We start from the raw sequence: 60,948 nt of genomic DNA, 5'->3' as shown, positions 1-60,948 counted from the left end.
ATGGGCCCTACCACTGTCTCGGATTATAAGACTGCATCATCATTCATGAAACGGTGCATGATACAACTGCCCCCAGCCCCTACCCAAAGAGTTTGTGTTTGCATGCAACCATACTCTATTTAAAAACAAGATTTCCAAAAGTGGTGACAGCAGCACCACCATGTGAAGGACCAAGGAAACATTTTTTTCAATCTCAACATGGACACACATTTCACACATGAAAATTGTTGAAAATTCTCTCAAAATAAATACATACTGAACAGGCCTGCAAGATACAAAAAAGGGATAACTTGCACATAGATTGTAGTAGATTGTAGTCAAAATGACTGAATTCACATAATAAAGTGACATGTATCTGTGTTTATTCGTCAATTTGTTGTTGTTGCTGTCTGTCTGTCTCTCTCTCGTCTGCCTGCTAGATTATACTAACTAAAAGTATTTCAGAAACAACATTCACCATGCATCAATAACTGTACTTGAAATGAGTGGTCTACTGCACCACTTTTCACGCCCTAGGAATCTTGAGTTGGCTCATTCACTCTAAAAATGCCTGTTCTCTGACGTTTACACATCCTGAGTCCCAGTCTCTACTGGGCAGGTCTCCGCCTCTTTAACAGAATCCTACTCCCGAACAACTGAAATAAAGTTTATTGACTGCAGAGAATAAGGCTAACAAATAAATATCGCGTGGAACAAAATGCCTGCAGTCTCTAAAGGAGATGGAATGCGTGGCCTCGCTGTGTTTATATCGGACATTAGGAACTGTGAGTAGTTGATGTTGACTTGTTGATTAGCAAGCTAACGTTACAGTTCATTTGGGAGGAATGCAAGGCTAGCTATGAAACAAGCTATCCCACGTAAATGCACACGCGCGCCATGTTTAACTAGCTTGCTACTTAATTAACACATAACGCGTGGATAGTTAGCTAACTTATAGCTAACCTGCCAACGTCAGTTAACGGTACTGTAGCTAACAAGAGTTAACAGTTAGCTAGCAAACTGACGTTAGCCATGATAGATAGCCAACGTTAGCTAGATATTGAAGCAAAAATAGCCCGCAAAGGACGGCAGCTAACTATGTTTTCCTAAACAAACTTCCAACATGTGAAATAAAGGTAAAAAGCTAGCTACAGACAGCCAAGTCAAGATTTTACTGTACTAGTAATACTTAGCTAGCTGGTTTAATGTCACGCTAAGCTAGCTAGTTTAGCAAACTAGCCAATGGGCGTGGGTCACAGTCAGGAAATAAAAAAATGCCATTCATCATTTTGGCTGGCTGGTGTTACATCGTTGTAGATTGATAATTTACACATTTTTAGTGGTGTAGCAAACTAGTTACCTCCTACAAATATTGACTGACTAGCTAACTAATTAGCTACATTTTCTCTCTAGCAACTAACATCATGCTCTGTGTATTCCTTCGACAATAACAATACTAGTCGCTGGATTGCATACACTACCATCAAAAAACTCAGCTGCAGTGCAGGGTTTTATGGTGGTGGGACTGGGAACTTTCACCTAGACTAGAGCCATTGAAGTCTAAATGTGCTCTGTGAGAAAATTAGTCTATTTAGAGCACTAGTTTCCCTGCGTAAATCCATAGCAGAGACAGTGAAGGTTACCAACTTTCTATAACTTTAATGTAGGTGTGAATGAGGCATGCTACAGAGCCATGCAGAAAAACTGATCCTAAACCATAGGTCTGGGTCTGATCCTCCTGACCCAGGTATGCTCTCTTGACATAAATCCATACCGTAATTTAGACATCTTACTACTAAGACCATTGCTTCATGGTGCATAGGCACATCATACACATACTTTGCAGAAAAGAAACAATCAACAATTTAGCTCAGTCTATGAGTACTGTGGTACAGCCAAACTGTTCCATTCCACAAGTGCTGTCGTTCAGGCTTGCAATTGCAGAACTTATGGCCCATACAGGTGACATTGAACATATAACATGTTTTATTTAACATTTCAGGTAAAAGTAAAGAAGCAGAGATCAAGAGAATTAACAAAGAGTTGGCCAACATCCGCTCAAAATTTAAAGGTAAGTCAAGCAAAAGCCCTTAAATCTGGGTGTGAACACACTTTAGTGTCTGATGGTTCCACATAAAGTTTGTGGACACTGACACTAGTAATATAATATAATATATGCCATTTAGCAGACGCTTTTATCCAAAGCGACTTACAGTCATGTGTGCATACATTCTACGTATGGGTGGTCCCGGGAATCGAACCCACTACCCTGGCGTTACAAGCGCCATGCTCTACCAACTGAGCTACAGAAGGACTAGTCACTTAGATTAACAGTGCCCTCACAGGAGATCACCATGCAGCTACGCTGAATGTCAGAAGTGTTTTCTACCACCTGTTCTATCTAGCCTAAAATAAGTCTGCTGTTCCAAAGTGAAAATGGATAGTGGCTTCAATAAAATCAGGTGACTGTTTTGGTGGGTAGAAAACTTGTAGGGCCTACCTGCAAAGTTGCTTTTGATGGGTTTATGGGCCAGCTCATTTTTATCATGAAACAACACATTTGTATGCCTTCCAAACTGATGGAGTACTTAGACTACCACTGAGGCAGGCTATTTGGTTAAAGAATGACTACCCCTAAAAAGCAACTTCTTATTTTGAACATGTGTTCTCGTGTCAAAATGTACCACATCGTAAATAAGATAATTTTGGTCATGAAATCAGTCTTGTCCAAAACAGAGTTGTGAGATGATTATATATTTTTTTACTATCTCATGGAATGAAGGGTACTGTACGTTTTCTGTGGTTTGGGTTTATTTTAATCCTGCCCACAGCTGGCAGTACCCAAGTAGGCAAATCATAAATTTGGAGCACAACTGTACATGACCCAATTGTAACACCCATGATCAATTTGGTTTCACATTTGATATCCCTCTGGGACATGGGACAATATTTTAAAAGGTCAATCCCTCCAAATTTCAATGAAATAAAATGCACCCACCAACTATAAATTGTATAAATTCATAAAATATTGTGCAATTTACATTGTATAATTTGATGGTCCCTAACTATCCCTAGAGATAGGCTATATAGGTTCAGTGAGGCAGGGAGAAGCTAAAGGGTATAGCCGGACAGGGAGAGTTGTTGAGTCAACTGTTCTGTCAGGAAACTGAGGGGGGCACAGTATGTCAGCAGGCTGGAATCCTTTCTTCTGTTTTCCAGAGGAACTTCCTGTAGAGCTCTACAGAAAATCTTTCATGCTGTTTTTCTCTCTTCTCTTTTTCTCTCTGTCTTTTTCTGTCTTTCTCTCCTTTTCTTTCTCTCTCTACACACATTCATTAAAGGTTTTATGATTGTGATGTAAACATCTTCATGTTTATCTTTCTTTGAACCAGATAATTCTTAGTTTATGTGGAAAGTTCATAAACGAGAGAGAGAATTATAGCCTTATTTTAGAGAAACTAATCCTTAATGTGGAGCCCCTCCTAATCTCTCTCATGGGACAAAATCCCACACACAGTGGAGGTGGGGTTCCAGACAGGAGGGGTGGGGGCTCCATTAAACCCCCACTTTCAGAATGCTGTTGCAGCTCTTCATGCTATAATGTGCGTTGGTCTACATTTGTTAGCGCACTTCCAGGTTTCCTGTAAGCGGCATTGGACATACTTTATTTATTTGTACAACATTCTGAATTCGTCATTATTTTCATTGCACAGCTGCACTCATTTGGCCTCCCACCATTTGCCCTCTTTCACCAAATGTGAAAAAAGTGTTGCACTCAGCTTCCTGTCTTGTGTTGCTGACTCACCCTCTCCTCAACTACAGTCGGTTGTGGGATTGATTTACATAGCAACGTGGAATGTCATACTTTTATCTATTCCTAAGTGGGTTTCACATTTTGGTTCCTTTTATAGGAGTGGTTAGCATGTTGCTCTTTTAGAAGGGAAGAACACTAATGCTCCGTGCTCTCAAACACATGTGATCAGTCACGGTGACTTGGCTTGCTTTAAGTATTCTTTCCTTCCATTTTGTTTTATGGTTCTAAATCTTCATAGTCATGACAATGTCCTTTCTGCAGGAGACAAAGCACTAGATGGATACAGTAAGAAGAAATATGTGTGCAAGCTGCTTTTCATATTCCTTCTTGGCCATGACATTGACTTTGGCCACATGGAGGCAGTCAACCTGCTCAGCTCCAACAAGTACACAGAGAAACAAATTGTGAGTAGAGAAGCCGGTCTTTGAATTTGTTTGTATGATTGTGAGTGGATTAAGTTATGTATCTAATTATGTTATAAACAGTGTTTTGTCCAATCTATTCTTAAGGTTTATGTTAAGCTATTATGATAACTTCCATTTAATTCCTCTCAGGTTTGATGATAAACGCTTTGTTTCTATCCAAATCCACAGGGTTACCTGTTCATCTCAGTGTTGGTCAACTCAAACAGTGACCTCATCAGCCTTATCAACAATGCCATAAAGAATGACCTGTCCAGCAGGAATCCCACTTTCATGAACCTGGCCTTGCACTGCATTGCCAATGTGGGCAGCAGGGAGATGGCTGAGGCTTTTGCGGCTGAGGTGCCCCGCATCCTGGTGGCTGGGTAAGAAAGGGTAGGGGTGTGGAGCAGACTTAGCCTAATGACCGAGGTACTCTCTCTGTCAGTTTAATGTTTGAGGTTGGCCTTTTCATAAAAAATAAATAAAAGCTATGTGCCAGTTAAGTGATGCTGATGTTCTGTCATAATTTGCCAGGGTTTGTCTTGCAGGGACACTATGGACAGTGTGAAGCAGAGTGCCGCCCTGTGCCTACTGCGTCTCAACAGGACCTCTCCAGACCTAGTGCTCATGGGGGAGTGGACCGCCCGGGTGGTTCATCTGCTTAATGACCAGCACCTGGTATGGACTGCCATGGGACCAGGGGTTATTGTGCGAGGACTATGGACCTTTGGTTTTAGTGAGGGAGATTTGAATCGGTGTGGAGGAGAGGATTCTTTCACCATGTCTTTCTGTCTTCATTGTTAGGGCTATGTTTGAGCTAAATTAATAGTTTGTAGGCGTGTTTTAGGAGTGTTTGTATATAGTGTAATATTAATGATTAGCTGTTTGTGTGTAATGGCAGTTGTATTACTTCCCTTTTGCGCAGGGTGTGGTGACCGCTGCCACCAGCCTGATTACCACACTGGCACAGAAGAGCCCAGAGGACTTCAAAACATCTGTCTCCTTGGCTGTAGCCAGACTCAGCAGGGTAATCATATGGCTGTGTGCAGGACTTTTCTTTCTTCTTCTTTCATCAATATGTCACTTTTTATTTCAGGTTTTGTACTTTTGACCATTGAATATCATTATTAACCTTAGATATTAGTCAGTTGTTTGCTTGAGGCGTAATGTGTTAGTCATGTCTCATGTCCTCCTGTTCTCTAGATCGTCTCCTCGGCCTCCACTGACCTGCAGGACTACACCTACTATTTTGTTGCAGCTCCCTGGCTTTCTGTCAAGCTCCTGCGTCTCCTACAGTGCTATCCTCCGCCTGGTAAGAAGCTGTGTGAGCATGATGGCATGCGTGTTGAGTGTTTGACTGTATGAACATAATATTACTCAGAAAACGGCTGTAGTGTTGACGGGATGAACATAGTTGTGCTTTCATCTGCGACCCCCTTCCTCCCCCTTTCCTGCCCCCTCAGAGGATGGTGCGATCCGGGGCCGTCTGACCGAGTGTCTGGAAACCATCCTGAACAAGGCCCAGGAGCCTCCCAAGTCGAAGAAGGTGCAGCACTCCAACGCTAAGAACGCTGTGCTGTTTGAGGCCATCAGTCTAATCATCCACCATGACAGGTCAGTCCCTCTCCCAGTTGCAGCAGCTACAGAGGACCAATGTATTCAAGAAATGCAGTTTGTATGTGTTGAGTTGGACTGTCTTGGTGACAATGGCACCAATGTATTTCTCCCAACAGCGAGCCCACTCTGCTGGTGCGGGCCTGTAACCAGCTGGGCCAGTTCCTCCAGCACCGGGAGACTAACCTGCGCTACCTGGCCCTGGAGAGCATGTGTACCCTAGCCAGCTCCGAGTTCTCCCATGAGGCCGTTAAGACACACATCGAGACGGTCATAAATGCCCTCAAAGTACGCTAACACACTTGTACCAGCATTCACAAGCTACATATGCCAATCCTAGTACTCACAGTGTCTTCTTGAGTACATTGTGTATGTATGCCTGTGTCTGTTTTTGTTCCTGTTAATGTGAATGCTTTAGTCCTGATGTTCGTGTTTGACCTGGTTGAATCCTGCAGTCAGAGAGAGATGTCAGTGTGCGTCAGCGTGCTGTGGACCTGCTCTATGCAATGTGTGACCGCAGCAACGCCAAACAGATTGTAGCAGAGATGCTCAGCTACCTGGAGACAGCAGACTACTCCATCAGAGAGGAGATAGTGAGTTCTAACCTAGTATCTAACCATTTCTCTAATAATTTCACCACCCAAAAGTTTATGATAGCTTCATGTTTTAAATGCCACAGAGGTAATTTGGAAGAATACGTTCCACAGAACTAAATAAAAACATGAATGTCATCGTTCTTTGATCTGTTAAGACTACCTCTCACCACAGGTGCTAAAGGTGGCCATCCTGGCAGAGAAGTATGCAGTTGACTACACCTGGTATGTTGACACCATCCTCAACCTGATCCGCTTCGCTGGGGACTATGTCAGTGACGAGGTCTGGTACCGCGTCATCCAGATCGTCATCAACAGAGATGAAGTGCAAGGTTATGCTGCCAAGACAGTGTTCGAGGTGCTTATTTTATTTTTGTGAATAATCAGTCTTTAACCGAGCCATGGGGGAACATCTACCTAACTCATTGTAACCTAATGTTTGTCTGTCTGGATTGACTAATGGTGCTTCTGTTCTGATGTAGGTGCGTTTCCTTAATCATATTAGTTTTAAGCAGTTCACTTCCGATGCTCATCACAGGCGCTGCCTGTCTGGATGTGACCTGTGAGGTCAGGGGGATGGAGAGCGTCATTCACTATTCACCACTAAAACTGGCTTTGTCTTCTCAGGGAACTTCTCAGGAAACTATGAGCCCGCCTTGTGCTTTGGTACAGCAATATGAGATGACTTAATTCTCTCTGCTTGTGTCTGTCTCACTGTCTCTCACTGGTAGGTCACTGTAAGATCCTAAAACAGACACATATGCAGACTGCTGCTCCAGCCCTCCATCCCAGTTTTGTGGAAGTGTAGTCTTGAGCCCTCCCTCCTCTTCAGTGTATTTCCTCCTTCATTGCCCATTATCTCTACCACTGCATCCTCTGACATCAGATACATTGATGTCTACTGCAGATATACATCCTTTCAAAACCAGTGAGACGCCTTCCCACTTTTCCTTTAGTCTGTTTCACCATAGTTTCAGCTGTGTTTTGTTTTAGTTACATTTGTCCCCATGTTCAGACTTGCTACCCCACATACTGGTCTGCCCAGATTGAATCTCAACTTCATGACATACCCATCATGGAAATGCCCTCATGTGCATGTTAAGATCTGCTGACTGATATGTTCTCAGCCCCGTATCCCTCCACTCTGGTAGGGGTTTGTGTGGGATTCGCTTGATACTGTTTTGTTGTGTTGCTCCCAAATCCCCAACCACACTCCAATCCATTATCCTATTTCATACATAACGTTGAAGTCAGAAGTTTACATACACCGTAGCCAAATTCATTTAAACTCAGTTTTTGACAATTCCTGACATTTAATCCTAGTAAAAATTCCATGTCCAGTTAGGATCACTACTTTATTTTAAGAATGTGAAACGTCAGAATAATACTAGAGAATTACTTAATTTCAGCTTTATTTCTTTCATCACATTCCTAGTGGGTCAGAAGTTTACATACTCTCACTTAGTATTTGATAGCATTGCCTTTTAACTTGGGTCAAATGTTTTGGGTAGCCTTCCACAAGCTTCCCACAATAAGTTGGGTGAATTTTGGCCCATTCCTCCTGACAGAGCTGGTGTAACTGAGTCACGTTTCCAGGCCTCCTTGCTCGCACACGCCTTTTCAGTTTCTTCCCACATACTTTCTATAGGATTGAGATCAGGGCTTTGTGATGGTCACTCCAATACCTTGACTTTTTTGTCCTTAAGCCATTTTGCCACAACTTTGGAAGTATGCTTGGAGTCATTGTCCATTTGGAAGACCCATTTGCGACCAAGCTTTAACTTCCTGACACATGTCTTGAGATGTTGCTTCAATATATTCACAGAATTTTCCTGCCTCCTGATGCCATCTATTTTGTGAAGTGCACCAGTCCCTCCTGCAGCAAAGGACCCCCACTATATGATGCTGCCACCCCTGTGCTTCACGGTTGGGATGGTGTTCTTCGGCTTGCAAGCCTCCCCTTTTTCCTCCAAACATAGCAATGGTCATTATGGCCAAACAGTTCCATTTGTGTTTCATCAGACCAGAGGAGCAGTGGCTTCTTCTTTGCTGAGTGGCCTTTCAGGTTATGTCGATATAGGACTCACTTTACTGTGGATATAGATACTTTTGTACCCGTTTCCTCCAGCATCTTCACAAGGTCCTTTGCTGTTCTGGGATTGATGTTTGAACCAAAGAACGTTCATCTCTAGGAGACAGAAGGCTTCTCCTTCCTTAGCGGTATGACGGCTGTGTGGTCCCATGGTGTTTATACTTGCGTACTATTGTTTGTACAGATGCACGTGGTACCTTCGGGTATTTGGAAATTGCTCCCAAGGATGAACCAGACTTGTGGAGGTCTACAATTGTTTTCATGAGGTCTTTGCTGATTTCTTTTGATTTTCCCATAATGTCAAGCAAAGATGCATTGAGTTTGAAGGTAGGCCTTGAAATACATCCACAGGTACACCTCCAATTGATTCAAATGATGTCAATTAGGTTATCAGAAGCTTCTAAAGCCATGACATAATTTTCTGGAATTTTCCAAGCTGTTTAAATGCACAGTCAACATAGTGTGTAAACTTCTGACCCACTGGATTTGTGATACAGTAAGTGAAATAATCTGTTTGTAAACAATCGTTGGAAAAATTACTTGTGTCATGCACAAGTAGATGTCCTAACCAACTTGCCAAAACTATAGTTTGTTAACAAGACATTTGTGGAGTGGTTGAAAAATGAGTTTGAATGACTCCATCCTAAGTGTATGTAAACTTCCGACTTCAACTGTATACCCAAACTACACGTAAATCTATGTAAGGAATGGATTAAGAATATATACAGTGGGGCAAAAAAGTATTTAGTCAGCCACCAATTGGGCAAGTTCTCCCACATAAAAAGATGAGAGGCCTGTAATTTTCATCATAGGTACACTTCAACTATGACAGACAAAATGAGAAAAGAAAATCACATTGTAGGATTTTTTATGAATTTATTTGCAAATTATGGTGGAAAATAAGTATTTGGTCACCTACAAACAAGCAAGATTTCTGGCTCTCACAGACCTGTAACTTCTTTAAGAGGCTCCTCTGTCCTCCATTCGTTTCCTGTATTAATGGCACCTGTTTGAACTTGTTATCAGTATAAAAGACACCTGTCCACAACCTCAAACAGTCACACTACAAACTCCACTATGGCCAAGACCAAAGAGCTGTCAAAGGACACCACAAACAAAATTGTAGACCTGCACCAGGCTGGGAAGACTGAATCTGCAATAGGTAAGCAGCTTGGTTTGAAGAAATCAACTGTGGGAGCAATTATTAGCAATCATCTTTTTAAGTGGGAGAACTTGCACAATTTGGTGGCTAACTAAATACTTTTTTGCCCCATTGTATACACATACGTCAGAGCGGCATTGAACTAAGATACAGTGGCATAGTATAGAGTACAGTATACACATTTGAGATGAGTAATGCAAGATACAGAGACATTATTAAAGTGGCTAGTGTTTCATTTCCTTAAAGTGGCCAGTGATTCCTAATCTATGTCTATAGGCAGCAGCCTCTGATGTGCTGGAGATGGCTGTTGTCAGTGGTGTAGTATAGAATACAATACAGTATATACAACCTACGTGCATGTAAACTTCTGACTTCAACTGTAACTCTGACTCTCTTTCATTTCCACAGGCACTCCAGGCCCCAGCCTGCCATGAGAACCTGGTAAAGGTCGGAGGGTACATTCTAGGCGAGTTTGGGAACTTGATAGCAGGAGATTCAAGGTCAAGGTTAGTAACCAATCAATGCCATATATTTCAGTGATCTACTGTTATTCTCAGTTGGAGACAGTGGAGGCTGCTGAGGGGAGGACGGCTCATAATAATGGCTGGAATGGTATCAAATGCATGGTTCCATGTGGTTTATTCCATTACATTGTCTCCATTCCAGCAATTACGTACCGTCCTACCCTCAGCAACCTCCAGTGGTTGGAGAAATGTACAGTCAATAATATCCTTTGGAGTAGAGGTCGACCGATTAATCGGAATGGCTGATTAACTTTCAAGTTTTCATAACAATCGGTAATCGTCATTATTGAGCACCGATCATGGCCGATTACATTGCACTCCACGAGGAGACTGCGTGGCAGGCTGGCTACCTGTTAAGCGAATGCAGCAAGGAGCCATGGTAAGGTGCTAGCTAGCATTAAACATACCTTATAAAAAACAATCAATCTTAACATAATCACTAGTTAACTACACATTGTTGATGATATTACTAGTTTATCTAGCTTGTCCTGCATTGCAAATAATCGTTGCGTTGTCTGTTAATTTATCATTTAATCATAGCCTGCTTCACCAAACAGTGATTTAACAAGCGCATTTGCGAAAAAAGCACTGTCGTTGCACCAATGTGTACCTAACCATAAACATCAACGCCTTTCTTAAAATCAATACACAAGTATATATTTTTAAACCTGCATATTTAGTTAATATTGCCTGCTAACATGAATTTCTTTTAACTAGGGAAATTGTGTCACTTCTCTTTCGCTCTGTGCAACAGAGTCGGGGTATATGCAGCAGTTTGGGCAGCCTGGCTCGTTGCGAACTGTGAATACTATTTGTTCATAACAAAGACGGCCAACTTCGCCAAAAGGGGGATGATTTTACAAAGCGCATTTGCGAAAAAAGCATAATCGTTGCACGAATGTACCTAACCATAAACATCAATGCCTTTTCTTAATATCAATCAAATATTTTTAAACCTGCATATTTAGTTAAAAGAAATTCATGTTAGCAGGCAATATTAAACTAGGGAAATTGTGTCACATTGCACACAGAGTCAGGGTATATGCAACAGTTTGGGCCGCCTGGCTCGTTGCAAACTAATTGAAGAATTTGTGACATTATTATGTTATTATGTTATGACATAACATTGAAGGTTGTGCAATGTAACAGGAATATTTAGACTTATGGATGAAACCCGTTAGATAAAATACAGAACGGTTCCGTATTTATCTGAAAGAATAAAAAAAAAATTCTTCAAAATTATAGTTTCTGGATTTGACCATATTAATGACCTAAGGCTCGTATTTTTGTGTGTTATTCTGTATTAATTAAATCTATGATTTGATATTTGATAGAGCAGTCTGACTGAGCGGTGGTAGGCAGCAGCAGGCTCGTAAGCATTCATTCCAACAGCACTTTCGTGCGTTTGCCAGCAGCTTTTCGTAATGCTTCAAGCATTGCGCTGTTTATGACTTCAAGCCTATCAACTCCTGAGATTAGGCTGGTATAACCGATGTGAAATGGCTAGCTAGTTAGCGGGGTGCGCGCTAATAGCGTTTCAAACGTCACTCGCTCTGAGACTTGGAGTAATTGTTCCCCTTCCCCGCGGCTTTTGTGGAGAGATGGGTAACGATGCTTCGAGGGTGGCTGTTGTCGATGTGTTCCTGGTTCAAGCCCAGGTAGGGGTGAGTAAAGGGAAGGAAGCTATACTGTTACACTGGCAATACTAAAGTGCCTATAAGAACATCCAATAGTCAAAGTTATATGAAATGCAAATGGTATAGAGAGAAATAGTCCTATAATTCCTATAATAACCTAAAACTTCTTACCTGGGAATATTGAAGACTCATGTTAAAAGGAACCACCAGCTTTCATATGTTCTCATGTTCTGAGCAAGGAACTTAAACGTTAGCTTTTTTACATGGCACATATTGCACTTTTACTTTCTTCTCCAACACTTTGTTTTTGCATTATTTAAACCAAATTGAACATGTTTCATTATTTATGAGGCTAAATTGATTTGATTGATGTATTATATTAAGTTAAAATAAGTGTTCATTCATTATTGTTGTAATTGTCGTCATTACCAATAAATACATGTTTTTTTTTTAATTGTCAGATTAATCGGTATCGGCTTCTTTTTTTTGGTCCGCCAATAATCGGTATCGACGTTGAAAAATCACCATCGGTCGGCCTCTACTTTGGAGCTGGGAACAGACGTCACTCACTGTGTGTCATCCATTGTTCCTTCTTGCTCTAACTCCTTAGTCCACTCATCCAGTTTGACCTGCTCCACTCCAAGTTTCACCTGTGCTCTGTGCCCACCCGGGCTTTGCTGCTCTCAGCCTACATCAAGTTCATCAACCTGTTCCCTGAGGTGAAGGGCACCATCCAGGAGGTGTTGCGCTCAGACAGCCAGCTCCGCAACGCAGACGTTGAGCTACAGCAGCGTGCTGTGGAGTACCTGCGCCTCAGCTCTATCGCCAGCACTGACATACTGGTCGGTGACATTCCTTTGTGCCATTATAAGCCTGATTGATTGCATTTATTAGATCATTAAAAGTATTAGTATGCTCTGCTGGAGACATTGCATGCATAAAACATTAACTAGCATAAAAAAATGAAGCCCGACTGCTCATTTCCATTGTGGTCCTCTATGTCAGCGAGCTAGCAGTTGGGCAAGATTGACACTTTTACTTTTAATGTAATTAAAAACAGTTTTATATTACACTTAGCGGTTTAGCTTTTAATTGTTCAGAATACATCCCACAAAAAATCTTTGTTTGTACATAGACTGTAATTCAGAAAAGGACACTGTAGAGCCTCCAGTTCCTCCACCTCAGGTCATGCTCTTCATTCCCCATTCATTCTGTGCTCCCCTCAAGGCCACGGTGTTGGAGGAGATGCCTCCCTTCCCTGAGAGGGAGTCCTCTATACTGGCCAAACTCAAGAGGAAGAAGGGACCAGGAAACCTGCATCCCGATTTGGATGAGAACCGCAAAGAACGCAGTGCCAATGGGGGTACTGCAAACCATAGCAGCACTACCTCAAATGCCAAGGTATTACTGTTGTCATGTGTTGTTTACTTATTAGAGCCTCCTATTTCTGTCCTTTCAGTGTGTACATTTTCTATTTTTCTGTCCTGGTGTTTTCTGCTCTTTTCCGTAACTGTCCTCATCTCTCTCGTTCTGTCCTGCCTTCACTGTTTCCTCCTCTGTTCATTAGAGCTCTCCTCTCTCGTTTGTTGGGGATCTTCTGGCCCCCGCCTCGACCGTACCCGCCACCAACCGGCCACGTCCGGTCTCTTCTTCCTACCTCCTGCAGGCCCCCCTCACCCCCATTCCCCCCCAGGCCTCTGCTGTCCCTATGCTGCTTTCTGCTGGGCCCCTCTTTCAGGTTCTGGATGCTCATGCTGGGTTTTTCACTTGTCACTTCCCTAACCTTAGTACACTGTCCTAACAACATCATGTAATCTGATCTGCTCACAGAATAAAGACAATTCCAGATGCTAAAATGACGCATTGCTTTTGTGTGAGCTTGATAACCTAAGAGTATATACTGCTAAGCATTTACGGATTATTTTTTATTTTTGAGTCCTAAATATAGTCCTAATAATTATAGATCCTCCCACAGAGGTTTGTTTTGTTCTGCATGGTGTGTGTGTGTTGCACTGCTCTGTACTTTCATCAACGTAAGACCAATTGGGGCGGTTGATTGGTTCAGATCTTGAACTTCCAGAGTGAAGTAATTGTGACCGTTACCTCTCCTAAGGTGGCCGCGTCCCCCACGCCCTCCACAGACCTGCTTGGCCTGGGCAGCACCATCACCACTCAAAACTCTGCCCCTCCTGCCTCCAAGGGGGCAAGCCTGCTGGTGGATGTCTTCTCTGAAAACATAGCAGCCTTTCCTGTAGAGACACCAGTGGCAGTGGGGCCTGTTGCAGATGAGAACTTCTCCAGGTAAGAGGAAGAGGGGGTCGAATATCAGAGGGAGGGAGGGGCTTTTTAACTGCATTGATCCGTCGTGGAGCTTACTAAAACCTGGTGTGAATGTGCTCCTCTTGCCCTTTACATTCTCGCTGTGCATCTCACTCTTGGCTTCAGTTTCCTGCCGAATAATCCACAAGTAGCATATGCCAACGCCACTCTGCCCACTGCAGAGGAACCTGAAGACAAGTAAGAGACGTCATCAGTGGAGTCTGTTCAAAACACTTGCATGCTCACAGCAGATTGCACTGGTGTAAGGGATATTAGTTACATCCCTACTGTACATTGGGGGACTCTTGGCATATTGGTTGGAATCCAATCCTGGCAGTCAATACAGTTCATTAACCCCAAGATACCAGATATGAGATGCTTACCATTGCGCCATTCCCTTCCAGGTTTGTTTGCAAGAACAATGGTGTCCTATACGAGAACCAGCTCCTCCAGATTGGCCTGAAGTCTGAATTCAGACAGAATTTGGGTGAGTACCCATCAGCAAAAATACATATGCACCTAAGTGTGATTATGGTCAGGTTTTGACCATTAGATCTTAGGGTTTATTTAATTATCATTTTTTTCAACGTACAGGTCGGATGTATGTGTTCTTTGGCAACAAGACATCAACCCAGTTCATGAATTTCGCTGCCTCTGTGGTCTGCCAAGATAATCTGCAGGCTCATATCCTTTACTAGAAGCTGTTATATCGTTTTCATCAATCATTTCCGAATGCTGTTTTAATAAATCCCTCCCAGTTTATATTATGTATTGTTTAGGGGTGGCCATTTTACTGCTCCCTATTGTGCCTTTTTCTTAACTGTTTCCCTACAACTGAATGTCCATGCCAAGCCTGCAGACCCCACTGTGGACGGGGGTGCACAACTCCAGCAGATACTCAACATTGAGTGTATGTCTGACTTTGTGGATGCACCTGTGCTCAACATTCAGTTTAGGTAAGAACTTATTTTCTTCCTTTTATATGCTTTTATAATACATTGCATATTGGAGTTTGTTTCAGGGTGCAACTATTTGCTAGATTGGTGATAAATGTTTGCATGAATGTTGTTGGAAATGCTACATTATTGAGTGTTGTTTTACTCTTGTTTCTACCCACAGGTACGGGGGAACTCTCCAGAACGTTGCTGTTAAACTGCCTATTACGTTAAACAAGTTTTTCCAGCCTACAGAGATGACATCGCAGGACTTCTTTCAGCGCTGGAAACAACTTGGAGCGTAAGGAGACTTATCTCTGCTATATGCTTGGTCATATATGACATGTTTTTCTCTTTTGATATGCACACAATATTCCCTCTGACAATGTGCCAGTCTACTCTTCCTCATATTCTGAGGACACAAAAGGGCTCATTTATTCAGATTGTCCTGCATGTGTAAATATTGATATAAATAGTGTGTACTGTCTCCTACTGTATATTTAAATGTGAACGAAATGCCAACAGAATAGGTACACAGTGTCTTGTGAAATTATTCCATTATAGCTTGAGCATCATTGCCAAGAGAAATAGATCAATGTTTCCCTAGGAGTGTGCAGTCTGTGGCGACTATTAAACAATTCACTGGTATTCCAGAAAGCGCTTCTTCCAAATATTGATTTATGTAGGTGGTATAGGTCAGTGAAATACATCTTAGTCTAATGCATTTTAATTAAATGCAACTAAATGTGAAAATTGTGCAACAACGTCAAAACGTTCACATGGAAATACATTGATCTATTTTCCATCATTCAGCAACAAGGTAAAAACCTAGTTACACATCCTTAACAGCTGAGGGTGAAACTGCCAGTGGTATGTGACTGACTTTCTCTACCCACAGCCCTCAGCAAGAGGTACAAAAGATTTTCAAAGCAAAGCATTCCATGGATACAGAGGTTACCAAAGCCAAGGTGAGATCCCTTTATGATTAGAATTGCTATGGAGATTTTGTCTTGACTTGTGTTTTTGTTGTTGTTGTTGATAGAAATGAAAGACGGAAGTGAAGAAACTGAATGAAGGTCACCCTGACTTCACTAGCAATACTGTGTAACATGCTGACCACACCTCCTGCGTGGCATGGACTCTACAAGGTGTTGAGCGTTGCAAAAGATGTCCACTGGTTTTTTTGGGGGGGTGTAGTAGCCATTTGACTAGCTGTTCAGGAGTGTTAAGGCTTGGCGGTTGAAGCTGTTTAGAAGCCTCTTGGACCTGGACTTGACACTCCGGCACCGCTTGCCGTGCAGTAGCAGAGAGAAGAGAGAACAGTCTATGACTAGGGGCGCTGGAGTCTTTGACAATTTTTAGGGCCTTCCTCTAACACTGCCTGGTATAGAGGTCCTGGATGGCAGGACGCTTGGCCCCGGTGATGTACCGGGCTGCACGCACTACCCTCAGTAGTGCCTTGTGGTCGGAGGCCGAGCAGTTGCCATACTGATACAACCCATCAGGATGCTCGCGTTGTTGCAGCTGTTGTCGGAGTAGAGAACACACAATTTTGTGTGACTCAAAATTCTACAAAGATCCAGGAAGAAAATAACCTTCTGCATTTCATGTAAAATAACAACCCAATGTTTATATCCCAGAACAAATTAGCTAGCAACAGCAAGTTAGCTAAATGTCCATGAATGTTTCATGTGTTTCGACCTGTCCCCAAATTAATATAGTTGATTCAGAGTTTGTTTTGATATTTCAACATGCATGTCCCGATCACATCTGGTGTGAGTTAACAAAATCAATATGCGCGTGATGACACACGCGCGCCCGGTCTAGTCAGCATGTTGGGCTGTGTTGTCCATAGTCTTAACCTTGATTTGGTGTCTGTTTTTGTTTTCCAGATAATGGGGTTTGGTGCTGCTTTGCTGGACGGGGTAGATCCAAACCCCTCCAACTTTGTGGGCGCTGGTGTCATCCATACAAAGACCACCCAGGTTGGCTGCCTCTTGAGACTGGAGCCTAATACTCAAGCACAGGTATGTAGACCTCACCTCCCTCCAGTGAGAATTACTCTCCACCCCAGTACCCTGTCACCAACTCTTTCCTCAAACAACTCTTTTTCAATATCCAGACAAGGTATTTGACCCACTTATTTCAAATCAATTTGTATTTGTCGCCGAATACAAAAGCTGTAGACCTTACAATGAAATGCTTACTTACAAGCCCTTAACCAATAATGCAGTTTTAAGTAAAAAAAATAATAAGTAAAGAGCAGCCGTAAAATAACAATAGCGAGGCTATATACAGGGGGTACCGGTACAGAGTCAATGTGTGGGGGCACCGGTTAGTTGTGGTAATATGTACATGTAGGTAGAGTACCGCTTGCCGTGCGGTAGCAGAGAGAACAGTCTATGACTGGGGTGGCTGGAGTCGTTGACAATTTTTGATCTCAGCCTATAGGGAGGTCTCAACATTGTCGGTGATCAGACCTACCACTGTTTTGTCATCGGCAAACTTAATGATGGTGTTGTAATGATGGTGTTGTAATGATGGTGTTGTAATAATGGTGTTGGAGTCGTGCCTGTCCATGCAGTCATGAGTGAACAGGGAGTACAGGATAGGACTGAGCATGAACCCCTGAGGGGCCTCTGTGTTGAGGATCAGCGTGGCTGTTGTGTTGCTACCTACCCTCACCACCTGGGTACGATCCGTCAGGAAGTCCAGGATCCAGTTGCAGAGGAAGGTGTTTAGTCCCAGGGTCCTTAGCTTAGTGATGAGCTTTGAGGGAACTATGGTGTTGGAACGCTGAGCTGTAGTCAATGAACAACCTTCTCACCTATTTAACCCCTCTCTCTTATTTTTTCAGATGTACCGCTTAACACTAAGGACAAGCAGAGATACTGTGTCGCAGCGCCTGTGTGATCTGCTCTCAGAACAATTCTGAACTGCTTTCAGATCAGGTCTTCTTAACTGATATACTACAGAGCTGTATAAGCTCCCCCTGCCACTTGTGAAGACACCACATGGTTCATAACAAACAGGTCACACTTATCCTTCCCGTCTGTCTCATTTAAATTGGAATTGATACAGTGTACAGTGTAAATTCTTTTTTATATTTGACTTATTATAAATGTACATCAAATGACTTTCACTCACTACTAATATTTCACTGAGTTAAATCTGCCTTATGTCCATGTGCGCACAGAATATTTACGGCTTTGCTTTTGTTGTGGAAAAAGCTTAGTCCTCTACCTGTTCTGTAAAGACATATTGACTGGAAGAATTGGAGTTCAGGGGGACTGGCAAGAAAATGCCTTAATTGTCTGACCCTCTTTTCCAACTGAGCAATGATTGTGTCCATAGATGTTCCTATTTTGTGTTTCAGATCCAGGCTTACAGTTACACAAGCATACATGAAAAGAAGTCGTCTTATTTAGTTATAAGGATGGCAGCTGTCTTCTCTGCTCTTGTCTTACCTGAAAACAAGCCCTGTCCCTGAACATGTCATGCATGACCCTATTGCAAACCCTAGCCATTGTGTATGATTTTATTGTGTATGGGGATAAGATTTTAAATTGCAGCGGTCATTATGTAGATATTAAGGGACTCTTATGAGAAATCATCTTCTTGCTAGTAATGTGTGTGTGTGCTTATGTTCAAAAACAAACCACTAAGGAATTAAGTGGTGGCATTATATTCAAATATGCATACAATTGTGTGTCCAACCAAAGTTGTTGTCTGTCCCAAATCAGGGGGTTATTCGTATCTAATATGTCTCTCGGACATATTTTGTATCTAATGAAATATATATTTTTTAAAGATAGGCCATTTAATAGAGCACTGAAGAACTAAACGCGTACACAACGCCCAATTTACAACAGGGTTTCTTGACGCCTGTGGCCTTTGCAGTCGTATGGCTTAACTTGTAGGTACATACTGAATCACTTCCTGTCCTCCCAGTGCCTTTAAGTTATATGGGTTAAAAACTATATATGTATCAATGGCCAAGGCTTCTCTGCTCCCAATGATATTACATGTGTTGCCAATTAAAGTTGATTGTGTCACTTTTACTCTTTTGACCTAGATATGTCCTATTGTTGAAGTGCTAATGCACGAGGAGCCAGTGTTTGGAGGATATACTGGCACAGGTGTTGTTAGGTCCGAGGCGAAGACGAGGGCTGTCAAACCGTGCCAATATATCCTCCAAACACCGGCTTCGAAGGCATTATCACTTTTATACAACAGGTTAACAACATTTTCAAATAATGATTGACATATTTTGATTAAAAAGGTTATTTTTATGAAGTTATTCATACGATTTCATCCTTCCACAAAATATACACTGCTCAAAAAAATAAAGGGAACACTTAAATAACACATCCTAGATCTGAATGAATGAAATATTCTAATGAAATACTTTTTTCTTTACATAGTTGAATGTTCTGACAACAAAATCACACAAAAATTATCAATGGAAATCAAATTTATCAACCCGTGGAGGTCTGGATTTGGAGTCACTCAAAATTAAAGTGGAAAACCACACTAAAGCCTGATCCAACTTTGATGTAATGTCCTTAAAACAAGTCAAAATGAGGCTCAGTAGTGTGTGTGGCCTCCATGTGCCTGTATGACCTCCCTACAACGCCTGGGCATGCTCCTGATGAGGTGGCGGGTGGTCTCCTGAGGGATCTCCCAGACCTGGACTAAAGCATCCGCCAATTCCTGGACAGTGTGGTGCAACGTGGCATTGGTGTATGGAGTGAGACATGATGTCCCAGATGTGCTCAATTGGATTCAGGTCTGGGGAACGGGCGGGCCAGTCCATAGCATCCATGCCTTCCTCTTGCAGGAACTGCTGACACACTCCAGCCACATGAGGTCTAGCATTGTCTTGCATTAGGAGGAACCCAGGGCCAACCGCACCAGCATATGGTCTCACAAGGGGTCTGAGGATCTCATCTCGGTACCAAATGGCAGTCAGGCTACCTCTGGTGAGCACATGGAGGGCTGTGAGTCCCCCCAAATAAATGCCACCCCACACCATGACTGACCCACCGCCAAACTCGTCATGCTGGAGGATGTTGCAGGCAGCAGAACGTTCTCCACGGCTGGGTTGTTGCCCTTCTATGGCCTCCTTCCCGTCTCCTGATGTACTGGCCTGTCTCCTGGTAGCGCCTCCATGCTCTCGACACTACGCTGACAGACACAGCAAACCTTGCCACAGCTCGCATTGATGTGCCATCCTGGATGAGCTGCACTAGCTGAGCCACTTGTGTGGGTTGTAGACTCCGTCTCATGCTACCACTAGAGTGAAAGCACCGCATTCAAAAGTGACCAAAATATCAGCCAGGAACCATAGGATCTGAGTAGTGGTCTGTAGTTACCACCTGCAGAACCACTCCTTTATTGGAGGTGTCTTGCTAATTGCCTATAATTTCCACCTGTTGTCTATTCCATTTGCACAACAGCATGTGAAATGTATTGTCAATCAGTGTTGCTTCCGAAGTGGCCAGTTTGATTTCACAGAAGTGTGATTGACTTGAAGTTCCATTGTGTTGTTTAAGTGTTCCCTTTATTTTTTTGAGCAGTGTAGTTCCGTCACAAATCTACGGTTGCTACCTAAGCCGGCTGGTCGTTAGTTCTATCGGTTTGGTTGCTAGACCCAGTTCAGTCGTTTTGTTCTGTATCTATGGACGTGACCCAGTTGTTCGTTTTACATGTCCCATTGCAATACTGGCTGGCAACGTTCTTCTCTTTTGCTTGCTACCTAGCCAACTACGGCTAACTTACTGTCACGTCAAAAAGTGCTGCCGGAATAACAGCAGAGTAGCTGTATTTGCATTTGTTTTCAAATCAATTTTTTTTGTCACATACACATGGTTAGCAGATGTTAATGCGAGTGTTTTACCTTTAACTAGGCAAGTCAGTTAAGAACAAATTCTTATTTTCAATGATGGCCTAGGAACAGTGGGTTAACTGCCTGTTCAGGGGCAGAACGACAGATTTGTACCTTGTCAGCTCGGGGATTTGAACTTGCAACCTTCCTGTTACTAGTCCAACGCTCTAACCCCACTACGCTACCCTGCCGCCCCGAGTGTAGCGAAATGCTTGTGCTTCTAGTTCCGACAATGCAGTAATAACCAACGAGTAATCTAACCTAACAATTCCACAACAACTACCTTATACACACAAGTGTAAAGGGATGAAGAATATGTACATAAAAATATATGAATGAGTGAACAGAACGGCATAGGCAAGATGCAGTAGATGGTACAGAGTACAGTATATACATATGAGATGAGTAATGTAGGGTATGTAAACTTAAAAGTAGCATTGTTTAAAGTGGCTAGTGATACATGTATTACATAAAGATGGCAAGATGCAGTAGATGGTATAGGGTACAGTATGAGATGAGTAATGTAGGGTATGTAAACATTAAGTGGCATTGTTTAAAGTGACTAGTGATACATTTTTACATCAATTTTTCCATTATTAAAGTGGCTGGAGTCAGTATGTTGGCAGCAGCCACTCAATGTTAGTGGTGGCTGTTTAACAGTCTGATGGCCTTGAGATAGAAGCTGTTTTCCAGTCTCTCGGTCCCTGCTTTGATGCACCTGTACTGACCTCGCCTTCTGGATGATAGCGGGGTGAACAGGCAGTGGCTCGGGTGGTTGTTGTCCTTGATGATCTTTATGGCCTTCCTGTGACATCGGGTGGTTTAGGTGTCCTGGAGGGCAGGTAGTTTTCCCCCGGTGATGCGTTGTGCAGACCTCACTACCCTCTGGAGAGCCTTGCGGTTGTGGGCGGAGCAGTTGCCGTACCAGGCGGTGATACAGCCCGACAGGATGCTCTCGATTGTGCATCTGTAAAAGTTTGAGTGCTTTTGGTGACAAGCCAAATTTGTCTCCTGAGGTTGAAGAGGCGCTGCTGCACCTTCTTCACCACGCTGTCTGTGTGGGTGGACCAATTCAGTTTGTCCCTGATGTGTACGCCGAGGAACTAAAACGTACTACCCTCTCCACTACTGTCCTGTTGATGTGGATAGGGGGGTGCTCCCTCTGCTGTTTCAGGAAGTCCACGATCATCTCCTTTGTTTTCTTGACGTTGAGTGTGAGGTTATTTTCAGGACACCACACTCCGTTTTGGCAGCGGGCCATGTCAGTGGCACTGTATTGTCCTCAAAGCGAGCAAAGAAGTTGTTTTGTCTGTCTGGGAGCAAGAAATCCTGGTCCGCGACGGGGATGGTTTTCTTTTTGTAATCCGTGATTGACTGTAGACCCTGCTACATACCTCTTATGTCTGAGCCATTGAATTGAGACGCTACTTTGTCTGTATACTAACGCTTAGCTTGTTTGATTGCCTTGCGGAGGGAATAGCTACACTGTTTGTATTCGGTCATGTTTCCGGTCACCTTGCCCTGGCTAAAAGCAGTGGTTCACGCTTCAGTTTTGTGCGAATGCTGCCATTAATCCACGGTTTCTGGTTTGGGAATGTTTTAATAGTTGCTGTGGGTACGACGTCGCTGATGCACTTGCTAATAAACTCGCTCACCGAATCAGCGTATTCGTCAATGTTGTTTGAAGCAGTGCGGAACATAACCCAATCCACGTGATCAAAGCAATCTTGAAGCGTGGAATCTCATTGGTCGGACCAGCGTTGAACAGACCTGAGGGCGGGAGCTTCCTGTTTTAGTTTCTGTCTATAGGCTGGGAGCAACAAAATGGAGTCGTGGTCAGCTTTTCCAAAAGGAGGGCGGGGGAGGGCCTTATATGCATCGCGCAAGTTAGAATAACAATGATCCAGGGTTTTACCAGCCCTGGTAGCACAATCAATATGCTGATAGAATTTAGGGAGTCTTGTTTTCAGGTTAGCCCTGTTAAAATCCCCAGCTACAATGAATGCAGCCTCAGGATATGTGGTTTCCAGAGTCAAATAAAGTTTGTTCAGGGTCGTCGATGTGTCTGCTTGGGGGGGAATATATGCGGCTGTGATTATAATCTAAGAGAATTCTCTTGGTAGATAATGCGGTTGACATTTGATTGTGAGGAATTCTAAGTCAGTGAACAGAAGGACTTGAGTTCCTGTATGTTGTTATGATCACACCACTTCTCGTTAATCATAAGGCATACTCTCCCGCCCCTCTTATTACCTGAAAGATGCCTGTTTCTGTCGCCGCGATGCGTGAAGAAACCAGCTGGCTGCACCGACTCCGATAGCGTGTCTCGAGTGAGCCATGTTTCCGTGAAGCAAAGAACGTTAGTCTTTTATGTCTCTCTGGAATGCTACCCTTGCTCGGATTTCATCAACCTTGTTGTCAAGAGACTGGACATTGGCGAGACCATTTCCGGAGACCTTCTCCCTTACCTCGCTCATCAACTCATCCCTGACCGCTGGCTACGTCCCTTCCGTCTTCAAGAGAGCGAGAGTTGCACCCCTTCTGAAAAAACCTACACTCGATCCCTCCGATGTCAACAACTACAGACCAGTATCCCTTCTTTCTTTTCTCTCCAAAACTGTTGAACGTGCCGTCCTTGGCCAGTTCTCCCGCTATCTCTCTCAGAATGACCTTCTTGATCCAAATCAGTCAGGTTTCAAGACTAGTCATTCAACTGAGACTGCTCTTCTCTGTATCACGGAGGCGCTCCGCACTGCTAAAGCTAACTCTCTCTCCTCTGCTCTCATCCTTCTAGACCTATCGGCTGCCTTCGATACTGTGAACCATCAGATCCTCCTCTCCACCCTCTCCGAGTTGGGCATCTCCGGCGCGGCCCACGCTTGGATTGCGTCCTACCTGACAGGTCGCTCCTACCAGGTGGCGTGGCGAGAATCTGTCTCCTCACCACGCGCTCTCACCACTGGTGTCCCCAGGGCTCTGTTCTAGGCCCTCTCCTATTCTCGCTATACACCAAGTCACTTGGCTCTGTCATAACCTCACATGGTCTCTCCTATCATTGCTATGCAGACGACACACAATTAATCTTCTCCTTTCCCCCTTCTGATGACCAGGTGGCGAATCGCATCTCTGCATGTCTGGCAGACATATCAGTGTGGATGACGGATCACCACCTCAAGCTGAACCTCGGCAAGACGGAGCTGCTCTTCCTCCCGGGGAAGGACTGCCCGTTCCATGATCTCGCCATCACGTTTGACAACTCCATTGTGTCCTCCTCCCAGAGCGCTAAGAACCTTGGCGTGATCCTGGACAACACCCTGTCGTTCTCAACTAACATCAAGGCGGTGGCCCGTTCCTGTAGGTTCATGCTCTACAACATCCGCAGAGTACGACCCTGCCTCACACAGGAAGCGGCGCAGGTCCTAATCCAGGCACTTGTCATCTCCCGTCTGGATTACTGCAACTCGCTGTTGGCTGGGCTCCCTGCCTGTGCCATTAAACCCCTACAACTCATCCAGAACGCCGCAGCCCGTCTGGTGTTCAACCTTCCCAAGTTCTCTCACGTCACCCCCGCTCCTCCGCTCTCTCCACTGGCTTCCAGTTGAAGCTCGCATCCGCTACAAGACCATGGTGCTTGCCTACGGAGCTGTGAGGGGAACGGCACCTCAGTACCTCCAGGCTCTGATCAGGCCCTACACCCAAACAAGGGCACTGCGTTCATCCACCTCTGGCCTGCTCGCCTCCCTACCACTGAGGAAGTACAGTTCCCGCTCAGCCCAGTCAAAACTGTTCGCTGCTCTGGCCCCCCAATGGTGGAACAAACTCCCTCACGACGCCAGGACAGCGGAGTCAATCACCACCTTCCGGAGACACCTGAAACCCCACCTCTTTAAGGAATACCTAGGATAGAATAAGTAATCCTTCTCACCCCCCCCCCCCCTTTTAAGATTTAGATGCACTATTGTAAAGTGACTGTTCCACTGGATGTCATAAGGTGAATGCACCAATTTGTAAGTCGCTCTGGATAAGAGCGTCTGCTAAATGACTTAAATGTAAATGATGTAAATGAGTATTATGCTCTGGAGCGGTGCCCGATATTCCTGTCTCCGGATTCTGACCAGAAGACCGCTTCGTCTGCCCCTTTTACGGCGACGTTGTTTTGGTTCGCCGGCTGGGATCCGATCCATTGTCCTGGGTAGTGGTCAAAACACAGGATCCGCTTCCGGAAAGCCGTGTTCCTGGTCGTAATGATGGTGAGTTGACGTTGCTCTTATATCCAGTAGTTCCTCCCGACTGTATGTAATAAAACCTAATAACACGTAAAAAAACAAAGTACTGCATAGTTTCCTAGAAACGCGAAGCGAGGCGTTCGTCTCTGTCGGCGCCGGAAGGTTTCTAGTGACATTTATTTGGATACATCCATAACAATGAGCTAATCAGGCGTGATTTTGCCTGGCTTTGAAAACATGCTCACTCGTCAGAACACTTGTTCAGAGGAGCTAGCCAACACAATCACTTCAAACTGAAGCTGGAAAGACTGCAATCTAGCTGCACTTCGTTTCGTTTGACCTGTTTTCAATTGACATTTCTTTGTATATATCCATAAAAATTGCTGCCTCTGTCTCGTCCCAACATGTTCATTTCTATGGGACAGCTGGAGAATGTTTCAATATTCAAAATGTTGCAGATGTCGGAGAGACAGCAAGTTTTATTCAAATCTCCGCTGTTGAAAACTAAATATTAGTCTTAAAAGAAATGAGAATGTCTAGATTCAAGTTTATTAAGTACCTGGCTGGGCTGATGAGACAGTGGATGGCACAGTCAGATGGAACAGAGTAAATAGGCATTTTAATGTCGTCATAGATTTAGCCGGTGGGAACTTGTGGAATCGACACTGGCTGGAATGCGGTTTTAACCTATCAGCATTCAGGATTAGACCCACCTGTTGTATAATCATAGATATTACACAACCACACCAGCATCTGTCACCACTACGGAACCTTGCTAGAACAAAGGCTGGAACTCTTCTATGTATTATTTATTTAATCGGGCAATAGGCTATTTAATAATAATAATACACAGTTGGCAAAGGTTTTAGGTTGTTGATAGTGTACCATCAGAATATTCACCAGATTATTATTTTTTCAATTGAAATGGTAGAATGCAATATACAATGTATATGTAATACATGCAGCCATTAGGTTTGCGTATCCCAGTTAGTCCTATATGCCAGAGAGAGCACCTTTTTATGCTCATAAAATAGGTGGTTGTTGTGTCTGAAAGTGTTCAACTTAAATAAGACATTCAATTACAAACTTTGGACATGTTGATGGTTTCGATGATTATCAGAATTACGAATGTGTTCTTGGTTTTGGTAAGTGGGGCTTTGGTAAGGACCCTTAACTTATCCGTGATGGCAAAACAGACATGTTTCCTGCAGCACATAGTGGTAAATTATCTCTTGGCCTCTAGAGAGTACTCTTCACACAGCAGTTGAATGATGTTTCAGGAAAGAGTTTCATGGTTAGTCCTATGTTTGTACACTTGGAAAATGTTGAATGAAACTTGACTAATAGTGGAATATGTGACGGCCACAATTTAGTTCCGTGATGTGTAGGGAGGAACCGTTTAATTTTATGCATAGATATTTACCCTGAATAATATAATTCAGATTAAATTATGGGGTAACTGGGCAAAATGTCTCCATGTTATTAGCACATAATCTCGTCCTGGAATGTAAAACGCTACTGAAATGTTATGTTTAGTATGTCTCACCATTATATTTCACATGGGATCTATAGTACTGGTATTTGGTTATACTGTAGCAAATGCAATGTAATATTGAAGGAAACATTTTTTTAAAGATTAAGGAATTTTCTAGAATCACCAACACATCTGAGAGGTATACTACAAAGCAGGCTCAATGAGTTGGCCAAGCTAACTTTGATAAAACAACTTAAATTACTATTAAATAACTATTGAAAGCTAAGCTTAAATATGTGTTTTTGGTTTTTAATCAATTAGACCATGCCCATATCAAGCTTATCTTTCCAAAAAATAAGTAGGTAGTTCAGAATATTTTGGCAAGTTAGCTGGCTAACTCACTGATCCTGCTTTGTAGTATACCCCTCAGGATATCTTGTCAAGAGTCCATTAAGCCCCAGCCGGACCTAGGCTTTAAGCCACACCCATCTGTGGTTTGTGGTTCCTCCATGGTCCCCATTTACTCAATAGCACCACTCCTGTTTGTTAAACAGTGCTCACCCAATAGCACAATGCCAAAAGTTGGATAGCCATCTGACACCTCTGATAAACTTTGATACAAACGGATATACTTTATTAATCTGTCTGTTCTATCACAGCTGTAGAATCAAATAGGAGGGGAAGCCCACATGAACATGCACAATTTCAGACACATCCACTGCACGTGTTTCTCAATAGCACATGATACGATCCCCATGCACGTGTGGAAATTCAGTATAGGCTTACTTGCACACAATCTTATATTTGCTTCCATAAAAACATACATTAAAAGCCCAGCGTAGTCAAAAATGCAATTTCCTGCATTTTAAATACACTTAAGTGTTCAAAATATTTGTAATATAAAATATATAGCCTCAATTTGTCAGGGCATGGACTTTACAAGGTGTCGAAGGCGGTCCACAGTGATGCTGGCCGATGTTGACTCAAATACTTCCCACAGGTGTCAATTTGTCTGTGAAAAACCCAGCAGCGTCGCAGTTCTTGACACAAACCGGTGTGCTTGGCACCTATAACCATACCCCGTTTTAAAGGACTTAAATCTTTTGTCTTGCCAATTCACCCGCTGAATGGCACACATTCACAATCCATGTCTCAAGGCGTAAAAATCCTTCTACATTGATTTAAAGAGGATTTTAACAAGTGACCCCAATAAGGGATCAACGTTTTCTCCTGGATTCACTTGGTCACTCTGTCATGGAACGAACAGGTGTCTTTAATATTTTGTACACTCTGTATATTTCCACACTATGAGGTTGGAATAACACTGAAATTGTACGAATTATAATGCCCTTTAGGTTTAAGAGCGGTTTGAAAAGACAACCTGAAATTTCAGCCTGTTTTGGCGTTTGATGGTGATATCATCATGCGGTAAATTACACTGAACAAAAATATAAACGCAACATGCAACAATTTCAGATTTATTTCAGATTTTACTGAGATACAGTTCATATAAAGAAATCAGGCAATTGAAATAAATTCATTAGACATTAATCTATGGATTTCACATGACTGGAAATAGAGATATGCATCTGTTTTTGGTCACTGATACCTTAAAAAAAAAAAGTAGTGCATGGATCAGAAAACCAGTGAGTATCTGGAGTGAACACCATTTTCCTCTTGCAGCGCGACACATTTCTTTCTCATAGAGATGATCAGGCTGTTGGTTGTGGCCTGTGGAATGTTGTCCCACTCCTCTTCAATGGCTGTGCAAAGTTGCGGGATATTGACGGGAACTGGAATACGCTGTGGTACACGTCGATCCAGAGCCTCCCAAACGTGTTCAATGGGCCGTGCATTATCATGCTGCAACATGAGCTGATGGCAGCGGATGAATGGCAGGACAATGGGCCTCAGGATCTCATCATGGTATCTCTATGCATTCAAATTGCCATTGATAACATGCAATTGTGTTTATTGTCTGTACCTTATGTCTGCCCATACCATAACCCCACCGCCACCATGGGGCACTCTGTTCACAACGTTGACATCAACAAACCACTCCCCCACACAATGTCTGCTATCTGCCCGGTACAGTTGAAACTGGGATTCATCTGTGAAGAGCACACGTCTTCAGTGTACCAGTGGCCATCGAAGGTGAGCATTTGCCTACTGACATCGGTTACAACGCTGAACTGCAGTCAGGTCAAGACCCTGGTGAGGATGACGAGCACGCAGATGAGCTTACCTGAGACGGTTTCTGACAGTTTTTGCAGAACTTATTTGGTTGTGCAAACCCACAGTTTCATCAGCTGTCCGGGTGGCTGGTCTCAGACGATCCCGCAGGTGAAGGACCTAGGCGTGCGTGGTTACACGGGGTTTGCGGGTGTGAGGCCGGTTGGATGTATTGCCAAAATCTCTAAAATGATGTTGGAGGTGTCTTATTGTAGAGAAATGGACATTCAATTCTCTGGCAACAGCTCTGGTGGACATCCCTGCAGTCAGCATGCCAATTGCACACTCCATCAAATAGAGACATCTGTGGCGTTGTGTGACAAAACTGCACATTTCCATGTGACTTTTTATTGTCCCCAGCACAAGGTATACTTCTTGATATGCCACACCTGTAAGGTAGTTGGATTATCTTGGCAAAGGATAAATGCTCACTAGCGGATGTAAGCAAATTTGTGCCTATATTTTGAGGGAAATAAGCTTTTTGTGTGTATGGAAAATTTCTGGAATATTTTAATTCAGCTGATGAAACATAGGACCAAGACTTGTTGCGTTTATGTGTTACGTTTAACACATAATCCACCAACGTTTAGAACGCTTTTAGAACATGGGAGCCAAATGCTGAAACTATGGATACAACGTTTTTTGCCAGTGGGGGAGGCTGCCATGCAGATTATATTTGTTTGCCCGCCTACAGACGTCTATATTTGTCTGCTAATACAGGACTAGTAATGGCCCAGTGCACTACTTTGTGAAAAAAATGTAAACTAAATGTATTTGTTTATGAGTGGTTACCAGCATTTGGAGGCATGCAAGAGGTGATATTGAGCTTCTTACTGCATTGCTGTGGCAACCCACATTTTGTTGCAATGTGGAGGGCTCCTTTCAGAAATTATTGGTTGATGGTAGGTGGAGGCGGGAGGTCCAGTATAAATACAAACTCGCTTCCTTGACAACAGCTCTGACTTCTGCAGAGGCCGTATCCCAGTAAATGCTGTACGGCCACTGCATACATCGGATTGACCACCTTTTTTTTCAGAGAAACATAAAACTGTAGTGAGTGCATACTTTTTCGTACTGATGCCCCGTGGCAGTCGAACCGAAACCCATAGCATTGCAAGCACCATGCTCTACCAACTGAGCCACATCATCACAAGGCTATAGGCTAATGAAAATAATTTGAAATAAGTGCCCAACAAGCTTTTGTAGTCTGGCTTTTCCTGGGACTCCACACTATTTAAAAGTAATATCCGTGGCAGCGTAGTGGCCAGGTGCGCAATTGCGCAACAGAACAATGAAGACAGACTGGCTCGAGATGTAGTCTATAGCCTAAATTAGAAGCATATGCATATTAGCCCATAATTCAGAAACTCAATGTTAGACTTAATACTGCAGGGGTTTAAGGCTGAGTTTCTGTAAGGTACTTTGACATCTGCTGACGTAATAAGGGTTTTACAGATAAATGTGATTGATTGAGTGAATATATTCAGTCAATTTACACGGCGAAAGAAAAAAAGGTTTATCACGCAACTACATAGGGAGCCTAAACTATGTGCGCTCCCGAGGTTGAGCTAATTGCGATCATTCCCAGTCCCCGGTAGACAGATGGAAAAGCTACTTTATTGTTTTTTAGGGACAAGAAATGTATCCTACCTAGGCTACAACAACACGATGTAATAAAGCACGTTATTGTTTTCAAGTGAGCACAAAACTCTAGTCCAATTTGTAAGTCGCTCTGGATAAGAGCGTCTGCTAAATGACTTAAATGTAAATGTAGTCTAGGCTATAAACTGCAGTGGCTATTCAAATTAGCCTACATCAGTTTACAATAATTATGTATTCACTCGATAACAATAATACATTCCTCATTGCACTGTGTTGTTGTAGCCCAGGTTTAATAATTGTATTTTCTAAAAAAGTAAGCCTTGGCCTAATCAACTGTGAAGCTTTGAGCGCAGCTTGGAGGAACGCCCTACACATTTGTAATTTCATAATCTGTTAACTGTTATTTTTCTTGGACTTTGACAGGTAAATGTTTAGCCTATAGCCGTAATATTTAGTAAATGAATAGCCTAATATCTAGATCATATTTAGCTTAGGGGTGGATCAACTTAATATTGCGGAAAGAATGTTGCTTCCAATGTAATTGTCTGCATCATGTCCAATCCCCCATATTTTTGGGGTAAATATATATATACCCATACACACATGCATACATATACACATATATACATACACATACCTATATAGACATACATACATACTTTTTTAAAGAATATACCTTTATTATTATTCCCCACAAACCCTACCGCCGATCCCCCAATTGGAGTAAACTAATAAACACTTCTGCTTTTACCTTCAATTTCTACATCTTATACACATTTTACAGACACAGTCTACTTTACAATAGTTATCTTGTTTGTTCTTAGTCCTTCCTCTATTTCTGATGTCCATCCAGTTTGATTTCTATTTGTAACTATGCTATTTCACAAAAGTCCCGAACCTATATACATTTTACAGACCCCGTATGCTTTACATTGTTTAATCTTGTTATTTGTATATTTTTCAACTGTGCTGTGATGCTTCACAAAATAATTTAACCTTCCTATTCTCATAGCTTCTACAGATTGTAAATTAAAAATAAACATTTTTGCTAAAATAATTATATTATTGATTGATTGACTATGGCTTTTCAAATCACCCAGTATTGCTATCTGTAGCGTTAGTTCTAGGCAAATGTTACAATTCTTCAGCCATTCCTGGACCTGTGACTAAAAACGAGCTACATATGGACAATACCAAAATAAATGATCTAATGACTCTGCCTCATCACAGCAGTATCTGCAGAGCTGGGAAGATTGTATCCCCCATATATATAACATTCTATTAGATGAAAGAATTTTGTATAGTAATTTAAATGGAAAAACTCGAAGTTTTGAATCCGGCGTTGTTTTGCGTATCAATTCATAAACCATGTGCCATGGAATGGGTAAATCGAAAATCTCTTCCCAACTATTTTGCCATTTATATGACACAGCTGTCCGTTTTTTGGTCCTTAAATGAAATTGGTATATGTTTTTATTTATCACACTTCTTTAACCATTTATGTTATTTAATACAGGGCCGACATACAAGTTCCTTACTTTTTTCCCCTTCTATGATAACATTGTTGCACTGATGCATTGCAAATATTCTGAACAAAAATATAAACACAACAACTTTTGGTCCTATGTTTCATGAGCTGAAATAGAAGATCCCAGAAATTGAGCATTTCTCCTTTGTCAAGATATTCCATCCACCTGACAGGTGTGGCATATCAAGAAGCTGATTAAATAGCATGATCCTTACACAGGTGCACCTTGTGCCAGGGCCAATAAAAGGCCTACCTAAAACATGCCATTTTGTCACACAACACAATGCCACAGATGTCTCAAGTTTTGAGGGAGCCTGCAATTGGCATGCTGACTGCAGGAATGTCCACCAGAGCTGTTGGCAGTGAATTGAATGTTGAGTTCTCTACCAAAAGCTGCCTCCAATGTTATTTTAGAGAATTTGGCAGTACGTCCAACCGGCCTCACAACCACAGACTACAAGTAACCACGCCAGCCCAGGACCTCCACATGAAGCATCTTCATCTGTGAGATCATCTATGATCAGCCACCGCTGACAGCTGATGGAACTGTGGATTTGCACAACCAAAGAATTTCTGTACAAACTGTCAGAAACCGTCTCATGGAAGCTCATCTGTGTGCTCGATGTCCTCACCAGGGTCTTGACCTGACTTAAGTTCGGCGTTGTAGCCGGCTTCAGTGGACAAACGCTCACCTTCGAGGGCCACTGGTACACATTGGAGAAGTGTGCTCTTCACAAATAAATCAATTTATTGCCTTACATACCTTATCCTACCTCATTTGCACATGCTGTATATAGACTTCTACTGTATTATTGACTGTATGTTTGTTTATTCCATGTGTAACTCTGTGTTGTATGCGTCAAACTGCTTTTTATCTTGGCCAGATCGCAGTTGCAAATGAGAGCTTGTTCTCAACTAGCCTACCTGTTTAAATAAAGGTTAAATAAAAAAAATAAAATCCCAGTGTCAACTGTTCAGGGCAGATGGCAGACAGTGTTAGTGTGACCTAGTGTCCTAGGTTTTGGCCTTTCTTCCTAGGTTTTGGCCTTTCTATGGACTTTTTCCTAGCCACGTGCTTCTACACCTGCATTGGTTGCTGTTTGGGGTTTTAGGCTGGGTTTCTGTACAGCACTTTGAGATATCAGCTGATGTACGAAGGGCTATATAAATAAATTTGATTTCTGATTTGATTTGTAAATGGCGTTGTGTGGGAGAGCGGTTTGCTGATGTTGTAAACAGAGTACCTTATGGTATGGGCAGGCATAAGCTACGGACAACAAACACAATTGCAGGTTATCGATAGCAATTTGAATGCACAGAGATACCGTGATGAGATTCTGATGCCCATTGTCGTGCCATTCATCCGCCGCCATCACCTCATGTTTCAGCATGATAATGCACAGACCCATGTTGCAAGGATCTGTACACAATTCCTGGAAGCTGAATATGTGGCCTGCATACTCAACAGACATCAAATCAAATGTTATTTGTCAAATGCGCCGAATACAACCTTACAGTGAAATGCTAACTTACAAGCCCTTAACCAACAATGCAGTTAAGAAAATACCTCAAAAAAGTAAGAGATAAGAATAAGAGTATAGAGTCTATGTGTGGGGGCACCGGTGTAGAGATAATTGAGGTAATATGTACATGTAGGTAGAGTTATTTAAGTGACTGTGCATAGAAATAACAGAGGATAGCAGCAGCGTTCCAGAGGGGGTGACAATGCAAATAGTCTGGGTAGCCATTTGATTAGCTGTTCAGGAGTTTTATGGCTTGGGGGTAGAAGCTATTCAGATCGAGGGAGATTATCGGTGGTCTTGTATGTCTTCCATTTCCTAATAATTGCTCCCACAGTTGATTTCTTCAAAACAAGCTGCTTACCTATTGCAGATTCAGTCTTCCCAGCCTGGTGCAGGTCTACAATTTCGTTTCTGGTGTTCTTTGACAGCTCTTTGGTCTTGGCCATAGTGGAGTTTGGAGTGTGACTGTTTGAGGTTGTGGACAGGTGTCTTTTATACCGATAACAAGTTCAAACAGGTGCCATTAATACAGGTAACGAGGGGAGGACAAAGGAGCCTCTTAAAGAAGAAGTTACAGGTCTGTGAGAGCCAGAAATCTTGCTTGTTTGTAGGTGACCAAATACTTATTTTCCACCATAATTTGCAAATAAATTCATTAAAAATCCTACAATGTGATTTTCTGGATTTTTTTTCTCATTTTGTCTGTTATAGTTGAAGTGTACCTATGATGAAAATTACAGGCCTCTCTCATCTTTTTAAGTGGGAGAACTTGCACAATTGGTGGCTGACTAAATACTTTTTTTGCCCCACTGTATGATAAGTCAAGATAGTATTGGGTTCATTGCAACACTGAGACCTATTTTATGTTTTTTTTTTCAACATTAGACTGTTGTAGAGTATGTATATGTAAAAGCAGCCACATACAATTGAGGAAGAGGGGTTTCGACCTTCATTGCGTGAGGTCCTAGCCACATGACCCTTGCCCTGACTCCCACAATGCTCCAGGGATGAGATCTGTCTGTTGGTCGGACGGTCTATCCAGCTGTCCAGTTGTTACAACTTATGTACATGTTTTAAAAAAAAAATGTTTTAAACATAATGTTGGACTGTAATTTTGGCAAAGTGGTGTATATTAATATTAGTGTGAGAGATTGGAAGTTTTTTTTGTCTCACCAAGTGTAATTCATGTGTATCTTGGAGGGTACCAATGAGCTACAAATATTTGCAGAAGAAAAGGGCTGACAAATATTGAAGTATGGACACCCAGCGGAGACTGTGTAATTGCATACGCAAACAGACATATATGTTAAGTGTTTCACCACATAAGGTCTAATGTCCAGAACTGTTGCAACAAATCTGAGTCACTGCTTCCTGACACTCCCTGCGGGCAGCCACTCCACCTGTGTATCTAGAGGTAGGTAGAACCAGTACCTTGTCATTAGTGATAGAAGCCAAAGTACGAACTTATGCTCGAACATTCCACAATTCCTCAAACAATTTGAGTTTTCTAAATTCTTTATAGCTACGTATAAGTATGTATAGCAAAAACTCTTTAAAAAAAACATTTGAAGAATATTGTTACTTCTTGGGAGATTAACAAAGCCTTGCATACTAATTTAGGTAACATAACATCTAAAGTGGGAATGAAAAGCTCCTAGCTCTAAGATATGCAACAAAAAAAATAGATTTTTTCAGTTGTGAACATCATATCAACACACCAAATGTACAGTATACAGTATGTAGCTACCACACTTTTGTTTAGTTATGGCTACATATTGTTTTGTCTGCTTGGTTACAATAAAGACGTAGACTAACGCCCAGGTTTGTCTGGCTCTCAGTGACACACAATGTACACTGACAATCTCCTCCCAGAAAGCAATACCCACTCCACCCATGTAGTTCTAACCACAGACCTATGGGTTCTAACTGTAAAATGAAAAGCTCTGCGTGCAAAATATCGGAGAGAGGGACACATTGCTAATAATTTCTAAACTGTAAAACAAATATGTATGAAAATACCCTCAAATAAAAGGTGACATTCTGTACTATTGCCTCATGTAAAACATTTGATCTCAAATCCAGAATGCTGGAGTATAGAGCCAAATAAAAAAATTTAGCTTCACTGTACAAATAAATACAAAGGGGAGTGTAAATACACTACCAGTCAAAAGTTTTAGAACACCTACTCATTCAAAGGATTATCTTTTTTGGTTACTACATGATTCCATTTGTGTTATTTCATAGTTTTAATGTCTTCACTATTATTCGACAATGTAGAAATAATAAAAAGAAAGAAAAAACATTGAGTAAGTAGGTGTTCGTAAACATTTGACTGGTAGTGTATATATTTTTTGCTTTACAGCAGAATTGATTAAATAATTCTCCTTTGCACTGCTCTTGAGAAATTGTTGTTCTGATAACTCATGGCTAAAAATAAGGCCTACTGACCTACATATAAGGGAGGTCTCCCATCAAATGATTAGTTTCAAATTATAATTATATCACATAAATGACATTAAATACAGCTTTAATACTTATTAAATGGACATGTATTCATGAGTGCCAGGATCCAGATCCTGTTCTTGGAAAAGTAATGCGTACACATTTTGGCACCGCAACCATTGCTATGACCAGCGTAAATATTTACCCTGGTGAGTCTGAGTGGCAGTGAATGAAGTGGGAATGACCATTTAATGGCCATTTTTTCAGGTGATTAATGAGCTATGGGATGATTAGATTGCTATATCATTAAAATAAGAGGTTAGGGTGTCAGTGCAGAGTCCAATTTCTCTGGTTAGATGGGCTGACATGTCTTCCTGTTGATGGAATTAAAATGTTGATATAATTTCAAGATTAATTGAAAGCTGCAGTACAGTACATACAGCAAGACATAAAGCAAGAAAGGCTTTATTAAAGGGGACGTTCAGGATATTACAACTTGTTAGATGGTTCCTCATCCTAATAGTAGTCTGTGGACCAGGAGAAACTGTAATCCATTCTCTAAACAGCCACTGTAAATGTCAGCTAACTTTTGCCACCGCTTACAAAAAAATGATCTAACTGATGGTGGCATGTGTGCAATTGTCAAAATGTCACAGTCAAATAAACTGAAATAATCATCATATTTGGTTTGATGTTAATAAAAGGGGATTTGGCTCATATTGAGGCTCAAACCCAGGATCTCTGCTTTGCCAGCCCTCCCGAAGTGCATTTCCGGTCAGTACCATGCAAAAAGCTGACTATTTGCTTGTGCAAGTGGGGACACTTCTAGCTGAGAAGTAAGTTTCACACAACCCCATGTGCCCTTCACATATGCTTCCATTGATTGTTAGCTAGTAGTAGCTAAAGTTAGCTGAAGTGTGTAGTGGCTGTTTAAAGAAAACTGAAGTAAGAGTTACATTTTCTCCTGGCCCACTGACTACTTTCAGGGGAAGAACCATCTAACATCAAATTGTAAAATACCGAATTTCTAATGTGAGGTTTAGCCAAGCCTAGGTTGCACAATTGGGACTATTCCATTAGTTCCATTATAACAGGCAAGTTAATCTAGTGCAACTCAAATATTTGACAAATGTATTTGACCCAGGTCTGGTATTCTTCTTGCTTCAACTTTGACTCAGCTAACTTTGGGATCACTAGAAATGTCCTTGTTTTCCATGAAAACATACATAAAATGAGTTGCAAAATGAATAAGAAATATAGTCAAGATGTTGACAAGGTTATAAATAATGATTTTAATTTAAATAATAATTGTGTCCTTCAAACTTTTCTTTCGTCAAAGAATCCTCAATTGCAGCAATTACAGCCTTACCGATCTTTGGCATTCTAGTTATCAATTTGTTGAGGTAATCTGAAGAGATTTCACCCCATGTTTCATGAATTAATTAATCTCAAATTAAACGCCGTCCATAGGGTATGGCAGGGCGTTGCAAAATGGTGAATTTCCTTCCTTCTTCAAGATCCCTTTTACCCTGTACAAATCTCCCACTTTACCACCACCAAAGCACCCCCAGACTCTCACATTGCCTCCACCATGCTTGACAGATGGCGTCAAGCACTCATCCAGCATCTTTTCATTTTTTCTGCGTCTCACGAATGTTCTTCTTGTGATTCGATCACCTAAAACTTAGATTTGTCTGTTCATAACACTTTTTCCCCCAATCTTCATCTGACCAGTGTCTGTGTTCTTTTGCCCATCTTAATCCTTTCTTTTTATTAACCAGTCTGAGATATTGATTTTTCTTTGCAACTCTACCGAGAAGGCCAGCATCCCGGAGTCGCCTCTTCACTGTTGATGCTGAGACTGGTGTTTTGCGGGCACTATTTAATGAAGCTGCCAGTTGAGGACTTGTGAGCCGTCTGTTTTTCAAACGAGACACTGTAATGTACTTGTCCTCTTGCTCAGTTGTGCACCGGGGCCTCCCACTCCTCTTTCTATTCTGGTTAGAGCCAGTTTGAGCTGTTCTCTGAAGGGAGTAGTACACAGCGTTGTATGAGATCTTCAGTTTTTTGGCAATTTCTCACATGGAATAGCCTTAATTTCTCAGAACAATTATAGACTGATGAGTTTCAGAAGAAAGGTCTTTGTTTCTGGCCATTTTGAGCCTGTAATCAAACCCACAAATGCTGGTACTCCAGATACTCAACTGGTCTAAAGAAGGCAAGTTTTAATGCTTCTTTAATCAGAACAACAGTTTTCAGCTGTGCTAACGTAATTGCAAAAGGGTTTTCTAATGATCAATTAGTCTTTTAAAATAATAAACTTGGATTAGCTAACACAACATGCCATTGGAACAAAGGAGTGATGGTTGCTGATAATGGGCCTCTGTACACCTATGTAGATATTCCATTAAAAATTCTGCCGTTTCCAGCTACAATAGTCATTTACAGCATTAACAATGTCTACACTGTATTTCTGATCAATTTGATGTTATTTTAATGGACAAAAAATGTGCTTTTCTTTCACAAACAAGAACATTTCTAAGTGACTCCAAACTTTTCAACGGTAGTGTATATGTTGTACATGTTAGGGATGCAATGGTACAGTGGGCCCACGGTTCGGTATGTATCATGGTTTGTGGGCCACGGTATGGTTTTGGTGTCTTTATATTTAAGAAAAGTGTGTGCTTGTATGAATCTCATACGAGTTTGCAACACGTAGCTCTTCATCTCCCAATCCAGTACATAGTGAACCGTCACAGTGAGATAGCTTCCAGTACATAGTGAACCGTCACAATGAGGTAGCTTTGAGTTGCTCTGGAGGTCCAACCATCAATGGTGTGAGCTAGATAGGGTGTCTGTGTCAATTCTTTTTCAATTTCTCTTTGTTATGTTTCATAGAGTTTGGGAATTACTTTGCTGCTGAAATGTGTATTGGAGAGGACATTGTAACGCGGTTACATTTTTAGCATCAGGTGATGAAATCCCGAGTCAGTAAACCACGAATAGGGCTGCAAATCTTTGGCTGTGAATACTCCCACTGCTTTCGTTATTTTATTATGTTTTTCTGAATTTGTTGGAAATTGTTGTTGGAAGGCAGCAGCGAGAAATTGTTGTGTTTTCGCAAACGAGTGAACTCTCCTAGCTCCAGCTCCACCTGCAAGGGATATGGCCGGGTGATGGTGACGTAAATGACACATTATGTAAGAAGTGTTTCCACTCGAGTAGAGGACAGTGTCAAAGCAATGCTTTCAGACTGTACTTTGTTTGTCTACAGTCTTTTTACCCTCGTCGTCGTATTGAACGCTGAATCCAAAATGTTCCCACACAGCGGACTTGAAAGACGGCGGTGCCTCTTCAAATTTGCTTCTCTCTGTCTTGCTAGCACTCGCCATTGTCACGTTGGAGCTGAGAGAATATTTGTTTTTAGTTTCCCATATCTTCATGGGGCCCCTTTAGGGAGGTTTCCTACTGAGATATCATTGCACGTCGTCCATTGGTTGTTTAATGGGGAAGGGGTTGTGGTCACTGCAGTTACCACATTTTGAGACATTGCTGTGGAGTAAAGTTTGTCACTCCTCAGGAGACCCCTAACGGCCTGTGGCCCCAAGCAGTTGCTTGCCAAGCTTGTTCACAAACTCCGCTTCTGGTTCTGTGGATCTGAATGTACAAAGTGTATGTAGTCTGCAATGCAATAAGGAAGTTTTGGAAATGATTGGAAAATGACAGGCATAACGTAATTCCGTGGTTCATGTGTGCGTATTGAACAGTAGGAGGTGTACAGAACGGTCCGACTACATACTGTGTACCGTTGCATCCCTAGTATAAGTACCATCCTGGATATCTGTACCGTTGACCCAAAATAATTATTAAGTTCATTATTGGCCATATGGATATACAGCACAGAGCTCTCTGGTTGTTGTGTACAGTTCTAAATGGCCCTTCTAGTGTGTCGTCTCCATGGCACTGTGCGCAAATGACTAAAACCAATTATTTTGCTAAATGTTATGGGGTAATTACGCATTATTCTTCTTGTGGCGTTAAAAATGAATACTGGTATAATATACAAACTGATTTATTTGGTAACACTTTACTTTAAAGTAGGCTACACATACAGTATAAATCAATTATTTGTAGTTTATAAGTGTGCATATAAGTAGCTAAAATGCCTTTATTGGGTCCTATTAGCGATATATTAGGCTCTAGTTAAGTGTTTTCTAATTCAAGTATTATAAGTCATGTGTTAGCCATAATAAAGGCAATATTATTTAATAAAGAGAAAGTTACACAAGAAACATACTTTTTGTAGACATTGTCCCATTCCTCTCTTCCCTCATCAACTCATCCCACCCGTCTGACTTCAAAATGGCCCGAGTTGCTTTTCCCCTCAAGAAACCAACACTCATCTAACGTCAAAAACTATATACCTGTATCCCTACTTTCTTTTCTTTCCAAAACACATGAGTGTGCCGTCTCTGATCAACTTTCTCGTTATTTCTTTCCGAACGACCTTCTTGACCCTAACCAGTAAGCCGTCAAGACGGGTCACTCAACCGCAAATGCTCTTCTCTGTTTCACGGAGGCACTCCGCACTTCCAAAGCTGACTCTCTCTCCTCTGTTCTCATCCTCCTAGGTCTATCTGCTGCCTTCAACATCGTGAACCATCAGATCCTCCTCTCCACCCTCTCAGGGCTGTGGGTGTCAGGATCTGCACACTCTTGGATTGGATCCTACCTGGCAGGCCGCTCCTACCAGGTGACATTGAGAGGATCTGTGTCTGCATCACATACTCTCACTACTGGTATCCCCCATGGCTCGGTTCTAGGCCGTCTCCTCTTCTCTCTATACGCCAAGTCGGCTCCGTAATATCCTCACATGGTCTCTCCTATCATTGCTATGCTATGACACTCAACTACTTTTCTCCTTCCCCCTTCTGATACCCAGGTGGGGGCACGCATCTGTGCGTGCCTGGCAAATATCTCAACGTGGATATCAGCCCACCACCTCAAACTCAACTCAACAAGACGGAACTGCTCTTCCTCCAGGGGAAGGCCTGCCTGCTCAAATACTTCTCCATTACGGTTGACAACTCCGAAGTGTCGCCCTCTCAGAGTGCAAAGAACCTTGGCGTGACCCTGGACAACATCCTGTCATTCTCTGCAAACATCAAAGCAGTGACCCGCTCCTGCATGCTCTATAACATCTGTAGAGTATGACCCAAGTTCTCTCCTGTTACCCCGCTCCTCCGCACACTCCACTGGCTTCCAGTCAAAGCTTGCATCCACTACAAGACCATGGTGCTTACCTACGGAACAGCAATAGGAATTGCCCCTCCCTAACTTCAGGCTATGTTCAAACCCTACACCCCAACCCAAGCACTCCGTTCTGCCACCTCAGGTCTCTTGGCCCTCCCATCCGTACGGGAGGGCAGCTCCTGCTCTGCTCAGGCCAGTCCAAGCTCTTCTCCTCCCCACTGAAAGCTACGTTATTAAGGAAAATTTTACTTTCTATGCCTGTGATATGTGGTTGTCTGTAAGGGATTTCCTCCTCCTCTTCCGAAGAGGAGAGGCGAAAAGGATCAGAGGACCAATATGCGGCGTGGTAAGTGTCCATGGTTCTTTTAATACGTAAATGTACACATGAACAACTGAATACAAAAACAAGAAACGTGAAAACCCAAAACAGTCCTATCTGGTGCAAACACAGAGACAGGAACAATCACCCACAAACACAGTGAAACCCAGGCAACCTAAGTATGATTCTCAATCAGAGACAACTAATGACACCTGCCTCTGATTGAGAACCATACTAGGCGGAAACATAGAAATACCCAAATCATAGAAAAACAAACATAGACTGCCCACCCCATCTCCCACCCTGACCATACTAAATAATGACAAAACAAAGGAAATAAAGGTCAGAACGTGACATTGTCCCACTGAGCTATCTTAAGATGAATGCAGTAACTGTAAGTCAATCCGGATAAGAGCGTCTGCTAAATGACAAAAATGTAAAAAATATGCAAATGTATTAGCTGTCTCAATGTGGAAATAATAATGACATAGTGTGCTACTTGCAGAAATATTGTCCAGAAATTACCTCATTGGGCAGATCAAATACATATGAAGAGCATCACTATCCAAATTTACATGGAGATCACTGTACACTAGCAGCAAATGCTAATACATAGAGGTCATTCTAATTTAAAGATACTATCAAAGTTTGTTTGCTAATTGTTATTAGATTGTTATGTAGATGCTTTTGAGTACCTAAAAATAACTTGTTACCATTTACTTTCAAGGATACGACTGTATGTTTAAATTGGTATCAATATCCTTAATAATCTTGGCAAAGGTCTAGTTGGGGATACAGTTTATGTAGAATCTTTCTAACCCTTGTGTGAAATTCATGAATAGCTCAGTGACAATTGCATTTTCAAATCATCAATCACATGATGCTTTGCAACAAGAACACAGTTTTCAACAATACCTTCCGTTCAATCACAGTTTTAATGACTGTATTTTTAATCCTAAAGGGGGTTTTCATGCCAAAACACTAATTTTGAACCTCAGTTCTGGGTCGTTCCATTTGATTTCATTCACTTTTTGTCCACACCCCTTTTGATTTGAACAAAACCTTCCATAAATATTTGCCCATGGTAGAAGTGGTACGTAGAATTGCTCAAAGTTGACCTATTTTGCATACCCCATCTTACCATGAGATATCCATGTCTTCAGCACTGGAAAGCGTAAATGGTTGAGTATGTCATCATTTAAAACCTTGCAGACAGTGTTGTAAGACTATTTCAACTTAAATAGGAATGTCTGTTCTATTATCTATATTTCTATGATTTCAATTAGGCTTGTATGGAAGATTGACAAAACAATTTAAAACAACGGATGTTCCCATTCAAGTCAACATTCTCTGATGTGGGGACCTCTAACCATCTTTGTGCTACCATTTGAAAGTAGAAATGTTGATTTTATCTAAAATCTAAAATACACTCTTAAGCTACAACATATGCGAAGATTGGAGTACATTCATTTTTAGATAATTGATGTTAGAGGTTAAAAAAAATATTAACATTTTTTTTCAATTATTATTATAAAATAGTTTGACTACCCTGTTTGCAAGCTTTTAAATAATATCAAACTAAACTGTTGATCTTTTCCAGTGACGAAGACATGGATGTCTTAGGGTAGGGTGGGGTATGAAAAAGGGGTCAACTTTGAGCACCTCTATCTCCTAAATGTTTTGGCATTCAGGTCCAAAGGGTTACTTTCTGACTACTTCTACGATGGGCAAAAATGTATAGAAAGTTTTGGTCAAGTTAAAAGAGGTGCAGTCAAAACGTTGTTGAAATCAAATGGAACGACCCTTATACAAGAATATTGATATAAGGACATGAGGTGGTGGAGCAACATTCCACAGCAGCACATAATCACATTGTGCATTACAACAATACTAATGGCATTTTGAAAACATTTCGTGTTTATAAAACAATTAATTAGTAATGTAACCAAGGGTTTTCCTTCATATCAAGTCATGAGCAGTATTGCCATTGTGTGTAAAAACTCTTTGTGATAAGAGAAACAATAAGAAATCGTAGCCTCAGTGTAAGGACAATAGATTGAGTCAGTAATCACTCTTATCAGAGGAACACACCTTCAGCGTGTTATGTTGGTCTGTTTAATGAGTCATCAAAAGATAAACAAAACATATTAACACAAACACTTTTTGACCTGTTTTGGTGTTTATTCAGTCCATGTATATATTTTAATAAATAAATAAAATAATTCTAATAGATAACTAATGCAACAATAATGGTTATGGACAGTGTCTCCTGAATGATGGGTCAGGGATATATCCTCCTGGGTTGTGGTTCAACTGAAGACTAGGTTGACACATGCGTTTATTTGGTTGGTCTCAATAAATATTGGAACTTGGTCACAAGGTAAACAAATCTAGGAACCACTTGTTGATGACACCTCTTTCTGTGCAATGAGAAAATGGGGTTTAACCCTCTTATACTGAATTGAGAGGGCCATGAACTCCTTTGGATGGAGCCAATCCTTCTGCCACACCTTCACGTCTATTAGAACTTAAGACCCTCCTTTCACTCAGGTGGTATAAAACCAAGCTAAATACCTTTCTCATACCACCTGTGTTCACTACCCAGAGGATGACCATGGGGACAACACAAACACCCACATGGGTGTTAATATGGATGGCTCTGGCGATTGGTTTAACTGCCTCTCAAAGTGGTAGGTAGAATCCGTGATTTTGATTTACACGAAACCTTGTGCTTTAGTGTTGACAGGGCTAAACTGTATGTTACTGTATGTCATAGCGCTCTCATAATAGCTCCAATGTTTATCTCATTGGACAGACTAACAATGAGGGAATATGCTCAGTCCTGCCTTTATGTGCCTTTTAAGCATGGGTTATGATTGATGAACAGGTAAATGTAGGATTGGCAAGATAACTACATAACAGAGCCTGAAATATACAGGATTCCCTAATGATTTACAGTAAAACTTCATGTAACGTAATAACATACACTTTGATTTCAGAGGATACATCAAAGGCCACAGTTAACATCATCCCCTCAATGTCAAGGATACCTGAGATTGCAGGTAAGCTTCATAATACATGTGCTATACAGATGCATGAGCCCTGAGGATGATGACAATGATTAACACTGCAGCCTTACATATCTACAGACAATGGTGAAAGGACAATAACCATGATGGAGACAGTCATAACAAGTAGTGCAACAGGTTTTGTGGATTAGCTGATTTGAAAAGCGTGAAGGAACACTAGATTATTAATTTGTTGTTCAAGTTCATAAACATTATAGAGATTGGATGTACTTTGAAAAGTCTTGGTATTTTAGTTGATTAAATATTGAATTTGGCGTTTACTACTATAGCCCATAGAAACGCATTGAATAACACATTTATAAATGCCATAAATCTCTGGAGACATAAGAAATCTCAGGAAACATTTGTGTTTTTTTTTGTTGGCACAAAACTACCTCCATACTTCCATTAAGTTGTATGGGTTAACTTCAGACGAGTCCCGTGACACTTGTGGGGGTCGTAGACCAAACGGTTCGAACGCAAAAGACAGAAGTTGGCACATCGGCGGTACCGACATAAGACGAGTTCCATGACACCATAGAGTGGTCATATTAGCTAGTAGGCAAAATCGTTTGGACGCTAAAGACGTTTTTGTGAGAATACCGATTTTCAGGATGTCCCCTGGTGTGACAAACAGCTCTGTGCCTCTGCTACTTTCAACCGCAGATGCGGAAGGTGGACATAGGTGGATGCGGTGGATTGAGACTCATGCAAAACAGATATCCTTAGCTTAAACTGACATATTTTTATGAGGATTTTTTTATTATGTTAATTAGATTGACACACTGGTGCGTCAGTAGACTATTTTGTGAGTGAGTAAAGCATATCTAGCAGTCAACCAATGGACTCCTAGTTAAAAGCAAGGTTTTACGAGGGGCAAAAATGGGAAATAATATCTGCTCCCCGTTACCTATTAATTTCTTTCTAAATATCTAAAGATTAAACCTGCTGAATTGTATGCTATCATAACTGAAATGGTTGCCCTTTCCCCCAGGAGTGAGTCCTATACATAATGGCCAAGTCTGCAGTACGTGGGGTAACTACCACTTCAAGACCTTTGATGGAGACATCTTTCAGCTCCCCTCCACCTGCAACTATGTTGTGACCTCACTGTGTAAGAGCAGTTATGAGGCTTTCAACATCCAGATGAGGCGGCAGGTGGTGGACAACCAGCCCACCATTAGCAAGATCACCATGAAGCTGGATGGTGTAGTGGTGGAGCTATCCAAGGGTTCCATTGTTGTTAATGGGAATAAGTAAGTTCCTCAATAATTTCTCATGGAACTGTATTTTTTAATCAGTGCTCAAGTAGTTGGATGTCATATTGTTGTCCCAGTCGCATTGACTTAACAGATTAGACTCAACCTTATACTGTGTAATTATGCTCAAGCACATATTTACAGTGAAAGAGATGAGAATGTTGTTTTTAAAGTACCAATGAAAATGTCTCAAAATGAAGTCAATTGAGCTAATGTAAAATTGGTTGGTCTGACTAAGTTCTAGTTGAATCTAATGCTTTGTCTTCCTCTTCCTCCAGTACCACCTTACCATTCAGCCAGTCTGGTATTCTCATTGAAGAGACTCCCTCCTACATCAAGATCAAAGCGAAACTGGGATTGGTAGCCATATGGAACCAGGATGATTCCTTCTTGGTAGTACAACAATTATGCATTTATGAATATTTCTAGGTGGAGTTAGGTTTTTGCGGTGTGGTCAATGTCTACATTTGTGCTGTGGTGGGCACTGTGTTAACAACAGTTAAGGTAGTCCTAATCGATAGTTATTTTTATTAAGGAATAGGTTGTCACTCCTGTTAAATCTTTGTTTTGTTACAGTCATTTCCCATTTTGTTGAGTGTTATGCGGTTATGGAGGTAAAATGTCACCCTGAAATGTCTAATGGTCTTCTATTTCAGGTGGAGATGGACATCAAATTCAGAAATAAGACCTGTGGTCTATGTGGAGATTTTAATGCAATTCAGCAATTTGATGAGTTCTATAGCCATGGTACATTTTCACTGACATTATCAACACATCAACCATTGCCTATTATTTGGAATACAGTTGACATTTAACAATAATTGGATTTATTTTTATGCCAAAGGTATGAAATTGTCCCCTGTCGACTTCGGAAACTTCTGGAAATTGGATGGTCCCACTGAAAGCTGTACTGAAAACACACTGCCTTCAAATCAGAAATGCCCCAATCTGGTAGGTTACACTTTATTGCTTATGATAAGAATAGGGATATTGGCTAGGCTGCTGTGTACTTATCAACATGTGGGGCCTGAAATGACTGACTCCCTTGATAAAGATTTGCAAAAATGACTGTATACTGCTACAGTATATTGTGTGCTCCATTTCTTTGAAAATTATATTATTTTATACTAATACAATTGCTCTGAGAAAGAGATTTTGTTTATACGTCATATTTTCTTTCTCTCCAGTCAGGGGTCAAAATTATTGACACCCCTGTTTTCAATACCTTTCAATACCACACCTTGCAAATAATGGCACTGAGCCTTTTTCTAAAATGTTTTATGAGTTGGAGAACACATTCTGAGGGATTTTAGACCATTCCTCCATACAGAATCCTTCAAAATCCTTGATATCCTTTGTCTGTGCTTATGGACGGCCCTCTTCAATTCAAACCAGAGATTTTCAATGGGTGTCAAGTTCAGAGACTGATTGAGTTGATTTTGAAGACAAATATATATTTATTTGGGGATTTTGATGTGTGCATGGGGTTATTGTATTGCTGGAAGATCCACTGAAGGCCAAGTGGCAGTGGCAACAAGGTTTTGGCAAAAATGTCCAGGTACTGGGTAAAGTTCATCATCTTTACAAGAGCCCCAGGACCAGTGGAAGCAAAATAGACCCTTTTTGCAATGGCCATCTGAGTCTCTCTTTGAAGCCCATTGGAAATCTGGGGTTTGAATTAAAGAGGGCAGTCCATAAGAACAGACAAAGGGACATCAAAGATCCTAAACAGTGAAGGCTGCTGAGGGAAAGACGGCTCGTAATAATGTCGGGAACGGAGTAAAGGGAATACCATTCCACTAATTCCGCTCCAGCCATTACCACGAGCCCGTCCTCCCCAATTAAGTTGCCACCAACCTCCTGTGGTCCGAATTTGTTCTCCAACTCCTAAAACATTTTGGAAAAAGGATTATTGCCGTTTTCCTCACAAGGTGAAGTACTGAAAGATAGTGAAAACAGGGATGTCAATCATTTTGACCCCTACCTTTCTGAGATAATTTTTATTTACTTTTTAAACAAAATCTCTTTCTAGAAGCAATCGTATAAATATAAAATAATATATTTGACCAAATCTGTTTTGCAATTATTTTATACAGTCATTTCTGCTCTTCTTTATCAAAGGTGTCAATAATTTCAGACTCCACTGTATATGTCCTAATTATAACATCTCTCTGTTTTTGTTTGATAGAAACCAGTTTGTGAGCAGTTGCTCTCCGGTCCTGCCTTCAGCAGCTGTAAGGACTTGTTGGCCATCGACTCATTTGTTGAGGCCTGTGTATCTGACCTGTGCCACTGTGATAACAGCACCAACTCATTCTGCCTGTGCAACACCATCTCAGAGTACTCCCGTCAGTGTGTTCATGCAGGGGGGAAGCCCAAACAATGGAGGACTGAACAGTTCTGCTGTAAGCATGCCCTTACTCCCCGTATCAACATTCAAATCGCACATTGGTTGGTTGCAACAGAGTACTCATATTTTGACATAACCCTACCTTTGCAGATAAGACATGCCCCTTCAACATGGAGTACCAGGAGTGTGGAAACCCCTGTGTTGACACCTGCTCCAACCCTGAGAGAGGCCAGCTGTGTGAGGACCACTGCTCAGATGGCTGCTTTTGTCCTCCAGGTAGGCAGACATATTTAAACGTTCTCTGCACATCCTCTTCTTCAAAGAGATGTAATAAAAATCCATTGGAATGGAGCAGATTGTATACTGATAGAATGCAAAGCAATTGATTTCATATTGTGGACTGGAGACTGTTGCGTTACAAAGGCAATTACAAGTTTGGTGTTTTGTAATGGCCTGGTATACTATCTGATTAATGTGGTATTTAGTTCCTGACACAAGGACAAGCCAGTTGATCAGAATATGTCATGGAGATTCAGAAATTGTCTGTCGAGACGGAAAAATACTGTGAATTTAGATTTTGGAGTAAAACAAAATACATCGTTACTAGGTGTTGCCTATGTAGGGCAGTAGGTTGGGATGGAGACATAATAAACACATGTATGCTCTCACCCAAAGGAACCGTTTTTGATGACGTCAACAAGAACGGTTGTATCGCCTTGAGTCAATGCTCCTGCCGCCACAATGGAAAAACCTACGCACCCGGAGAGTCTTATTCAAGCACTTGTAAAGATTGGTAAGAAAACCAGGCTAAGAATTCTGACTTGAGTCTAAAAGGTATTCCAGGGGTGACAATTTGTAAGTTCCATTGAATCATTTATATTTCGCCCTTAGTTCTTGTGCTGGTGGTCAGTGGGCCTGTACAGACAAGGACTGTCCTGGCACCTGTGCTGTGGAGGGAGGATCCCACATCAACACCTACGATGGAAAAACCTACACCTTCCACGGGGACTGCTCTTATGTTCTGACCAAGGTACAGTACAGTTTCTTCACCAAAGCTCTGTGTGCATGAATCTCATTCACATTAAATACATTTGGAAACTTGCTACCTTCTTTGTAGTTATTATGTCTGTATTACAGCTTTGCCTCCATCTTCTTTACTTTTCTTCTGATATATCCAGTTTTTATGATGAAAATTGTAATATAGAAAAGGGCTTTCCAACCATGTTCCCGGAGTGCTACCTCCCTGTAGGTTTTCACTCCAACCCTAATTTAGCACACCTCATTCTAATATTAAGCTGGTTGATGAGCTGATTCAGGTTAGTTACAACTGCGGAATGAGCTAAAACCCACAGGAGAGTAGCTCTCCAGGAACAGAGTTGGGGAGCCCTCATATAGAACAGTACTAATCATCTTGCGTTGATACATTTATCTATGGAGAAATGTGGGTTGTGCATGTTTACTCTGTCTCTTGTTTTACACTGAGATATTCCTTTTTCAAAATAATTCAAAGGATATTTCCTTTCATTAAGGGAAATATTTGTAACAACTTATTTATGTTTTTTTCAGGACTGTGATGGGATGCAATTCACTGTACTGGGTGATCTGGTGCAGTGTGGGCTTTCTGACAGTGAGACTTGTCTAAAGGCTGTTACCCTGTCCCTCTCAGAAGGAGCCACTGTAAGTATTCTTTGACTGACATGCTATCAGCCTTTGACTGCAGTAAATGTTTTTTCCTTAGTGTTGTTAGGTTTTAGACTTTAATGTATCATTTGATTATCATGAATAAGCATATGGTTAAACAATGACCCTCTATGCAGGTGATCAACATACAACCCAATGGAAAAGCCTTTGTAAATGGAATCTATTCTCAGCTTCCCTTTTCTGCTGGTAAGTTACAGTTGCACATTAAACATACAGCACAATCAATGTAGTCATGACTAGGCATACATGAAACTTGTGTCCTACAGTTAAAGCACATCATTGTATGGGGAATACATAATGATACATGGGAATGTTGTGATGGTGATGCAGCTTTATCATTCAACACTGACACATATATATTACTTAACATTAAATTCTAAATCTTACTCATTCCTTCCTCTTCCCTTTGTTCCTTATAGCTGGAGTAACTATTTTCAGAGCCTCCTCATTTTTCGTCATTGTCCAGACCACCTTTGGCCTCCAGTTGGAAATCCAACTCTCACCAATCATGCAGGTCTATATTGCTGCAAGCACCGTTTGGCAGCAGAGAACTTGCGGTATGTCTCATCATCCGTTGACCAACCACCACAGTCCACTGAGGTGTTCATGTTCTGGGAATGATTTATATTCCCTGTATATAAATACATGTTCACCCTACAGGTCTTTGTGGAAACTTCAACAACAACCAAGGAGATGATTTCAAGGTCCTGAGCGGAGTGACTGAGGGCACAGCCATTGGTTTTGCAAACACCTGGAAAACACGAGCCAGCTGCCCAGACATCAAGAGTAGCTTTGAAAGCCCCTGCAGTTTAAGTCTTGACAATGGTATCTGCATGGTTTATCACCTTTCCATGTCTGTTTTAATTGTTATGGAGAACGATGCAAGTGTTTCTTAAAGTTGGCCTAACTGTGGTTTATTTTTTCACTTTTTCAGAGAAATATGCCCAGCACTGGTGCTCTCAGCTGGCTGATCCTAAAGGGTTGTTTGCTAAATGCCACACAGCAATAAGCCCAGACATGTACAGAGAAGTGAGACCATTTTACCATACTATTCATTTCACACAATTTCCTGACCATAACTAATTCACAAATGTATGTAACGTGATGCCAGCTGTTATGGGGAATTTGAGAATTACGTTGCTTGCTGTTAGGTATTGTGTATCTGCACAGAATTTGTGCATATTATGCACACACAATTAATTAAAACTATTGTACAGTATAATATGGATGCTGTTCTGACTGTGGTTTTCTATTCAGAACTGCATGTATGACAGCTGTAACTGTGAGAAAAGTGAGGACTGCATGTGTGCTGCCGTCTCCTCTTATGTCCACGCTTGTGCTGCCGAGGGTATCCAGCTCACTGGCTGGAGAGACACTATCTGCAGTGAGTGACAATCACACCATAATACCTAAGAAGCTGCGTCAATTGTGGGAGAATAAGATACAAATATTATAAATATTTACATCAAACACTAATTGTTGCCATCCCCAGACAAATACTCCACCTCGTGCCCTAGCACCATGGTCTACAGCTACAGCATAAAAAGCAGTGATCGCTCCTGCCGCTGCTACAGCGACTCTGACTTTACCTGTTCAATCACCTTCGAGCCTGTGGATGGGTGTGTCTGTTCTGAGGGAACCTACCTGGATGATGAGGGCAAGTGTGTTCCACCAACCAGCTGCCCTTGTTATTACAAGGGCTCAGTGGTCTCCCCTGGAGAGGTCATCAGCAAGGATGGAACCATGTGGTATGGACCGAGTTATTTACCTACCTATACTCAAGCTGTATATCAATGTAATTCACTACACATTTTATTTCAAAGGCATATTTTTGAGACTTTATGAACCAAGAGCCTTGGGCCTTGATTTCCCGTAGTGAGCATAGCAACATTCAAGTACCATTAACAACATTTTATTTCAGCACCTGCAAGGAGGGAAAACTCCGTTGCATTGGAGATTCACCCAATCAGCCATGTAAGTTCATGTATATTAATTGTCAAAACAACTCACAATTTTGAGCTATTGTACTGTGCCAGGCAACACTGAATTTGAAATAAGTCCATTCTTTTAATGGCAATCTTCCAAATCCTATATACATTTATGGTGTGTGGTAATAGTATGCTATTGGCAACAGAATCAGGCTATGTGCATTTTGAAATATTATCTCTCCATCCTAGTACACACTTTACAGAGCATATTGATTTGGTGAAAGACACAACAGAGTCATGACACATGAATTCCCTTTATTTTCACAGCATGTGTTGCACCAATGGTTTTCTTCAACTGCTCCAATGCAAGCCCAGGAGTGAGAGGGTTAGAGTGTCAGAAGAGCTGCAACATTCTGGATATGGCCTGTGTAAGTCCCCTATTCACCTCGTCTCCAGGCCATTCTGCACAGCGGTTATAAGCTTGTGTACAAAACATTAAAAACACCTTCCTAATATTGATATTAATACGCAATCCGTCTCAATTGTCTCAAGGCTTGAAAAATCTTCTTTAACTTTCTCCTTTTCTTCATCTACACTGATTGAAGTGGATTTAACAAGTGACATCAGTAAGGGATCAATGCTTTCTGGATTCCCCTGGTCAGTCTATGTCATGGAAAGAGGAGGTGTTCTTAATGTTTTCTACACTCAGTGTATAGTCATATAATGCCCATAGGATTGTGAATAGAAATTGAGTGTAAAATATAAACTTTCATTTTTTTAAAATATATATTTTTATATTAACATACAGGTAACCTCATATCCAAGCTATTGCACACAGAACATACGTACATCAACGATTTAATTTTGTCCTTAGTGGGAGTAACCATATACTTCCATGGGAGTATCTTTACTGAGTAAAGTATTTGTTATCATTTAATTTGAGCGAACCATATGACTGCTAGGCATAGCTCTGTGCTTGTGGTGTGCTAACGTATGGGGAGGGTTAGGGGAAGGTGTTGTGGGAGATGATTGGTTGGTAGATTAAGCTGAATAAGCCAATGCCCTGGGAGTTTCTCCTGGTCTTTCTGTATTGGCGAATGGCTAATAAAGGCCAAGTTTGACCTTCTGGTCCACCAGACTCCACGCATTTGAGCGGAAGTTAACACAATTTTTACACAGCAGATTTTCAAATCAATCATTTTCACTTTACAGATCAGCACAGAGTGCATATCAGGCTGTATGTGTCCCTCTGGACTGGTATCCGATGGAAAAGGAGGCTGCATCAAGCCAGACCTTTGTCCTTGTTCTCACAATGGAGCTACTTACCAACCAGGAGACGGAATCAAGGTCGACTGCAATACCTGGTAAGGTTATCTTGCCTCAATTGGGGTTTTAAACCAATTAAGGCTTCAGTCTGATATATCTGTTTTTGCCACTTTCAGCACTTGTAAAGACAGAAAATGGCAGTGCACAACTAACCTGTGCCTTGGAACCTGTGCCATTTATGGAGATGGACACTACATTACTTTTGATGGGAAACGATTCACTTTCGAAGGAGACTGTGAATACACACTTACAAAGGTATGCTTGCAGGGTTTCTTGATAGTCTAAGTGATCATCACCAATATTACATGCTGAACAATAAGGGTTTGTGTTAATTGTTTTAAGGTATATACTGTAGGTGTTTCTGGGGAGTCTGAATAGCAATATTTGAAACTGTTTGGCCATGATCTGCTGTTGCTTTGTAGATGTTGCTGTAGCATTCCCAACAAGCTGAACCTTTTCACTATTTCAGTGATTGACTTACAACATGTATTGTTGGAGATAAGGCTCCATCCACCAAAATACTATGTTGGCTGTTGTTAAATTTATGACTGAAACCTTAAACAGGACTACTATGGTAGCAACAATGCCAACGGCAGCTTCAGAGTCATCACTGAGAACATCCCTTGTGGAACGACTGGCACCACCTGCTCCAAGGCCATTAAGCTCTTCCTGGGGGTAACACACACACACACACACACACACACACACACACACACACACACACACACACACACACACACACACACACACACACACACACACACACACACACACACACACACACACACACACACACACACACACACACACACACACACACACACACACACATACATACATACATACATACATACAATAAAGCACACAATATACACATAAATCAAAACTTCATGAGACCTGGCAAAAAAAATGAACATTATGGCATACATTATAACATGATGAGTAATTACATAAATTAATATCTTAACTGCATACTCAAACTATTAAAAAAAAAATCTCTTTCAGAACAATGAACTAATTCTGACAGAAGGGAACTACCAAGTCGTTGAGAGAAATACAGGGGAGGCGGTTCCTTACCAGATTCGCACAATGGGCATCTACCTTGTGATTGAAGCCAATAATGGGTTGATTCTCATGTGGGACAGGAAAACAAGCATGTTCATCAAACTGAACCCACAGTTCAAGGTACATTTCAACTTTGATTGGATGACACATTAGATATTAAAATATGGGTGTAGTGTTCCATCAACTGATATTCACACGTCTGTTATGACTCCTTTTTATCACTCAACTGAATCTTTTGCTATATCCTCTTCAGGGACATGTCTGTGGTCTGTGTGGAAACTATGATGGCAATGCAAACAATGACTTCACTACCAGGAGCCAGGCAGTAGTTGTCAACCCTCTAGACTTTGGAAACAGCTGGAAAGTCTCTGCAAGCTGCCCCGATGCAAAGAACAAAAGGAGCCCCTGTACTGCCAACCCTTACAGGCAGTCTTGGTCACAGAAGCAGTGCAGCATCATACAGAGCAAAGTTTTCACAGACTGCCATTCTAAAGTAGGTTTAGACTTTAGTCGTTCACTGAATGTTTTGGAATTTGATGTGATCATGTCAAATAACATCTGTTTTCCAATTAGGTGGACCCCTCTCCTTTCTACGATGCTTGTGTGACAGACTCGTGTGCTTGCGACAGTGGTGGAGACTGTGAGTGTTTTTGTACCGCTGTGGCAGCTTATGCAGAGGCCTGTAATGAGGCTGGAGCCTGCATAGCCTGGAGAAGCCCACAAATCTGCCGTGAGTTTCTAAATGTTCCATTCATTAAAGTTCTGACATAAAAACAGGCTTAATCCAGTCAGTTTAAACCGAATTGAAGATAATACTTACAGAGAGCTTTTGTCCACCACATACAGCACTGTTCTGTGATTACTACAACCCTACTGGAGAATGTGAGTGGCACTACAAGGCATGTGGAGCTCAGTGTATGAAGACCTGCAGGAATCCCTCCGGGAGCTGCTCAACTCAGATACCACCTCTTGAAGGTACAGTAGACATTCATTTAGGATCTATTTTGGGTAGCTACAATTTCCTATAACAGGTACTTAGTATTTATTTAATGTTGAAGCTAGAGTCCTTAATTGAAACAATAACAAAGTCGCCACCCCGCCTCTGTTTAGGTAAAAAGCTGAGGGAAGGCCCAGGAAAATTGTAACCACTCTCAAATCCATAGACAGAGCTATGGATGCAAGGGCTGACAATTCATGACATAATAAGTATTGTTTTTACCATGTTTTGAGGCTATACAGTGTTTGATTTCATTTGTTTTGTTGACAAACATTGGGGTAAAACAAGTGTATATTTTAGGTTCTTTTATGGGGTACGACATGCTTTCGTGACAAAGGATTCTAGCTTTAAATTACTATAAATTTTATCTGAACGGAATTGGCAGTGTGAAAGAAATGCAGGCTACATCTTTTACCAAACCATGCTAACTGAAAAGTGATCCAGCAAGTATATGGCTCAGCTTGATAGTAAAGAGTTTGTGTACCTGGTGTTGGTGGTATAACTGTAGTATAAACTTGATCTCTAGAGAACTTGATCTGTAGTCTATTCATTTATTTTGTCTTTTTGTTGGACTATTCCAGCTTTACAATCATCAAGTATTTAGAAGAATAACTGTCTGAGGTCATTTTTAGATATTCTTACATTTTCACTCCCCTTCTATTCACTGTGTTTATTTCACCATATCCCTCTATCAATAAATAGCTTTTTGATCATTAATATATGACTATTTTTCTTCTTCTTTAGGTTGCTATCCAAAATGTCCTCCTGCTCAACCCTTCTTTGATGAAGATATAATGAAGTGTGTGGAGAAGGAGCAGTGTGGCTGCTATGGCAGAGATGGAAAACACTACAATAATGGAGAAAAAGTACCGACCACAGAAAACTGCCAGACATGGTAAGCCTTTTGTAATACAGATAATCTTGGTCTTGGCTAAAATTGTGAACACTGTAACTGTGTTTGAGTGTCAAGAATGAAACTAAGTAGAATTGTAAATGCTTCTTTTTCCAAAGCTATTGTAATTCTGTGACAGTGGACTGCAAATACGATGTACAAGGTATGAACAGATCCTTCAACCAAAACAACAACACATACATGATTTCTGCAACATTCCAGTACCCTAAAATATATCTTACCCTTTCAGCTTGCACTTGCACCTACAATGGGAACAAATACCCCAATGGGCATATCATCTATCACACCACAAATGGGCACGGCAGTTGTATCACAGCCATCTGTGGGAAGAATGGAACCACTCAGAGGGACATTTACCCATGTTCAACTCCAACTCCAACTTTAACTCCATCTGTTCCTAACTCTACTCCATCCTCTACAGTGACAACAACTGTCTTTACTTTCTCAACACCCACAACTGGTGGGTACTTGAGACTAAGACTTGAATGACTGTGAATTAGTTGATGTGTGAAATATAAAAACTACAGCAGGTATCTTTTGTGATCAAAATGGCTAAGAACATTGCTAATTATGCCCCATAATTAAATGTTTTTACATAATTTAAAATTGTTTTTTTGTTTTAAGTTCAACTAAATAACTGTAATATAATCCCTGATTCTATAGCGCCAACCACAACTTCAACAGAGACAACAGTGTCTCCAACAACCTTTACTACTACATGTGGATATCCATGTGTGTGGTCACAGTGGTTTGATACCACATTCCCTACACTTGGTACTCCAGGAGGAGACTCTGAAACCTACAACAACATAAGAGCAGAGGGACACGATATATGTGAGAAGCCAAGCAAGATCCAATGCAGAGCCGAGAAGTACCCAAATGTTAGCATAAGCCAAGTAGGCCAAGTGGTGCAGTGTAATGTAGCAGAAGGGTTGACTTGCAGAAATGAAGACCAGTCAGGAAAATTCCCACTGTGCTTTAACTACCAAGTTCGAGTCCTCTGCTGTGATGAAGATCTTTGTACATCTAAGCCTACAACCATTTCACCAACAACTACAAGACCACCTGTTACAACAACAACTACAAACACAACCACCTCCACTATATCAACGACCACGTTGAATACAAAACCCCCTAACTGCACAGTTTGTGAGTGGTCACCTTGGTATAATGTGGACTATCCTCAATTTGGTCCTGGGGGTGGTGACAATGAATCAATTAAAAAGATTCTAGAATCTGGAAAACATATTTGTGAAAAACCAGTGGATGTTATGTGCCAAGCAGTGCGATATCCAGGGATCCCATTGTCTGAATTAGGACAGAAGGTAGAATGTAATACAAAGGTTGGATTAATATGCCAGAACAAAGATCAAGGTATTCCTCCAATATGCCTTGACTATGAAATTAAGGTGAAGTGTTGCAAGACTGTGAAATGTCACACTACAACACCAGTCCAAACAACTACACCTACTGTCACAACAACAACAATGTCAGCATCCACATTACCTACAACAACAAGTAAACCAACAACAATCACTACTCCTCCAACCTCAACTCTACCTCTAACCACAACTACAACTCCTACCACTACTCCAACACCAAATACCACAATCTTAACATCGACTGCACCACCTACCACATCAACAACAGTTACTCCCATCACTACTCCAACACCCACGACAAAGACCTCAACATCGACAGGTACATCGACAACAAAAACAACAACTCACACTCCCAGCCCTAGTACAACTCCAACCACTACTCCTTCATCAACCTCAACAGGAGTAACACCTACCCAATGCAGTGGTGAAGAAAAATGTGTGTGGTCAGACTGGATCAACCTTGGTCAGCCAACGTCTGGCTCTAAAGGTGGAGATAATGAATCCATTAAGAACATCATTGCTGCTGGTTATCAAATTTGCTCAGCTCCAGAGGCAGTTGAATGTAGAGCAAAACAATACCCTGGACTTCAGATCTCTCAGCTTGGCCAAGACGTGACTTGCAATCCATCTGTTGGACTGATTTGTCAAAACAATAAGCAAGGTCCTCAGCAAAAGTGCTTCGATTACGAGATTCGAGTGAAATGTTGTCAATGTGGAACCACAACACACTTCCCAACCACCGCAACAACAACAGTTCCTCTCGTCACTACTCCTACACCCACTACTACAACCTCAACATCGACAGCTCCACCTACAACAAAAACAACAACTCAGACTCCCAGCCCTAGTACAACTCCAACCACTACTCCTACATCACCCTCAACAGGAGTAACACCTACCCAATGCAGTGGTGAAGAAACATGTGTGTGGTCAGACTGGATCAACCTTGGTCAGCCAACGTCTGGCTCTGAAGGTGGAGATAATGAATCCATTAAGAACATCATTGCTGCTGGTTATCACATTTGCTCAGCTCCAGAGGCAGTTGAATGTAGAGCAAAACAATTCCCTGGACTTCAGATCTCTCAGCTTGGCCAAGATGTGACTTGCAATCCATCTGTTGGACTGATTTGTCAAAACAATAAGCAAGGTCCTCAGCAAAAGTGCTTCGATTACGAGATTCGAGTGAAATGTTGTCAATGTGGAAGCACAACACACATCCCAACCACCGCAACAACAACAGTTCCTCTCGTCACTACTCCTACTCTTACACCCACTACTACAACCTCAACATCGACAGCTCCACCTACGACAAAAACAACAACGCAGACTCCCAGCCCTAGTACAACTCCAACCACTACTCCTACATCAACTTCAACAGGAGTAACACCTACCCAATGCAGTGGTGAAGAAACATGTGTGTGGTCAGACTGGATCAACCTTGGTCAGCCAACGTCTGGCTCTGAAGGTGGAGAAAATGAATCCATTAAGAACATCATTGCTGCTGGTTATCACATTTGCTCAGCTCCAGAGGCAGTTGAATGTAGAGCAAGACAATTCCCTGGACTTCAGATCTCTCAGCTTGGCCAAGACGTGACTTGCAATCCATCTGTTGGACTGATTTGTCAAAACAATAAGCAAGGTCCTCAGCAAAAGTGCTTCGATTACGAGATTCGAGTGAAATGTTGTCAATGTGGAACCACAACACACATTCCAACCACCGCAATAACAACAGTTCCTCTAGTCACTACTCCTACACCCACTACTACAACCTCAACATCGACAGCTCCACCTACAACAAAAACAACAACTCAGACTCCCAGCCCTAGTACAACTCCAACCACTACTCCTACATCACCCTCAACAGGAGTAACACCTACCCAATGCAGTGGTGAAGAAACATGTGTGTGGTCAGACTGGATCAACCTTGGTCAGCCAACGTCTGGCTCTAAAGGTGGAGATAATGAATCCATTAAGAACATCATTGCTGCTGGTTATCACATTTGCTCAGCTCCAGAGGCAGTTGAATGTAGAGCAAAACAATTCCCTGGACTTCAGATCTCTCAGCTTGGCCAATACGTGACTTGCAATCCATCCGTTGGACTAGTTTGTCAAAACAATGAGCAAGGTCTTCAGCAAAAGTGCTTCGATTATGAGATTCGAGTGAAATGTTGTCAATGTGGAACCACAACACACATCCCAACCACCGCAACAACAACAGTTCCTCTCGTCACTACTCCTACTCTTACACCCACTACTACAACCTCAACATCGACAGCTCCACCTACGACAAAAACAACAACGCAGACTCCCAGCCCTAGTACAACTCCAACCACTACTCCTACATCAACTTCAACAGGAGTAACACCTACCCAATGCAGTGGTGAAGAAACATGTGTGTGGTCAGACTGGATCAACCTTGGTCAGCCAACGTCTGGCTCTGAAGGTGGAGAAAATGAATCCATTAAGAACATCATTGCTGCTGGTTATCACATTTGCTCAGCTCCAGAGGCAGTTGAATGTAGAGCAAAACAATTCCCTGGACTTCAGATCTCTCAGCTTGGCCAAGATGTGACTTGCAATCCATCTGTTGGACTGATTTGTCAAAACAATAAGCAAGGTCCTCAGCAAAAGTGCTTCGATTACGAGATTCGAGTGAAATGTTGTCAATGTGGAACCACAACACACATCCCAACCACCGCAACAACAACAGTTCCTCTCGTCACTACTCCTACTCCTACAACCACTACTACAACCTCAACATCGACAGCTCCACCTACGACAAAAACAACAACGCAGACTCCCAGCCCTAGTACAACTCCAACCACTACTCCTACATCAACTTCAACAGGAGTAACACCTACCCAATGCAGTGGTGAAGAAACATGTGTGTGGTCAGACTGGATCAACCTTGGTCAGCCAACGTCTGGCTCTGAAGGTGGAGAAAATGAATCCATTAAGAACATCATTGCTGCTGGTTATCACATTTGCTCAGCTCCAGAGGCAGTTGAATGTAGAGCAAGACAATTCCCTGGACTTCAGATCTCTCAGCTTGGCCAAGACGTGACTTGCAATCCATCTGTTGGACTGATTTGTCAAAACAATAAGCAAGGTCCTCAGCAAAAGTGCTTCGATTACGAGATTCGAGTGAAATGTTGTCAATGTGGAACCACAACACACATCCCAACCACCGCAACAACAACAGTTCCTCTCGTCACTACTCCTACTCCTACACCCACTACTACAACCTCAACATCGACAGCTCCACCTACGACAAAAACAACAACGCAGACTCCCAGCCCTAGTACAACTCCAACCACTACTCCTACATCAACTTCAACAGGAGTAACACCTACCCAATGCAGTGGTGAAGAAACATGTGTGTGGTCAGACTGGATCAACC

General features: G+C 41.8%; 2 protein-coding genes and 1 long non-coding RNA gene across 6 annotated transcripts in view; 2 read left to right on the top strand and 1 right to left on the bottom strand.

The window, feature by feature from the left end:
* Nucleotides 1–565: 565 nt before the first annotated feature.
* On the top strand, nucleotides 566–19,441 carry LOC118360063 (AP-2 complex subunit alpha-2). 3 transcript variants are annotated; one of them, XM_052483331.1, is made up of 23 exons: nucleotides 566–764; nucleotides 1,982–2,050; nucleotides 4,055–4,197; nucleotides 4,387–4,580; nucleotides 4,746–4,875; nucleotides 5,123–5,224; nucleotides 5,401–5,509; nucleotides 5,661–5,811; nucleotides 5,931–6,099; nucleotides 6,267–6,404; nucleotides 6,580–6,762; nucleotides 10,067–10,164; nucleotides 12,430–12,661; nucleotides 13,047–13,220; nucleotides 13,933–14,120; nucleotides 14,265–14,336; nucleotides 14,543–14,625; nucleotides 14,733–14,823; nucleotides 14,972–15,094; nucleotides 15,258–15,374; nucleotides 15,972–16,041; nucleotides 16,966–17,100; nucleotides 17,931–19,441. In XM_052483331.1, exons 1-23 carry the CDS (start codon nucleotides 698–700, stop codon nucleotides 18,006–18,008), a joined length of 2,916 nt encoding a protein of 971 aa, XP_052339291.1. In that variant the 5' UTR covers nucleotides 566–697; the 3' UTR covers nucleotides 18,009–19,441. The 3 variants fall into 3 exon arrangements, with proteins under 3 accessions (XP_052339291.1, XP_052339294.1, XP_052339293.1); XM_052483333.1 differs by lacking the exon at nucleotides 566–764 and adding an exon at nucleotides 1,645–1,726; XM_052483334.1 differs by lacking the exon at nucleotides 14,265–14,336 and having other exon boundaries at nucleotides 567–764.
* Nucleotides 19,442–44,166: 24,725 nt separating this feature from the next.
* The window catches only part of LOC118383943 (mucin-5AC-like), a 62,929-nt gene continuing 46,147 nt past the window's right edge, over nucleotides 44,167–60,948 (top strand). For both annotated transcript variants that reach the window (XR_008083565.1, XM_052483313.1), the window contains exons 1-32: nucleotides 44,167–44,249; nucleotides 44,559–44,621; nucleotides 45,622–45,883; nucleotides 46,165–46,279; nucleotides 46,543–46,633; nucleotides 46,731–46,837; nucleotides 48,075–48,291; nucleotides 48,387–48,512; nucleotides 48,912–49,029; nucleotides 49,128–49,266; nucleotides 49,803–49,913; nucleotides 50,054–50,123; nucleotides 50,357–50,494; nucleotides 50,598–50,762; nucleotides 50,872–50,966; nucleotides 51,195–51,321; nucleotides 51,430–51,685; nucleotides 51,859–51,911; nucleotides 52,193–52,293; nucleotides 53,078–53,229; nucleotides 53,308–53,446; nucleotides 53,756–53,866; nucleotides 54,197–54,376; nucleotides 54,510–54,749; nucleotides 54,830–54,986; nucleotides 55,103–55,231; nucleotides 55,998–56,148; nucleotides 56,265–56,308; nucleotides 56,396–56,626; nucleotides 56,830–58,035; nucleotides 58,522–58,695; nucleotides 59,188–59,673. Coding sequence is in view for 1 of the 2 variants with exons in the window: in XM_052483313.1 (XP_052339273.1) it covers nucleotides 44,168–44,249; nucleotides 44,559–44,621; nucleotides 45,622–45,883; nucleotides 46,165–46,279; nucleotides 46,543–46,633; nucleotides 46,731–46,837; nucleotides 48,075–48,291; nucleotides 48,387–48,512; nucleotides 48,912–49,029; nucleotides 49,128–49,266; nucleotides 49,803–49,913; nucleotides 50,054–50,123; nucleotides 50,357–50,494; nucleotides 50,598–50,762; nucleotides 50,872–50,966; nucleotides 51,195–51,321; nucleotides 51,430–51,685; nucleotides 51,859–51,911; nucleotides 52,193–52,293; nucleotides 53,078–53,229; nucleotides 53,308–53,446; nucleotides 53,756–53,866; nucleotides 54,197–54,376; nucleotides 54,510–54,749; nucleotides 54,830–54,986; nucleotides 55,103–55,231; nucleotides 55,998–56,148; nucleotides 56,265–56,308; nucleotides 56,396–56,626; nucleotides 56,830–58,035; nucleotides 58,522–58,695; nucleotides 59,188–59,673 (5,836 nt within the window). In the remaining variant the exon portion in view is untranslated. The remainder of the gene's footprint in view (nucleotides 44,250–44,558; nucleotides 44,622–45,621; nucleotides 45,884–46,164; nucleotides 46,280–46,542; nucleotides 46,634–46,730; nucleotides 46,838–48,074; nucleotides 48,292–48,386; nucleotides 48,513–48,911; nucleotides 49,030–49,127; nucleotides 49,267–49,802; nucleotides 49,914–50,053; nucleotides 50,124–50,356; nucleotides 50,495–50,597; nucleotides 50,763–50,871; nucleotides 50,967–51,194; nucleotides 51,322–51,429; nucleotides 51,686–51,858; nucleotides 51,912–52,192; nucleotides 52,294–53,077; nucleotides 53,230–53,307; nucleotides 53,447–53,755; nucleotides 53,867–54,196; nucleotides 54,377–54,509; nucleotides 54,750–54,829; nucleotides 54,987–55,102; nucleotides 55,232–55,997; nucleotides 56,149–56,264; nucleotides 56,309–56,395; nucleotides 56,627–56,829; nucleotides 58,036–58,521; nucleotides 58,696–59,187; nucleotides 59,674–60,948) is intronic.
* Nucleotides 58,258–60,948, bottom strand: part of LOC127912832 (uncharacterized) — a 7,232-nt gene continuing 4,541 nt past the window's right edge. The window contains exon 3 of the long non-coding RNA XR_008083567.1: nucleotides 58,258–58,359. This is a non-coding gene — a long non-coding RNA (uncharacterized LOC127912832). The remainder of the gene's footprint in view (nucleotides 58,360–60,948) is intronic.

This window comes from Oncorhynchus keta, chromosome 2 (assembly GCF_023373465.1).
Source record: "Oncorhynchus keta strain PuntledgeMale-10-30-2019 chromosome 2, Oket_V2, whole genome shotgun sequence".
Taxonomy (NCBI): domain Eukaryota; kingdom Metazoa; phylum Chordata; class Actinopteri; order Salmoniformes; family Salmonidae; genus Oncorhynchus; species Oncorhynchus keta.
The sequence above is the reverse complement of the archived record's forward strand: the minus strand, read 5'-3'. Positions and strand labels throughout refer to the sequence as shown.

Excerpts from the sequence above, each read along its gene's own strand:
- LOC118360063 (XM_052483331.1), top strand. The coding sequence starts at position 698 with ATGCCTGCAGTCTCTAAAGGAGATGGAATGCGTGGCCTCGCTGTGTTT. Across the intron at positions 4,876-5,122 it reads TGCTTAATGACCAGCACCTG|GGTGTGGTGACCGCTGCCAC; the intron begins GTATGGACTGCC and ends CCTTTTGCGCAG. Across the intron at positions 12,662-13,046 it reads TCGCCAGCACTGACATACTG|GCCACGGTGTTGGAGGAGAT; the intron begins GTCGGTGACATT and ends GCTCCCCTCAAG.